The 71,782-nt window shown below is 43.9% G+C and overlaps 1 protein-coding gene across 1 annotated transcript; it reads left to right on the top strand.

Moving 5' to 3' along the window:
- The first annotated feature begins 16,136 nt into the window (after window positions 1–16,136).
- BACH2 (BTB domain and CNC homolog 2) lies at window positions 16,137–69,950 on the top strand. The gene is made up of 4 exons (XM_054399140.1): window positions 16,137–16,379; window positions 47,587–49,131; window positions 61,850–62,056; window positions 69,471–69,950. The coding sequence occupies exons 1-4, from the start codon at window positions 16,137–16,139 to the stop codon at window positions 69,948–69,950; spliced, it is 2,475 nt and encodes an 824-aa protein (XP_054255115.1).
- The last annotated feature ends 1,832 nt before the right edge of the window (window positions 69,951–71,782 follow it).

The raw sequence follows: 71,782 nt of genomic DNA, 5'->3' as shown, positions 1-71,782 counted from the left end.
ACTCCAACAGGTCAGTCCCCAATCTGTACTGATCCATGGGGTTGTTCTTTCCCAGATGCAAGACTCTACACTTGCCCTTGTTGAATTTCATTCCGTTTCTCCCTGCCCAACTCTCCAGCCTGAGTCTCACTAACTGGCAGCACAACCCTCTGGTGTTGTGTCAGCCACTCTACCCAGTTCTGTGTCATCAGCAAACTTGCTGACAGTGCACTCTGTGCCCTCACCCAGGTCGTTGATGAATATATTGAATAGTACTGGTCCCAGTACTGACCCCTGAGGGACTCTGCTAGATACAGGCTTCCAGTTAGACTCCATCCCACTGACCACAACTCTCTGACTTCTTTCCTACAACCAGTTCCCATCCCCCTCACTACCTGATCATCCAGACCACTCTGCCTCAGTTTAGCTGCAAGGATGCTGTGGGAGACAGTGTAAAATGCTTTACTGAAATCAAGATAAACCACATCCACTGCTCTACCATCATCTATCCACCTGGTTATGTCCTCATAAAAGGCTGTCAGGTTGGTCAAACATGACTTTCCCTTGGTAAAACCATGTTGACCCCTCCCAGGTCACTTGTGCTGTATAATTATTAATCTGTAGTTTAATCTCCTTGTCTTCATGCTTTTGTGGCTTGATACCGCTTGTTGCAGGGGATCCCAAATCTCATTAAAGCACATGGATTAAGGCACTGAACACCTTGCCAAATAAGTGCTAGAACATGCTAAGTCATGTTGCGTGTAGACCTCCTAGTGTTTCTCACTCTACATGTACACCAGAAGTGCAACTGCCTGCCTTGTATCGTGTCATTTCCCTCTGAAATGCCTTATTTTGAGCAACAGTAGGTCTGGCAGATTTCAGGTGCACAGAGTCACTGTTTTCTTGCTGTGATGTTCACTCAACCTGTAGCTGGAAAACTGTCACCAAAGTGTTTTAGCCGAGGGGGGGAAGTAAAGAGGAAAATGAAAGCTTGAAATTATGTGTTGATTTTCCAACTTTTGACATTTTTTGACCTCTTCTAGAGCTCTGGTGCCCCCATGTTGTGGAGCAAAGACATGAGATCTCAGCTGGAGAGTGGGTTTGGGGCCACAGGTGCAGCCATAGTTGTTGATGTTGATCCATCTGAGCAGGCAGAAACTTCAGAAAAGAAAGCCCAGGGCAGCTGATGGCTTCTGCTTAATGCTCCTTTGGAAATGTAGTCTGGCAAACCAGGGAGACCTGCAGAGAGACCTGCGCTCTGTTCACTTCATCCATGTTTGCTGTGGTGTTGTGGACTTCTCAGCTGTGCTTTTGCAGACCAGTGATGGTCATTCAGCAGTACTTGGGAAGCAGAAATCTCATAGCTTTCCTCCCAACCCACATGGGCTCAAGGGCACCTTTAGTTTGTTTAAGGTAAGGAAATTATGCACAGAAGCTGTTAAAAGAATAGAAGGTGTCAAGTCAAACAAGGAATGTTATAACATCGCCTGCTCAGCCTTCAATTGGATCCTGTGTGCATGCAAATTTGACAGTCTTTAATTGCATGTCTCCAAGATCTATGGAGAATATATCTTCTCAATTCACATCAGAAAAAGCACATGAACTTTCTTCTTCTCAGAAGAAAAGCATTAGCTTGTGCATCAGATACTATCATCTCTTAAAGTGGTCCAGAACATACGTATGGGGTACATTTCATCTGTCAGGTATTTAAGCTTCCATAGGACACAGTTGCCTAAAACACAGCCCTGAGCAAACCTGCTGTGGTCCTGAAAGTTGTTTGGTAATGGTGATTGCCACTGTGGGGACAAGGTCCTCAGTGATTTGTTTTGTGTTGACCCCTTGGGAAAGCAGAAGGAAGGAAGAAAGTAGCAGCAGGTTGCGTTCATCATGCTGCTGGAGAGCAGAGAACAGCTTGGGATAAAGAGACGTTATTGTGGCCTTCCAGTGTCTTAAGGGGGCCTACAAGAAAGCTGGGGAGGGACTTTTTAGGGTGTCAGGTAGTGATAGGACTAGGGGGAATGGAACAAAATAGAAATGAGTTGATTCAGATTGGATGTTAGGAAGAAATTCTTCACCATGAGGGTGGTGAGACACTGGAACAGGTTGCCCAGGGAGGTGGTAGAAGCCTCATCCCTGGAGGATTTTAAGGCCAGGCTGGATGTGGCTGTGAGCAACCTGATCTAGTGTGAGGTGTCCCTGCCCAAGGCAGGGGGTTTGGAACTAGATGATCCTTGAGGTCCATTCCAACCCTAACAATTCTGTGATTCTATGATTTTGTGGGTCTCCAAGGTGTGATCTGCAGAGACAGGGGGATGTCTGGTTGTGGTGGCCTTTTTTCTACCAATCATACATTTTCCCTGGAAAACAAATGAGCAAATGGGGGCTGTAACCATACAGGGAGAGGGTAACATCAGTGAGTACCCAACTGCATAATCCAGCCTGGTGGATTACATATACTGGTGCTTTCAGTAAACCACGAGGGTTGTACAAGTATCACATTGTTTGACTTTTTATTAGCCAGGTACTTAGCATTATGGGAGTGGCACTGGAGAGAGTGACACAGAAGCAGGAATCCAAAAGAGTTTCAGTGGGAGTGGTTCTCTTGAAAACAGACTTGTTGCAGGAGAAAATGAAGCAAGAAGGGAAGCAGTTTGTTAAAGACTATTATTTGTGGACAGTCTTAAATAATGTGAATCACAAAGCCTCGGATCCCTTACAGTGACCTTATGCAAGTAGAGTATACCACCTACCAGGAGAGTATAAATTTATGCATGCACTGTACTCAGAACTGAAAAAGGTGTTTTCCAAAGTTAGAACCTGTTGTGTTGGCATAACATTGCACTTAAAGTAAAAAGCGCTGAACGCACTGGGAATTGTTGAAGAGTATTCTGCCAGCTGCTCAAAATTGTGATTTTACACTGCCATCAATAACAAAAAATGTTACTCTAATGAGAAGCCATTCCACTTAAATGAAGGCATAGAAGATGTGTTGAAACATTAATTAATTGAATAGCAAAGAAATAAGATCATAGAAAAGGCAGAAATGTTCCCTAAACGTGGGGTCTTTTGATTCCAAATAGTGGAAGAGGATGTATCCATCCTGTGTGGTGATGTTGAAAGAAGAGGAAGTTTGCTGCTTATAGCAAAGGAGGACCTGAGACAGGCAGCAGTGGCTGAAATTAAACATCTTCATATCCTAGTAACTTCTGCGTCCAAGAATCTTAAAGGAGGTAGCTGGAAAGCTCTGCTGAGTGGTTGTTAATTTATAATAAATCTTGGGAAACAGGGGAAATTCCAGAAAATTGGAAGGCTGCCAACTGTATTTCTGATATTTCAGAACGATAAAAGGGATGTCCCGAGGAACTGAAGGGTGGTTTAGCTTGACATCAGACCAGGGTAAAATAGCTGAACAGTTATTTCAGGACCTGTCAAGAGAGAACTTGGAGGCTAAAGGCATAGATAATTCCAGTAACAGTTGAGGAGGGAGCTTGTCAAACAAACTGCTGGTTTTCTTTGCTCTGCCAGGATTGCAAGTCTGCATGATAAAGGCGACTGTTGATACTGCCTTTAGGAGGCCAGATTCAGGTGGTCCTTTCTGCCTTTTGGGCTTGTGAACTGTAAAAGGAATGCCCTGAGATTAAAACTCCCGTGACAGAGTGCCCTAATTCAAACAGAAATAATCAAGGCACTCTGTTTCCCTGGGATAAAGTGTAACTTAGTTTTGCTGTTTGTGTGTTAATCTCATATTTGATTTGATTTGATAGCTTTTGTGCTTCAGTGTGTTGACTGTGTTGTAGTTCTGTGGGAGCAAAGAAACTAAACAAACTTCAAAAAGCTGCAGAAAAAGACCAAATAATACTAGAAGTATCCTCAAACAAAGATAAAATCCAAGTTCTTATTATAGCAGCTTTTGCAGCTTTAATTCTTCATTCTTCACCATGGCAAAGAACCTTTCATAAGCTCCTCTAGATCTTAGAGGAGAAGGAAAGCTTGGTTTTGCTGTCTGGTGTCTTTGCAGTCCTTTAAGAAACTATAGGTGTGGATGCTAAGTTGGCTGTACTTATCATCAGAACCAGGATGCTAATGCATCAAAGCTTTTCTTTCTCTCTGAACAATTCAGATTGCAATTACACCTAGTCAAAAAGCCCATTTCTGTCTCGCATCATCTCCTTACCTCAGCTGTAGCCTGGTAGGTGTTGGCAGCAGAAGTGATTGCTTTCCGTGTGCTTTTCTCCGTGCGATGATTTATTGTCTACAACAGGAAAGGCAGTTTAGTTCCAGAATAAAGGCCAGTCCATGGATAAAGGGACTTTAAATAACAATCTAGGTATGTGCCAGACTCTGAGCATGGTGGGAAGGCTTACAGCTCTTGCTTAAACCTGCTGACAGCCAAATGGCAATTCTTAGATCCTTGCAGGATCAAAACTACCATGAAAAGTATTTTTTGAATGTGCTGATAGGCTTTTCAAGGTTCTGACCTGTAAAGCTGTGGATCCTAATGCAGTAGTCACTAGACTTGATTTATTTGTTTATTTTTAGATTAGTACAAAAACTGTGATTTAACTCGTAAAGAGACATTTTTCTTTCAGTACCTATGTTGACAAAGGAGAACATTGTTGTTGGTATCCAATTGATTGTGGAAAATACCCCACAGCAGCCAGTCTCTAAGGAGAAGGCAACACCTGTATTCTTTATCAAAAGCAGAAGGTGCAAAGTTATACCCTCCAAAATTCTGTCCCAAATTTAACCCAGTGACCTACTACTGCATGCACTCCTGCTCTTCACACATTAATCACAACAGACATGTTCCAAAGGACATGCCAGTTTGTGTCCCAAGGAAACATGAAGGATATTCTGAACACCTGCTAACTTGCCTCAAAGATGAAGAGCTTGCATTTCAAAGGAAAAAAAAAACCCAAGCCAAACAAACAAAAAGAGCAGGCTTTTCACATAAAAGCTCTGTGGTATGACAGGAGAAGATGGACTTTCATCATTTTTGCAACTTCTGCAACTTGAGGAGTCAAAAGTTTTAGCAGTGGTTTTGGCCTTACCCTCCCATTCAGACAGAACTTCTTCTACCAGTTCTGCAGACAGACTGGAAAAGCAGTAATTAGTACAGCTTGAGAATGAAGAAAAAGATAACCAGGATATGTAATTTTGAGAGAAAATATTTCTGTTATCCTCTGGAAAAACAAAATCAAACCAAACAAAACCAAACCAATGCTTATTTGATAGCAGCCAAAAAAATTTCAAGTAAAGAGCTTCAGCACTGAATTCTGTTGTAGTTTTTAAAGGCTGGGCTTCCTTGAGACTAAAGCATAAGGGAAATTAACAGCTTTTACTCAGATAACTTGCTGGCATAATCTTTCACATTAAAAGGCTGCTAAAAGGATCAGAACAGTGACATTATTCATATTTGGTAGCTTCCAAATGTTAGTGGTGTTGGGTCAATGTCAGCCTGGCTTTGGTTCTGTCTAAAGGTTTAGGCAAAGGAGGTAAGCTGTATCCCCGTATCACTCCTCAACCAAAGCTCCAAGTACTCATTTAAAGCAAAGAAAAAGAGGACCTAAATATGGTGGGCCCTTGCCAGAATTTCCAGCCTTCGTTTTCATGGAGACCTTAAAACTTTTCAGAGAGCTCACCAAGCTGGAGGGCAAGACGAAAACAAGCCAATAATTCAATTTTTGCTATCTGATTCTTTAATCTGACAATTCAGTTTACCCAAGAATAATTCAGAAGGCTCTATCTTTTCCCTGAGGTCCTAAAGCCATTGACCACTTCAGAATAGCATAATATGTTGTTTGTTTTGCTTGGTGGTTTCCTGGCACTGTTTCAGTGTCGGGCATTCCCCATTCTGCTTTGAATAAGCTATTTTGAGTAGCAGACTTGGTTCCAGTCCCCTTCACCATAGCCAACTACTTAAAGAGCAATGTGAAAGCCCTGAGAAGATACTTTATCACAGGGAAGAGTTTCTGTGCTTCTCACTTTCCATGTTCACATATGTCAGTTGAGTGAATTCTGAGAAATAAGGTGGTTCTTTCTGTTCTCCTACCTGGTCTATGTCTTCCTCTACCCCCTCTACTGTGCCTGTATCCTGAAGGCATCATAACATACATTTTGAAGGACGTCGAAAATGCAAGTTAAGCTAAGCCTGACTTACTTACTGAGTGTAGGATGATTAGTACTATAATTATATCATTTTTCCTGAGTCATAAAAAGATGCACACGTATACTTTGCCTAGTAGGCCTGTATGGGATGTATGTGTCAGTGTGTGTGCCGTGTGTAAACATTATTTGCATGTTAACTAACGTGCCTAAAGACTGCAAGCTATGATTACCTTGTTCAGCTGGGTTGCTCTCTCAGCCCTCTGAAGTCAAGAAATAGGTTTTGTCTGTATGTGGAACATAAATTATTTGGACTCTTCAAAGCAACCTCCACTGGGAATCCCTCCCTCCGTGTGGTACCAATCTCTAAACAACCTGAAGCATAATTTCTTTAGAGTAGACACCTGGGGTTTAACTAAACATTCATCATGGAGACTATGGGCATCCTGACACTAATTAACAAAAGAAAAAAAAGCCACAACAAACACAAACAGACAAAACCATAAAACCCCAAACAAACAAACAGAAAAACCCAACCAAACCAAACACACAGAAAAACAAAATCCAAATGAAGCTGTGGTTCATTTCTGTTTGTGTGTGCAGTCTGCCAGTAGCAAAGTCATTGTAAGTAACCTAAATGCTACAGATAAAAGTTATATTCAGCAGTTCCCTTTACAGGTCTGCAGGATTAGAGTCTCTGGGTTGTTTTCTCCCTAGAGTCTATGCAGTTGTGCAGTAGGGTCTAGCATAGGAAAGCCAGTAAGTGGCTTTTGCAATGGGACTTAATTCCTATATCAAAGCCTCTGTGCTGTGACAACATAGGGGGTGTGCAGAAGTAGCCGTTCTATGTTCTGGAGAACTCATCCTTATTCCTGTTGGTTTAAGCTAAGGAATGAAATCACATGAAGCTTGCCATAGAGAAAAAAAGGCTTGTGGCCCAGCACTTCATCCAACCCAGGCACTGTCACTTCTTGATGCCCGTGGGGTCTTGCTGGGGACCAGTTTGCTTATGGCCCAGCACTTCATCCAACCCAGTCACTGACACTTCTTGATGCCCATGGGGTCTTGCTGGGGACCAGTTTGCTTATGGCCCAGCACTTCATCCAACCCAGTCACTGACACTTCTTGATGCCCATGGGGTCTTGCTGGGGACCAGTTTGCAGCCCTTGAACTGCATGCAGCTGTTTAGCAATTCAGAGGGTACTCCCTGGGCTGGCAACACTTGATGCATTGGAGCCATGCAATACAAATTCTTCTCTTTAGGAGATGTTAACAAATGCCTGCAGGGCCCTGTTGCATGGCTTTTTAGAGAGCCCGTAGTTAAATCCTCTCTTGAGTTTCTCTTGGCTCTCTCCCTTCCCACTCACAGTCACAGGAAGGTCTTGCTTTGAAATGGTAGGGTCAGAAGCACCAGCCATTGCTATCAGAAGCAATGTATGTCTACAGCTCCTAGCCAAGAATGCTCTGCCATGTCATTTCCACTTGTCCATGTGTCTTCTGCTTTACAGCAGAAGTTACCTGAACAATGTGAAAAGCTCATTCCTGAAGACATCCTTACTAATGGCCCTGGCACCCACAGTATGTTTGGCAGGAGTCAAGCCTGTGTAGCCTGGCAGCCTGCTAGTCTATTTTCAATTATCTGGGGTTCTCAGAGAAGAAGACATTAATATTGCTGAGGATGACATAGCAAATTACTACTGCTCCCTAACCTTCTTAAATTGCTAACACTGTTGTAATCTGTAATTACAGAAATCAGTGTGAGAATTGTGGCACAGTATAATTATCTTTCCTGATACTTTATTGCTGTATGAATTATTAATCAAAATCAGTCTTGTATAGTATTTGCGGCAACTAAGAAGAATAATGTATAATTAAATTTCGTTATTTCTATTTTTGTGCTGGTGTTTTATGATGTTGTAATTGATAATTAATTGGTTAAAAATTCACACAGTTCTTGGGAATTTCATATGACTGTGACTGCTCAGTATTCAGCATGTATTAATTGAATAATGGGCTCACTGAAGAGACCTTTGTATGTAGTCTTCTGTCATTACAGTGAGCTCTCAAAAATGGTGAATTAATCATTAGGCCTTTCAATAGTTTCTTTTTAAAGAAAAGCAGTGACAGTATAATCACCTCCTTTGTTGTTATAGCTATAATTGAGAGATTGTAATAACCAATTATAAGGATGGTCATTTCAGGAGCTCTGAAGTGTCAGTTATTGATAAATTTCTTTAAAACCAAAGTGTCAATTACAAAGAGTGAGGCTTCATAGAAAAAAAATATTAGGGGATGGGGAAGGAAGCCTGGAAAATAGTTTGCCTCCCACTTGCCACTTAAAAACAGTGCATGTTTATCCCTAAAAACTCAAGTCTGACATGCATGTGCTGCCATTTGTCAGAAGTACAAGCTCCTCTAACTTTTCCATTACTTTATCACCATTCTCCCCATTTTTTTTCTTAGTACATTTTGCTAAATTTGTAAGCAGAAAAAAACGTTGATAGAAAACCTGAGAACAAAAGAGTGGGTTTTTTTCATACTCTCTGCATCCTGTTGAACAGAAATACTATCAGATGCTTGCATGCAAACCTGCAGTGTTTACTCTCCAGCTACCTCTGACAAAGAGTCTTAGATTCATTCAAATTGACCACCTCAAATTATTCTTAAGTGTCTTTTGTTGTTGTTGTTGTTGTTAGTGGAGATGACTGGAAGAATCTGAGCTGGAACTAAAACTATCCCCAGTTCAGTATTGATCCTAACATGGTCAGGAGAACCCCAAGAGTCACCTTGTATAGCAGGATATAATGTGAGCTCCACATTATGCTTCCAAGCAAAACCAGCTGTTCCTTTTATAGCAGGTCAGGTGCTGTGTTTCCTAAATGATAAATCATAGAACATTATCTGTTGGCTTCCCTACTGAAATGTAGCATTGCAGCCATAATGAGGAGATACCAAAAACCCTTTTCACGCTTTTACTGTGAAGATGTTGGGAGCCTTCTGTGTGTTGTTGTAGATCTGATGTCCTGCTTACATCTTCTGGGATACAAGTCAGCTTTTATTTGATGGGATGAGTCTATGCCTTTAGGTTCTTTTATTCCCTCATCGCCTTCCTTGCTGGTGTTTTACTGTGGTGAGGCTGCAAAGATGCTTCTGCTGCAGTCTGTATATCTTTAATGAGTTGAGCTTAGCATCTGATAGCTTCACATGTCCTAAACTCATTCCTTCACTGGAGCCAATGGGAGTAGGAGCCCCTGGTGTCAGTAATACACAGCATATATAGTGTTTGGACAGATGTTTTATACTGGTTGATGCCATGCAAATTCAGTGCCTGGTCAAAAGGGGAGTGCAGGGCAGCGTGCCCATCACTCTCTCCTGCTGCTGGGAGCAAAGGGAAAAAGAGGTCTAGGAGGCATGTGTGGAGGTGACAGATTTCAGTCAATCCATGATTGACAACCATCAAATAACTGTTTCTGATACAATAGTTAGTAGGTCAAGAAAAATGATACAGGCATGTTTCTCTGCTCAGGCCATTTATTGCTGGCCAGCGTGCTGGAGTATGTGAATATTCATCCCATGGAAACTTGAACCCTGAGTAAAGCGGCCCTGGTTTTATTTATTAAGCGTGACTAATCCTTTTACAAATCAGTTCTTTGTCCAGTAATGTGCAGCAGTGGTCAGTTGTACATATGTTCTATTGCAGTTACTGTGACAAACTGTACAACTCAATCTCAGGACAAACAAAACAAGCATCTTCCTGTGAGTACAGGGTGCAATTTCACTTTGCTTCTATGGTCAGGAATCACATCTCTTGTTTTCCACAAATTATTTGTTTGTCTTGCTTCTTTTACCTGGGTGTCCTCTCCTATTTGCAGCATTAGAAACAACAGCAGTGCTGCTTTGACCATTGTATTTTGTATTATTTGTATAGTATTTACTGAATTGATCATACATGTTGAGGAGGGCTTTTTCCTTGCCAATAATCTTCCATTGTTCTCCTGAGGATTATTTCCCGAGGAAAAAATTCTTCACTTGGAGAGTGACAGAGCACTGGAACAGGCTGCCCACAGAGGTTGTGGAGTCTCCATCTCAGGAGACATTCAAAATCCACCTGGATGTGTTCCTGTGTGTCTTACTCTAGCTGATCCTGCTCAAGCAGTGGAACTGGATTAGATCATCTTCAGAAGTCCCTTCCAACCCCTACCATTCTGTGATTCTTTGATTTCTTTTCTTCCCTTCTTCATTGCAACATGACTAATCATATTCATATGCTACACAGCGATGTACTACACCAGAAGTAACTAGAAAATGTACCACCTCATTAAAATACTTCTGTTTCTCTAAGCTCTGTCACTAGCTGATGACAGTCTATCTCTGTTTTTTTCATGAGAGACTCCAAGCTGGAATTGATAATCCAGATCAATGAGTTCCTGTTTTACTGTAATGGTGATGAAAACACTCAAAACCCTGCTGCACGCAGTCCTAAGCAGACTTCTCTAGATTACCCTGCTTTGAGCAGGGAGGCTGGACTCCAACCTCAACCATTCTATGATTATATTTTTCTCCTCTAATTGCTACTTGTATATAACAGAGTGTCTTGGGTGTAGTGTGTCATGTTGTTAGTGTCTAATTCTTTTTCTTATAAGTCTTTTTTAAATTAACAACAATACCCATTACCTTTGACATTTGAACTATTTTTATCAATTTCGTTCTCCCTGTCATGGTCTGTGGTCTTCTAGGTCACTAATCAATGAAGGATCACCAGATAATTCCTGTTGTAAGGAAACTAAGAAGATTCCTAGCTCAAGACTCCTGCTTAGAGCAGGTCAGCTCTGAGATCATAGCAGGTTGCTCAGCAGTCCAGTCTGGTCTTGAAAACCTCCAAGGGTGGAGATGACATAACCTCTCCAGGCAACCTGTTCCTCAATATTTCCAGCCCAAACGTTTTTTGTTTCAAATCATTCCAAGTGTCTGGCTCCATCTTCTCGGTGACCTCACTGTAGGAGTGGCAGGCTGCTGTTAGGACTCTGATTATGCCCGAGCAGTGTCACATCCAAGTACTGAGTGTGCCCAACCCTGGTTTAGCTTCAGAGATCAGAGGAGCTCAGGCATGGGGCATGGCATGACCATAGGCAGATGTGAGCCAGTACTGCTGCTGTTTTGTTTCTGGAGGAATTCACTGTTAACCTGCTGAAAATTGCCCCTACATTCCTTCTCTGTTGAATACACTTTAGCCTAAGTGATTGCTAGTCTGGTGCAACTTCTCACCTTATGACAACTGAGATTCTCTAGCAGCCTTTTGTAAAGGTTTTGTGAAAGGATTTCTGAAAGTCAACGCTAATTATGAGTACCAGTGTTCCTCACTGGCTAATTTGACACACCTCAGGAATTCTAATAGAGCCCATCAGAGACATGACTTCCCCTTGTAGAAGCCAGTGCTGCTTTGTCACAAAGATAATTTGCCTGGTTAAGTGCTCTGTAGCTCTGCCACGATGGAGATTTACATTTTCACGTAATTAACTCGGTTCTGATGCAGGACTTTCTGGTCTGTCATGATAAGGTTTTTCTCTCCCTTAATGTTTCCCTTTAAAAATAGACAATGCATCACCTGCCTTCTGGTTTTGTGAGGTAGGAGCTGGGGGTTTGTGTGGTAGGTAATGTATTTTTAGTAGCAGCTCAGGCAGTGCGTTTATGAGTTCCTGGAGAGTTTTGGGTGAGTGCCAGCCAGTAGAGACAATATGCTGCAAACTGAAGTGATTCAGATGCTTCGTGTACACCCTTTTTTTGGTCTCTTGAGGTTTTACATGCCTCTTCCATGCAGTCCATGCAGAGGGACTCCATGGAACTCCTACTTGTCGCTCTGGAAGGACTGTGTAATCAACATTCCAGTTCACTGCAGTTGCTGGCCCTTACAAGAAACTTTTTTTTGCCGAGGTTTCAATGGTGCTTTCCTTGCCCACAACAGTTCGTGCCAGTTTCTGGAAACTTTTGTTTCAAAGAGGCTTTTTCTGGCAGTATCGTGACCTATATGCAAACAAATGCACAGCATGTTCTTTTGAGCCAGAGAAAGGCTTGCTAAGACTTTCTCTCTTCAGTTTGAAGAAATAGCAAGTATGTAGCAATGATTTCCATGAAGAAGGTTGTGCAAACTCAGCATAATACTGAATTCAGTAAAAAACTATGTGGTTTGAATAAACGCTGTATAAAAGACTTCCAGACCAGCTTGCCTCAGATTTAATACACAAACCCTGTTTTTCTCTTAAAAGGAGAGGAAAAAAAGTAAATTATTCTGGTAATTTTCATGCTACTACATGCTGAAACCCTACAGTTACCTTTTCTCTTTGCACTCTTTCCCCATGTAAATGAACAATATTTTTCAAAGTGCAAGGTTTCACCATCTTGCTCCTGTCCTGCAGGATAAAGCCCTCTTGGAAAGGAAACACCTCATCCCTGGAGGTCATTCAGTCACTGGCTGATGGTGGGAAAGGGAAGACGATAAATCACTGGTGTTGAAACATTAAAAGCTGATAAATAGGTGGTTCTGAGCTGTAGCCCAGCCCTGGCTTCCCTGTGCGCAATGCAGGGCTCGGGGTGCTTCCTGGAGCAACCAGGGGCATGGCCAGGGGAAGTCTGTGTTGGGGATGAGATTGCAGCTGCCATCTACATAGGCTTTCAGCAGCTGTATGAAGGTGCATGGTGTGGATCCTCTTTGGGGAAGCCCCTGGAGTCACAGCAGTAGCCTTGGGAAGGCACGGCAATACAGGCAGCTGGGTTGGAGGGCCGTCATGGGAGCGTAGCTAGGGATTTCTTGGAGTGGTTGGTGCAATTTACAGCCCCAGCACCTCAATACTGTGTTGCTCAGATTTCCTAGCATAGAAATCTGAGCTTGATAGCAGGGAAACACACTGTGGTGTTTTCAGCAGTTCACAGGGCGTGCAACAGTTTTGTTTTAAAAAAATCCATTTGATGAGAACTGTAGTTAAAAAGTGGGAAATTACTAATTAGTAACTAAGTAATTCAGGGTTTGATTCACACAAATTGCACTATTACCGTAAAAAAGGATTGCAATCTCAGGCAAACAGTGGGTTTGTGCTTTTTTTTTTTTTTTTTTAAAAAAAAAAAGCACTGAAAATATAATTGATGTTCTATTCATTACCTGCCAGGTCTCAGGTTTCTTATACAGTTTTTCATCATCTGAGACGTTACAGGCATAAGACATGTCTGGAAAAGAAAAGAAAAAAAATTAATTAATGCTTTCCCTTTGCATTGTCATTTGCAGCTCTCAGGTTTTCCCACTAGGTTGTTCCTGTAAACTCTTATGTTTCACAGCAAGATGACCACTTAGAGCATCACTCTCACGCTATCGTTAGCATCAGAGTTCAGTTACACAGAAAGCTGTGAGTGGGATGAGCTTAAGTATCATTTTCCCTTTTATCTTAGCAGAGTGCTAACAAAATGATGTCTGTCAATTCCTTTCATTAGTCTCAATTTGTGAGAAGGGGAAAAAAAATTAATTTTCCTCCGGTTAAGAAATCCAACTGATACTATAAAAACCCTGAAGTGTCTCCCTCCCCTACCTGTATGGAGATCAATAAGATCCATATTAAAGAGTATCAGAGAAGGAACTTTACTTTTAATTGCTACAATGGTCAGATATCTACAGTGTAGGAGCATACTAAAATACTGCTGTCTGTTGCACTTAGCCTTGTGTGCCTCTGAATCTTCCCTTTGCAATAAGGAAAAATAATTCCTTAAAATACTTGGAAATTTGTGTATTTGCATAACTTCCCTTTCAGTGGCAGATGAAAAGACCTTTAAGGTGCATCTCAGTCACGGCAATCCCAAGCACCAATACAGGCTGGACAGTGATTGGCTTGAGACCAGCCCTGAAGAAAAAGGACTTGGGGGTGCTGGTGAATGAGAAGCTCAACATGAGACATCAGTGTACACTTGCAGCCCAGAAAGCGAATTGTATCCTGAGCTGCATCAAGAGAAGCATAGCCAGCAGGTCAAGGGAGGGTGACTCTCCCCCTCTACTCCACTCTCATGAGATCCCACCTGGAGTACTATGTCCAGTTCTGGAACCCCTATTACAAGAAAGATCTGGACATGCTGGAATGGGTCCAGAGAAGGACCATGAGAATGATCAGAGGGCTGGAGCACCTCTCCTATAAACACAGACTGAGAGAGTTGGGGCTGTTCAGTCTGGAGAAGAGAAGGCTCTGAGGAGACCTTATTGTGGCCTTCCAGTATCTGAAGGGGGCCTACAAGAAAGCTGGAGAGGGACTTTTTAGGATGTCAGGTAATGATAGGACTAGGGGGAATGGAACAAATCTAGAAGTGGGTAGATTCAGATTGGATATTAGAAAGAAGTCCTTCACCATGAGGGTGGTGAGACACTGGAACAGGTTGCCCGGGGAGGTGGTAGAAACCCCATCAACTCCACCACTTCCCTGAGCAGCCTGTTCCAATGCCTCAACACTCCTTCGGTAAATAAATTTTTCCTAATATCCAGTCTAAATCTTCCCCTGGCACAACTTAAGCCCATTTCCTCTTATCCTATCATAAGTTACCTGGGAGAAGAATCCAACAACAGCCTTACAGTAGTTGTAGAGAGCAATAACATTTTCCCTTAACCTTCTTCAGATTAAACAACACCAGCTCCCTCAGCTGCTCCTCATACAACATGCCCTCCAAACCCCTCACCAGCCTTCTTGCTCTTCTCTGGACACACTCAGGACCTCAACATCTCTCTCATACTGTGGCACAAAAGACTGAACACAGTACTCAAGTAGTAGAAGTAGTAGTTAGTGGCTTGTCTTCATCATGTACCACAGTACCTTGAGATGAGGTTTTCTGTGTAATCATGCAGCACTTGCCACTGGAGAGCTGGCTGAGATTTTGAGGATTTTTTTCCTTAATCTGAAAATAACAGAAGCAAATTCAAGGCCTTTTTTTTTTTTTTTTCAATTATCAAAAGACCCAACAATCACTCTTGCCTTTTTTGCTAAAATCTTCTAAAATTTCCTGTGTCCCCATATTACTGCTTCTACTAAATCAAAGATGACTAGTAGGTGGTTGAAGGAAAGTACTTTGCAGTCCGTCTAAACCCTGGTTTGGTTATGAAGGGAGAAGTTGGGGGGAGGGAGTAGGCAATTGAAGCATTCCAAAGTGAAAGCTGATGGAAATGAACACCCTTCCTGATATCTTTCCCAAGCAACTTAGTCAGATTTAAGACTCATTGGGCTGCTTTGCCACGGTCCAAGATTATCCAGACAACAGCCCTGTGGAGAAGGACCTGGGAGTCCTGGTGGACAACAAGTTATCCATGGATCAGCAATGTGCCCTTGTGGCCAAGAAGGCCAATGGGATCCTGAGGGGCATTAAGAGGAGTGTGTCCAGCAGATCAAGGGAGGTTCTCCTCTCCCTCTACTCTTCCCTGGTGAGACCACACCTGGAATATTGTGTCCAGTTTTGGGCTCCCCAGTTCAAGAGGGACAGGGATCTACTGGAGAGAGTCCAATGGAGAGCTACCAGGATTATAAAAGAACTGGAGCACTGCTCTATGAGGAGAGCCCTGGGGCTTTTTAGTCTGGAGAAGAAAAGACCGAGAAGGGGTTTAATAAATGTTTATAAATATCTGAGGGCTGAGTGTCAAGAAGGAGGGGACAGGCTCTTCTCCTGTGATAGGACAAGGGGTATTCGATATAAACTACAGCACAGGAAGTTCCACCTCAACATGAAGAGGAACTTCTTCACTGTGAGGGTCACACAGCACTGGAACAGGCTCCACAGAGAGATTGTGGAGTCTCCTTCTCTGCAGACTTTCAAGATCCATCTGGATGTGTTCCCTTGTGACCTGTGCTAGATTCTATGGTTCTGCTCTGGCAGGGGGGCTGGACTTGATGATCTTCGAAGGTCCCTTCCAACCCCTATCATCCTATGATCCTATGAAATAGGGCAGCATCCCACTGCACCATGTTTGCCGCATGGCTGTATTGCTCCTCACCACCTGTGTTTTCTTCCTCCCTTCTCCGCTGCAGGGTGTGAACGGCATGTCTGTGGATGAGAAGACTGACTCCCCCATGTATGTGTATGAGTCAACGGTGCACTGTACCAATATTCTCCTCTGCTTAAATGACCAGCGGAAGCAGGACATTCTCTGTGACGTGACACTGATCGTGGAGGGGAAGGAGTTCCGCGCCCACCGGGCTGTGCTGGCTGCCTGCAGCGAGTACTTCTTGCAGGCCTTGGTAGGGCAGACGGAAAATGACCTGGTGGTCAGCCTGCCGGAAGAGGTACAGTATGCTACCGTGCCCGCGCCGTAAGCGCAAGCCCCTTCCATCCTGCATGGTTAGAAGGAGTTCCACAGACCACTAAGGTGGAGAAGGGGAGTGTGGCACAGGTGTTGGTGCCTGCCCTGTCACAGCTCTCAATACAGTTTTTGAGTTTGGGTGGGTTGTGAATTGCTGAAGGATGGATGTGTTCACATCAACCCTCCTCACCAGCGGTAATTTGTAATGGTTATGGTGGCAAAGCTTCAAGATGCTTCAGCTCACCTTTGTCAGTGCTGCTGAGGGGTACACCTAAACACTTAATTACCATAGCTTTGTTCAGGGCCTTATCAGGATTCTGATAGTCTTCTGCTCTTCCAGACAGGAAATTTGAAAGGACTGATGTGGCTACTAGATGGCAGGTTATTGTTGAAAAATCATTTGAGCTGTCATGTTGTTGGGAGTCTCATCGGCATCCACCCCTATCTGGTAGCTCATATCCTTGTCCTCCTCTTTCTCCTCTCCTGCCTTGCTTCCTCTCACCTCCCCTCACATTGAGCTTGGGATTTAACTGCTTCAGTCCCTGTGTTTTCTGCTGAGAAACCGTGGACTCAGTCTGTCAAAAAGAAAGGTTTTTCTCATGCGACATGGCTCCCACAGCAGGAAGCCAAGGGACGTAGGAAATACATACCTCACTGGAAAGTTTACTTTATTTTACCACAAAATCTCACTGGCTGGCTTCCACCCCCACCGTAATTTCCTCACAGCCGTACAGCCCTGACAGCACAGCTACTGTAGTGCATGCCCGTGGCTTTGCTGCCACAGAGGCAAGACCTGAGCCTGCTGCCCAGGGCTGCCATTGCCTGCTGCTTCAACACTGCCTGCCTGGTGCTGCCAGCTGGGACTGGCGGCACAAGGAGAGTGGTGATGTACCCAGGACACAGGATGGCAGTTGCTCAGTGGGACGATACTCTGGCGTACAGAGAGTTTTTCACCATTGTTTAACAGCTATGGAGAAGCACAGGGTGTTTTTAAATTATGACAGGCCCCAAAGCATCACCCACCATTTTTTCCCCTGATTTAGCTCTCCAGAGTCTTTAGTTTTGCAGTGGTGGTGTCATGGCACAAGTTGGAGAGCATTAGAAGAAGTAGGTCACCTGTGTGACTTCATGAGTCTTGCCGCTGAATATTACTCGTGAGGAAATTTCAACCCAGACATTTCACATAGGAGTTTAGAGATATTGCAGAGGATGTGCTATGATGTGCAATGTGATTCTGCAGTGTCCACTAATAATTTCCAGTGGAAAAACCAAGTCTCAATCAGTGTCACATACCTTTTACACTGCAAAGAAATGCCAGACAGGTGACAAAACATGTCCAAGGGTGCATACGTATGAAGAGGCAGGAGAGTAACAGCACCTTTCTACAAAACCGTGGTGAGACCTCCATGTATGATTCAGGTCCTGTTAGATGAAGAAAAATAATTGCAATTCAAATAAGCATACACAAGAGTGACTGAAATGTTCATGCAGAAGGAGCTTGGCCTAAAGGAGGAGAAAACAAGACAGTGGCAGGTTGCTACTGCTAGTGTGACAGCTGTGACGTGCTGCTGCTCTGTGTAGGCAGAGGAGATAAAGCGGCTTGAGAGGCAGAGTTTCTCTTCAATATTAACAGACAATGTTGACACAATCATTGATTGGTTTCAGCTCTCTTTTTAGTAAAAGTAGACTGGAAATTAGCAAGTTTCTGATCACAGCAGTTGTGAGGTGCTGAGACACAGGCCAGTGGGAGGCACGAAGTGATACAGGGATCGTGATGCATCCGTACTTGGTGACCCAGTTCTATGTTCATATGACACTGAAGATTTACAACATGGAGGTTTGTCTTTCTGTATGTTTCATATGAGATACTATGTAAAACAAAAAATCCTCTGATCCAACCAGAGACGATTTCTATTTAAGTGAATCCCCTTTCAGTTAAATCAGGTATTGGTGTTTTACATTCTAGAACATATCTCAATGAAAGATTAAAATGTCTTTGTGAATTAGGGTTGCACTGGCTGCTCTTACAGCTCCAATGAATTCACTGGATTTGCAGAAGCAGTGAATCTAGTTCTTAATGTTTTTTTCCCCAGTACTCTGAAATTGTCATGCTTCACCTAAGATCACCACTATTATTTTGCCACATGCTTCTGTTAGTTGTAGAGCACCAGGACTTTTAACTTTCTCATCCTGGATAAGCACTCTCAGCCTATTAAAAAAGATAACTGTAGTTACCAGTGCTTATTGTAAAAATACTTTTCCATGTGCAAAGTAATTGCTGTTAACTGCATCGAATCTGATTTGCTCAGTGGCTGCTTTAGCTATGTGCAAGATGGTCAGTTGAAGAATTTCCTTACAAATCGTAGATTTAGGCTAAAGACTAGGAAAACATTCATTACAGTGAGGGTGTTGAGACAGTAGAACAGGTTGCCCAGGGAGGTTATGGATGCCCTTTTCCTGGAGACGTTCAAGGCCAGGTTGGATGAGCCTGGTCTAGTGGCAGGTGTCCTTGCCCATGGTGGTAGGGTTGGAACTAGATGATCTTTAAGATCCTTTTCAACCCAAACCATTCTATGAATCTATGAAATTCTAGTCACTTTTGGTAAAGAGAACTGCCTGGTGCACTTTGTTGTTTTTCAGTTATTCCTTGGTTAAGGTGCACGTCACTGCTTCAGAGTATTGGGGGCTTTAGTAGGTGCCTATGCATAGATATGGGAAGTGCCTCCAACAAAGAACAGAGTTGGAGTTCCCCACAAAAGGAACCAAAACATTGCTAGGTTTTAAGAGTTGATTGTGCAAGGGAAGCACCATCTCAGTTACATGGCATTGAAAGAAGTGAGCAGTCTTCAGTTCACAAAGCTAATGCCTCTTCCAATACTATTGTTTTTAGTCAGTGGTCTGCAAAGCTCCAGTAACCCATTTCTAAAAGTATCTGTGAAAACTGACTTAAATGTCAGGTTATTCCTCCAGTGGAAAAATTTCAAGCAAAAGTCAAAAGTTAATGTCCTAAGCCAATACTTTTTTCCAGCCTTTGAGACAATTTCTGTTGTTGTATAGTTGTTGGAGAAAAACAGAGACTGCAAATAATTTTTAAATAGTCTTCACAGTTCAAACTTTTCCCAAAAGCGATGATCACTGGTAAATTAAGAAACCTATTTTAAGGTCAGCCATGCAAGCATTGCATTTTAAATTCTGGTGTGGTTTGACAACTGCTAAAGTACACAGTTGTGGAGAAAGGAGCAATATTATTTCTCACAGGTCTGATGTTGAGACTGGATAAAGCTTTATATATAAAGCTTTTGCACTCATGTAATGTTAGTGTGAGGAAGCTTAACATCAAAACAAAAGAATTTACATTTTGATTATTCAAAGCAGTAAATCTGCCTCTGAAGTCTACATTGCAGACTTTGTTTTTTACTTCATAGCATGTTGGGGTCTTTTCATTAATCTGGCATCCAGACATTGTTAACTCTTGTCTGGCTAAGCAGTGAACAGATGTTTTGTACATTATTTCTTACTCATATCCAGTTACAAGTGAGAGCAGCCTTTTCGATAACGCCAGTCATTCCAGTAGGAAGACAAGGTCTGCACACAGAACTGGCACTAGTTGAACCTAGCAGGGCTTTAAACCACTGCAAAACTTTGTGTTAGACTTTTCAGGTCAGTTCAAGCTTAATATGCCTCACATTAAATCTTTCCCTAATCAACTAATCTAAGTCAGCATGGAGCTAATTCTTCAGTGACTGAAGAGTTTCCATAAACCCTTTTATGCTGGTCTCAGTAGTTTGACTTTGTGCTACACCTTTCTTGTTTAAAAAAAAAAAAAACCAAACAAAACATATATTAGTACATAGATAAGTGCCTGGAAAAACATACACATAATAACAAGGGCTCAGATGTGACCCAGGTGTGTGAATTCTCAGCCCTCAGAGCAGAATTACAGCATGTCAGCTGCCTACAGCTAATAAAAAAGGACCCCCTTAGCTCTTAACTTAAAGGCTTTTCTCTTGATTTGCAGGTTTTGGGAAACAACTAGAACCTCACCTGGGTATTTTTCAGCAATTGTTTAGTTTTCCTCTAGCAGCTGCTGTTAAATGCAACCCAAAATTAATATTTTCCAAGAACTGAGTTTAAAGCTATAAAGTTAGTCATTCACTCCATACCCCTAACTGTTGTTTTCTTTTATTTAATCATGAAAACTGGTCTTCCTTCCTTTAACAAGGCACTTAATTAAGCTTTTAATTCATGATAAGAAGTTAAATGGCACTTATGAGGCTTTTTTAATGGTTTCCACTTCCCATCCAGATTACAAAAAAAGGTGTGAGAGAGAGAGAGAGAGAGGCAGGGCTGTCAGCCAGGGATATTGTAGGTCATGCCAATATTAGCTGGCAGCAGGCCATTATCCAATTAACATTGCTTCATCTCTGCAAGTAATAGCTCTCGAGTAGATGATTGAGTCATTCATGCTGTAGTGGTACTCTACTTGAGAAGGAGCCAGTGCTTCATCAAATAGGCTTTTTATTCACTATTATTACCTGCCTGGCTTTGCTAGTGCACAGTCAGTCTATGTGGGCAAGCTGAAAGTTGGGCAGTGGGCAGAGTTGCACTGTCTGTGCAAACACCTTGTTCAACTTGATTTTCTGAAAACTGGGGTCACAGTTAAATGATGAAAAGACAGAAACAGCAACAACAAATGAAACCCCTCAGCTGCATTAGATTCATACAGCTTAGAAATGACATACACAAAACTCAAGCAAGGTTGGGAGATTGTGGGGTGTACATTTGAAAAAACCCTTCACCTGGTCACTTCAGTCATGGAAAGTACCAAATGCCTTTCTCTGATGAAGTTAAACACAGGTCTTCTGAAGTAGTAAACCAAGCTTTCTCTAGCATTGGTCTGATACTACTCTTTGTGTTAGAAAACCAACTTGCTTCTCAATTTGGTTGGTTAGTTTCACCTGTAACACTTGATTTCTTGAGCCTGTTTCAAAGAGTGGTTACTGGTGACAGTTTAGGGCAGTGAGCTATATGCTGGAGAGGTTGCCTTACAAAGGATTAACTGGGCTTTCTGTGCTTTACAAGTCTTCTAAGGGGCAAAGGGAAGCAGCATCTCTTTTAGGAGGAAAGGGTGGGATGTGCTTGGGGAGATTTTTGTTTATCTCTACAGCGCTTTGCTATTAAGAGAATGATGTTCAAAGTATATGTTAGCACACACCACGAGCTGAATTTCTCTGTGTTCTTACTGCTTTACTGCTCCCTGATGGCTGCTGCAAAGCCTGCCATTTCCCCACATGAGGTCTAGCCCTGTGAAAGCTGTCATCTGCTTCTTCATTTGACATGGGTTAACTCCCTCACCCAGTTAATCTTTGCAAGGAGAAAGGGAGGACAGGACCTCAGTTCGGATTCAAGGCTGGCAAGAGCTGAGTACATTGGAAAGCAAAGGCATGCGGCATCCTGGGTGGGACTGAGCCAGGCATCTAACATTAGTATGGCTCATAGCTGACAGGGAGGAGAAATACTGGCAGCTGCTAACCATCCATGCCAACCCACCAGCCTGAGGAAAAAATGCTGGGAATTAGCCAATGAAAGATGATTTTGATGAGGAGAAAATCAAAGGCAGGGTGCAGGAGGTCAACTATGACATACCCTGCTGGCTAAAGGCGATTACTATTCCTTTTTATCTCTCTAGAAACAACTGTGGTCTCATACTTTGTCCCTTTCTGTGTACTGTGCATATGTATGAATATAGTATCTTCGAGGAATTCAGGAACTGAGCTGGAAGTGCTCGGACACAGGAGCATGGAGTGGAAGAGGTGATAAATGTGGGAAAGAGGAGCACGAAGGCAAGACAATTTCTGCTTGGAAATTTCTTTCCCAGCTGGAGGGATCTTACCACCCATTAGTGAACAACAAAAGACCCTTTTTCTTTGGCACCCCAGAGATGTATTAGGGATGGCTAAGGTTAATTCTTAGAGGACAAGAAGCATTAATGTGGTTTTCTCTTTACATGACTGTATCAGCCATTGATATTGCTTTGCAGACTGTAGTGCTGGCCACTATCATTCCTGCTTTGACTTCAGAGGCAGCAGTGACCTGAAACCCTTCCTGAAAGCTACCACCTCCTTCATCCATGAGGAGTGATTTTTTGTAGTGGCAAGAGGTTGTATCCATCAGGCTTCTAATACACTCAGGCTTCAAACTCATTTATGCTTCAGCCTTACCTCATCAATGCCACTTCAGTGAGTTCAGGGAGGATAGAAGTTGGGTCTTTGACTTTACTGAATTCCTCATAGGAAATGTGGGTTTTCTTATGCTGGTTCACAGTGCTGATGCTGACCACACAGAAGGATGACTGGAGGCTGTAGGTCTGCAGTTGAGAGTAAAAGTGAGCTTTTGGGTACTGTTTGAGGTCTACATGACTCAATACTAAGTCAGGAGAAACCATGGGCATTGTTTTATGTGCATTGCTTAGGTAGTGCAGCACAAGGTGCAACTGACAAATGTTGTTTCTAGCACCTGAATGATGAAACAGGAATGAGACCAGCAAGATGTAATATGAAATTCCATCCATGTCTCATTGCAAAGGCTTCAAGCACTGCCTGGTTTTTCATGCCACAGGTATGATCAAGAACCTAGCCACACACTTTTCATACACATGGTGTAACTACCACTGTTTTCTGATGAGGGCTGTCTTGCTACCAATAATGCTTCTCTGATCTTTGCAAGTGGAGAAAAGCAAAACACGTCTCTGTTGCGTTGTGGGGAAAGCCAGCCTTAAAAAAAACAAAACAAAAGCTGTGCACATATGCATGTTAAGGAGATAAAATCATGCAATAACTCCTTTCCCTCCCTTTGATGGCAGCTGTACTATTTTATTTATTTATTCCAGTAAGCATATAAAAGTGTAGTGTTGAAGGGGCTGTGGAGATGAATGCACAGGATGAAATTCACTACGGCGATAAGTGGACTCAATTTCATTGCCTTTGTTCAACTCCTGCCTGCTGCTGATGCTAAATTGGACTGATTGACTGTGATTGTGCTGGCTATTGAAAAGGCAGTTTGCAGTGTGGAAACTTTCTCGCTCAGACATGGCAAACATCATCTGAAATGTGAAAGATTTCCCAAGGAGTAAGTCCGAGAGGTAGACTGTTCTAAAGGTATGAGCAGAAGCAGTGAGGTTGTGTAACAGGAGTTGTATGTTGTTAACTTGTTCTTTTTTTTCTGCTGTATTCAAATGTGTATGTGGGCAGGAATGAAAATAAAGTGGCTAAGCCATGATTGCATCTCAACAGTGTGAGCACTCTGGCCCTGCAGGCTGAAAGATCTTCTCTCCTCCCCTTCTATCCCCCTTTCATTCTTTTACATCTGCTTTTTCTCCCTCTAAAAAAAACCTTTGAATTTAGTGACAGCAAGCTAGGTATCTGCTCTTCTAAGAGTCCAGAAATATAGACTGAGCATTTTCCATTTGAATAAACAGTCAGATAAGGCCCAGATAAGACACCCTTCAGCTTCACCACATCAGAGACCACAACCTGTAAGGTACTTTCAGATCCCAGTACCGACCTTTCTTTCATTAGTGTTCTCAAGACCTGAAGGCTTTGTCTCCATACAACACTTCCTGACAAGGATTGCCCAGTGAATAATGTCAGACTGACTGTTTTTTCTCACCTACCAGTGAAACTGAGCATGTTATGGGCTGGAATATGGCATGTATGCAAATAATGCATTGCAGCAGTCAACAAACATGAAGCCTAGGAAGTATGGTTCAATTTGAAAGTGAAATACGGGTTTTAGGTGAACAGAAGGCAACTGAAGCATACTAGGATTTGGGAATGAGATGCTCTTTGTGAATTTTGTGGGCAGGCTGTGGGGTTTTTAGAGGAACAAGTAGACATATACTCTGTTACATGCTTGATGGAGGCTGTGAACAGAGAAATGGATGGTTTATTCCAGGACTTTTGTGCAACACTGAATTGTCATCTGGGCCCACTTTGATGGGAGACTGCCAGTAACAAGCACCCACAATTTTCAGTGCAGTCTGACACTACTAAAAGATGTGTCCTTGGGCACTTTATTTACTTTAATTAAATAAATAAATAGGAACAGCTGCACTTGGTCAAATTACAGATCTGTCTAACTCAGGCTTGGGTTGTTTTAAAAGTGAGATTTGATTTCTCTGAAAGAGTTTGAGAGGAGGCTTGTGTGCTTATTTAAAGACTTAAATGAAAAGAAAGTATCAAGCATACCTCTAGGAAGCAAGTTTTCATTTACTTGGGAAAGATACGATGAGAGCCACTGGCAGTTGTTTTGAAGCCAGACTAAAATCAACTGAAAAAATTGCCATGCTTTTTTTGCAGCAAACTGCTCAGTGGTGTGTATGACAGCACATTGTTTCATAACTGTAAGGCAAATAGCCTTGGGGAGGGACAAGCTTGAGATCACAGAATGACAGAAACATTCAGGTTGGAAAAGACCCTCAGGAGCACCAAGTCCAACCCATAACCCCACTCTACAAGGTTTACCCCTAAACCATATCCCCAAGCACCACATCCAGACCACCTTGAAACACATCCAGGGTTGGTGACTCAACCACCTCCCTGGGCAGCACATTCCAATGCTTGACCACTCTTGCTGTGAAAAATTTTTTCCTAATTTCCAGTCTAAACCTACCCAGTCACAGCTTGAGGCCGTTCCCTCTTGTTCTGTCACTAATTCCCTGTGAGAAAAGACCAGCACCAGCCTCTCCACAAGGTCCTGTCAGGTAGTTGTAGACAGCAATGAGGTCTCTCCTCAGCCTCCTCTTTTTCAAACTAACCATCTCCAGCTCCTTCAGTTGCTCTTTGTAAGATTTATTCTCCAGGCCCTTCCCCAGCTTCATTGCCCTCCTCTGCACTGGCTCCAGCACCTCCACATCTCTCTTGTACTGAGGTGCCCAAAACTGGACACAATACTCAAGGTGTGGCCTCACCAGAGCTGAGTACAAGGGAACAATCACTTCCCTACTGCTAGACACAACATTTCTAACCCAAGCCAGGATGCCTTTGGCTTTCTTGGCCAGCTGGGCACACTGCTTGCTCATATTTAGTTGCTTATTGATTAGATCCCCCAGGTCCCTTTCTGCTAGACAGCATTCCAGACATACTTCCCCAAGCCTGTAGTGCTGCTTGGGGTTGTTGTGACCCAAGTGCAGGACCTGGCATTTGGCCTTGTTGAAGCTCATCCCGTTAATGTTGGCTCATCGATTCAATCTATCCCCTTCAAGAAGTCTGGTGCTCAGTACAGATGTAATTTAGTGGAATTTAAGATGCTAGGACAACATAGATCAAATTTGCTAATACACCTTTCTGCCCTTCACATAATGTGACCTGATAGGAACAAGTGGCATGAAAGTGTGCAGGTAGGTGTAAATGTCTGCCTCTTGCACACAGGATAGGTTGAAGTATTTCTTTTTTAATTTTTGTTCTGTATTTTGGGGGGTTTTGTTCGTTTGTTTTTGCTTAAAGTTTGCACAATGCATCTTTTGGGTCACATAAGAGTCAGTGATGAAGGCTTTAGAAGACATTGTGGAGAAGATTAATTCGTGATTGAATTGGTACCAGGAATTTCTTGCCATGACCCAGGGGCTGCTGCCAGCTGTGAGACTCCAGTTAAAACAGCCATAGCTGGAGTGAGAACAGCAGAGAATCATACTACTAGGGCTCTAAGTAAAACCAGTGTATAAACAAGGTGTCACCAAACAGCTGGAACCAAGAGGTATTAGCTCTGAAGTTAAATAATGGTAACATAAAACCTTTAGCAGTAGATTTTTGAGGCCTCTTGTCAATAAATAAAATACTGTCATCACCTCTTTGTGATGCTGGGGTAGGAGCTGATGAATCAGATGGGAATTACAGCACTGATCTGTGCATCAGGTCACTGATGATTAAGTCACCTTGTGTGAACCACTCAGCTATGTTTACCTCTCTTTAAATGCTGTGGTTCGTGTTACCTCAGATGGAGGTGAACAGGCTGACCCACAGCTGGCACAGCTGCAGTTCCCAGAGCAGCCCTTGTATCTGAACCCAGAGCTTACAGCTTAGCACTCCTCAGCCAGAGTTTCAGTCTCATTGTCTTCCCTCTGTATCTTTTAAGCATGCAGGAGGCATTGAGGGGATTTTCAGACTAGTTGCAGCATTCCTCAAGATGATTAGGGTTAGATGGAGTTGCTCTCTGCCCTATCTGGCACAGTGGTCCTGGTCATCCAATGGGCTCTACTCTCTGTCCTCTTACCTGTTCTTACTCCATCAGCTCTGATAACAGCTGCTCAGACTGCCATATCCAAGGGGAAGGTAGGCTTGGAGACATGGAACAGATCAGAAAGAGCCTGTGCATTGCTGCAGACTTCCAGTCCCTCATCAATAGACTAGGGCACTTTGAGGATGTTTAATTAGGAATTTTTGCTTAAGTGCCAGAGCTGATGCGGACTCGGGTTCAAAAAGAAATTGCTGATCTTTAAAACAAATAAATAAATTGATAGTTAGAACAAGATGTAAATTTTTATATGTTTTTTTTTTTACTTTTATAGCAAGTAGATACCTAGCAAGACTTAATCTCTTCCAGAGAGAGTTAATGCATCATGGCAGGTGGGAGTTGTAGGTTTTCAGGACCTCTAAAGTAAGGCATCTTTGTTTTGGTGTTGAAGCAACTGTATTTAGTTGAGTATAAATTGCTCCTGGTCCACATCATTGCCTGCAGCAGCTCCTCATCATTTCTGAACAACACTTTAGAGAAATGGAAGTATGTGGAGTTACTGTAAGGACTACAGAGAGATTTGGTAGGTGTGATCCAGGAAGGATTCAGTGGCAGCAGTATATTCTCAGTGCTTCCTTCAGCTCCCACTGTGTCAGATGTACTTCCCAAGGCAAGGACTGAGGTGGGTTTGTGGAGGTGGTGAAATAGAAGGGAGACTGTTAAGTTTATCCAAGACTACAAGCAGTGCTAATAGTTTAAAGAGGTATGGACATCCAGAGTATTGTGCGTCAAACCCTAGGTAATACTCTACATGAAATTTACTTGGTTTGAATTGTGATGACTAAATTCCCTTATCTGTGCCTATAGTTCTTACTTTATGTTCCCATAATGGGTGGGAATGCAGTCTGTGGTAAAGTTTCAAGGTGAGAAGAGTAGATTTATAGAAAAAAAGTTATCCATACAAACTTTACTGGTACAGTTTTCAGTTTCAGGGGAAAAAAATGCTTTTGATGAAGTGGTCTGGGATTTCTGTCAAACTGCTGGCTAGGAGGCTGAGGTTACATTTTTGGCTGCACAAAACTTTTGTTTGTGGGAAATGTGTTGGGTCTTTGCTTACCTTTGAACTTCAGATCTGTGGCCCTCTGTTCTAAGGGCCTGGGGCTACTAAGAAATACATCTTAATTCTGAAAGCAAGGTATCTTTCCATCTCTGACCACACAGCACTAGTACAACATGCCTAGCCACTTCTCTCTCCAGATGCACAGGCAGCCTTCAGAGAAAATTTCCGTGTCAAGGGATTCTGGGTCAAGTAAAACCAGAATAAGCTCAAGTTATTTCCTGTTTCTTTGAAAGGACAGGATTGGAGCCAGTAACCTTTCAAGACAGGAAAAAGCTGGGGAAAGACAAATCCTGACAACTTCCCTTCTGCTTTCCACAGAGGACTAGTGATCTTTTCTGCTTCCAGAAGAAGCAGCTGGACTTCAGGTGGATGAGTCTCCAGCTATTCCATCTGCATATTGAATTGAACTGATTTTTAACCTTATTTTTATCTGACTGCAATTTTCCATGTTCCTGTGGATGACTTTGTGCATATGGGGGTTTTTTTGTCTGGACATAAAGCCAGGTCAAGCAGTTTCTTTCTATTCCTTAAACTTGTTAGTCTTCAGGAGACTGAACACATTCAACCAAAGCTGTGTTTTGAATGTCTGAATTAGTTTGTCAAACACAAGGCACAAAACCCACAGTTACCTGTCTTCTGTAAAAGCTACCTATTCTTGTCATTTTTGCCTGGTTTCTATAAGCAGTAAGCATTGAGGACAAATAATATCTATAACGTTGTCAAAGGAAATGAAGAATGTTCATGGCATGTACAGGCACTGGGGCATTCTACAAAGAAACTTCTTCATATTTATGAAGTTGTCATAACAGGCAGAAAGCAGAAAGTGTTGCTTTCAGTAGTGGCAAAAAACTTTAAATCAGTAACTCCTTTTCTTCTTTCCCTGTCTTCAATGTATCTTGCAGTTGGAGGACTGAAAACTACTACTTAGGCTTGGTTTAGTTTTGCTTCCATTTCAAAGATGATCCTCACCCTTCTTTTATTGATTTTTTTTTTCAGTCCTATGTCTGAACTTTCAATTTGAAACCTCAGTTACAAGGGCAGGTAAATTGTTAAAGACAAGCATTGGGTCATGCTCTGGTCTCTGTCTTGAGCTGAGGTGACCCTAGCAGGAGCTGCTCTCAAGCCTGCTGTGCTGGACCTCCTCCAAGGAGCTCTGTAGAACAGACTGGTGCTGGACACTATAAGCTGCTCTTAACAGCAAGCTCAGAAGATTTCAAGTCAGTCCCAGCCTTGAGTGCCTAGACTGTTTGCATCATTTGCTCTTGCACTTTCAGTTTAGTTGTCAGATCCAGTTTTAGTTTGTGTTACTTGATGAGGTTAAAGTTCACTTCTGAAACTGGTTTTGTGAAGATGAATTGCATACCAAAAGGGGTGTGAGAAGTCATGGTAATTTCTTGTCACTGTGCTTTCAACCTCTTGGTTGAATGGTAAGGTGATAGTAAAGACCTCTAAATATTCTTTTTCAGGAATGGATGTCTTACTGTAAGGTTTTCACAAACTGCTCCAATTGCAGGTAGATGAGAAGAAAGGGTCAGGTGTCATGTGTGTTCCCAAGAGATTTCAAAAGTGTGTTTGCTGTTGTAAAGACTGAAAGAAATCAACATTGTTATAACTATTTGACCAAAGTCTTTCCCTCCTCAAAATTTCTTGAAGTTGAGGTTTTCATGAGCCTTTTTGTAAGTAATCGCGTCTCTGCTACTGTTTCTTTTCTTTTTCTTTTTTATTTAAGGGAAGGGAGAAAGTTATTCCATTTGATGCTTGCAACCCATATCTGTCTGTCAGATGGATGTATATTTACAAGAATTAATGAATGCCTGTTTCTCCTTTTTCCCCTTCTAACAAAGTTTACACCATCGTTGTCTTTAGAAAGCTTTTAGGCCAGCTTGGTTTTGTGCGTGCACACCGTTTTTTGGTATTATGCCAAGCACCCTGTTGAGATTCTAGTAGGGATCCAAAGATCAGAAGGAGGCTTTGAGGTTTGGAGATAAACTCTGTTCACATGGCTAAAAGTCTGTAAAACATCCACAGTTGTCTGCTGGAGAGCGGGTGGATAGCTAAGCTCTGTGTTCTATGCTCCCTGTGCCCATCTCTGCTGGGGTAAAACAGCTTCTGCTCTGGTGCCTCTGAACACAGGGTCCTCCAGCACCAAATGCAGGAAGAACTTGAGCTCTACATGCTCTTTATGAAAGCAGGCTGGCATTCCCTCACCCTCTTTGTGCATGTAGTACTGGTACATAAACGCACTTGCTCAATCCTATCATCTGCGTATCATTCTATTCTGGGGAAGGTGAGAGCAGTGCTGGAAATGACACAGCTCCAAAAAGGTATCAGCTTTACTGCTTTTACCCCCTGGAGTTAGTCTTTGCCTTAGGTCTGTATGGTAGCCACCACACAAGGGGGAGTTAGCATGTTTTGATAAAATGGAGAGTGATGAGAAATGTTGTGGCTGCCCCTCAAGTGGAAGTGTTTGTCATTTGGTGTTTATAAGGCTGATCAGCTCTCTGCACTTCACCAGTGCTCTGTTTTGCCAGGGCTTTTTAAAGGTCCTTCAGAAGCCTTTACAGCAAATGAAATAACCTTGACAAGGTCCTGCATTACACTGTGCCCTGCCCAGCATTCCTATAGTTCTTGCCATTTCCTGCCCCTTACAACATTGCTGTGGCTTTGGATAGCAAGCACATTTTGTATTTCCCCAACAAATAATGTTTTAAATTTATCTGCAAGGGGTTTTACTGCTGTGGATTTACACAAGGGTGAGGGGATTTTTGTTTTGTGTGATTATGTGCTGGTTTGTGGCTTTGTTTTATTTCCTCTTTCAGCTTTCTCCCCTTCTCTCTTCTACCTGAAACCTAAAATTAAATCTAACATAGTGATACATTTAGACAGAGGCAACACTTGTCTATGCCAGTTCCCCACTGGCTTTAAACTGCTGGCTGCAATACTGCAAACAAATTCAGACCCTGGCTTAGCCAGCAGTTTCCACCAGCTATCTGTGTGTTTGCTTTCCAGGCTTTGTTTTACCTACACTATTGGAGACTGTAGAGTCCCAGCCTATGTCTCATTGTTATGCATGGAGGGAAATATTCCTGTACTTATTTGCATTCATTAGCTGTTGGTAGTTCCTCTGTTGAGGTCTCTAGCCTTGTTTTTACAGTGCTTTTGGCAGTGTTTCTGCACTTGGTGTGTGAATTTTTATGATCTGTTGCATGTTATTCATGCAATTTCCTGCCCTGTAATGGTATCAGTTTTCCAGACACAGAGGAATACAAACGAAAACCCAGGAGCCTGCATTAGCATAAAATGTCCCAGTTCTGTCAGTTTGATTAATTTGTCTCTTTGTCTCCACGCTATATGATAAGTGCTATTAATGGTTGCAACACTTCATATGTCAAAGTCTTTCTTCCTAATGACTTGAAAATGTGGTTTATTTCCTCCTTTTTTGTATTATTTTTCTCATTTAGCATTCCACTCAAGTCTAGATTTATGCCATGCTCTTTCATTATCTTACTGGTTGCAGCACTGGAGTGATTACATATGGTGTAGGGTATGAGCAAAGATGCGATCCCAGGGGCAGCAGCTGCTGATGCAAGCTGAAAATAGATCCAGTGTATGCTCAGCACTTTTCCCAGAGGTCTTTTATTTATTAGGAAGTCTTGGTCCAGGACAGCTCGGACCCTCATTTAGCAAGATGACTTTTTGCCGTTCAAGAACAGTGCAGTGACTTTGCTCTATTTACTGACTGCTGTGTGATCTTTTTCACTGCCACCTATTGAAGCAGTGACTTTACCTAACATAAATTGTAATATAATCCTGATTTATAATGAAGTCAAGAAACGACAGGCTTCATTTGAAATAATGGAACTTGACAGACCTGAAGTTTAAATTAAATAATCCTATTTGTAGGACAGCATTTGTCCATGGTATGCTGATTTAAAATGAACTTCAGCTCTTCTTCAGTGAATCCTTTACCATTCTCTCTCTTTTGGCTTCTGTAAGGCCTTTTTGGGAAACAAAATTCCTTTGGAGAGGGCATGTTTGTCTTTGTAAATGTGTGGGGAACAGTACATTGGTTTATTTCCTCTAGCGCAGAGGTTCTCGTAAATTGTTTCAAATTGTTTTAAATTGAAAAGGAGAAATTAATGCAGATGACTTATTCAGGGCAAGCCATGTCTAACCTGCTTTGGTGACCAGAAGAGGCCAACTGCTGAGAATGAAGAGAGGGAGGATGCTGGAGGGAGTGTAGTGAGGAAGGCTGAGGCTCAACTCTTCCCCTCCCAGGATTGGGGTCTCATCCTAGCAGGGATTTGTGTGGAGGGAGTCGATCATCTCCCCTGAGCTGTCCTTCCCTCAGAGCTGGCAGAGGAGGGCATTCTCCTGCCTCTGTACCCAGCTTTTCTTCCTCTGTCACCATTGTACCAATGCAGGCAACGAGAGCCCTGGGGTGTGCAAATCAAAAGGTGATCTTGCTGTGACTGCCTGCTCGGAGCTGGCAGTAAGCACAGAAGTGGGGGATGGTGGAACAAAAGGCCTGTAAATGAAGAGAGAGACTGGGAAGGGAGCGTGAGATGCTGGAGAAATTACAGGAAAGAGCACAGAGAAAGGGCAATGAGATAAAAACCCTAATGGTATGGTGGAGGATTTTTCTGGCCTAGGTTGAAGGAAGCTGTTTTAGAAAATGCTCCCTTCCCTTTTCTCTCACTCAGCACTGTATTTTTGCCTTCTTTTCTGACTGCTTTTAGTCACTGCTGCCCCTGTCTGTGATCATTCTGTTTCTCCTTTGTGCTTGGCTGGGATGTGGCCCTTTCCCCAGAAGCCTGACAGGTGCTTTCACCCTGCCTTTCATGCTCAGGCAGAAGTGGCCCAGCTCACATATTTAGCTTGACAACGTGCCTCATTCTAGCTGTGCTACCGTACCGTTACCCTGAGCCACCAGCATCCCCCCAAGACCTAACAAAGAAAAGGTCACTTTTGCATCCATGGCTTTCAAGGGCTCAACACTAGGGGCTCAGGCCAGCAAATGTTTGCACAGTCCACACTACTTCCCTGCTGCCAGCCAGCCAGCCAGTCCCTGGCCTTTGCCTTCATCCATTCCAGCCAGTGGTCAGGTCTGTTGCAGTGGCCTGGTAAGGAAGAGCTGAACAAAGTGTGGGCTTTACTTGACACTTTTCTAGGTAAACATTAAAGATCTCTTGGGACAGGGCTCAGCTCAGGGTGGCCATGAGAATGGTTTGAGGCTCAGGTAGCTTATTAATCATTTTAATGAGCTCCACTAAAAAACAGAGAGTGAAGGGAAGATAACTGCCAAGGAAGGTGTTGCTCAGGTGCAGGGCTTGGAGCCTGGCCTGGGGATATGGGGCAAGAGGCTCTTGTTCCCGTCATGCTCTCTAAGAGATTAAGAACTTTTTTCCCAAGTGCTTGCAGAGAAGTAAGGACTTTTATTAATTAGAAACCAACCCAAACTTTCCCACTGCTGTCAAGAAAGAACAGGACTCAGAGGTATTGCCGGGGAATGTAAGTTAAAATGAGCTCACAAAGCCAAAGCAGCACAGGTCAGCGGAGGAGGCAGAGGTGAGGAGAATCCATGGCATTAACATCATCTAGGCCTTTGCTCCTCATTTAGGGAGAAGAAGCAATGAGACCCAAGAATAAAAGTCTATCAGTGGAGGTTTTAGAATCACTACTGGTAGTTTTCACACTGCCTCATCACCCTGCTCTGACAAGAGTGTGCATGGCTATGGGCATAGTTTTCTGTTCACTTGGAATTGATGGGATTATATGTGGTGGGAAAGGAGATGGGGTACACCAAATTCTGCAAACACAGAGCTTCAGCCTGTGCTGCTTGATCTCAGAAAAATAAATAAAATAAAATAGCAAGAACCAATTCCAGGATGATTCAGTATGCAATAAACTGTTTTTCATTACTCAAAGCACACACAAATGTACGCTGGTTACTGAGGCAGTAGAGTAACACTTCACTGTTCATTATTTTATCAGACAGTGATAATTGTAGTTAATATTTTCTTAGTAGTGTCTCTGAGAGTTTATTTATACTGTTAATAATCTGAGCAGCTGTAATGATGCTAGCTGCCAGAGCTGTAGCCTTTTAGAAGCACTCTAGTGTGGCAATGCTACAACAGTAATAGAAATCCAAGGAGAAAATGATCTTTTCAGAGCAGATGGGGCTAATTCAGTCCCTTTCACACACATTCACTTTCTCTTGTCTCTTTCTCACACTAACATGTGTGGGTGCACGTGAGCATATGTAGACACATGCACACACAAATAGCTGTAAAGTCCCAACTTCTACCCTCCCAGGAAGTCACATGTCAAGCTGGAAATGCCATCATTTTTCTATGTGGGGAGTATGTCTAGGGCTCCTAGAGTAGATGGTATTTTCTATTCTTCACTTTCTGGGTAGATCTTAAAAATCTTACATATGAGGCAGAAAGGAGGAATTGAGTTCCTTGGGAACAGATTGGAGCTCAGCACAGGCTTGTGACTGTGCTGGGATACCATTGCCCATCCTTCCCTGCCTTCAGCCACTTAGCTGCAGGGAGCTCCTGCAAAGCCTGCCCTCCTTTAGGGACTGAAAGCCATTTCACTTTGCTCGCAGCAAACATGAAATCTCAGCAAGGCAAATGCCTCTGATTTTTTCTGGTGGGATTTATGGAGCATAGCTAACCTTTTGGGCCATCATGGGAGGAGTTAACTGCTCCTCATGGAGGACGAGAGGGGACCAACTTTGCCAGCTCAGCAGTGGCTGGCTTTTCTTGCAGACCTGCTTTCTGAGCAGGCATCATTGATGAAGTGTGAGCAGCAAGCAGTGGAATAAAAGCCACTGTAATCCTCAGATCTGCTAGTAGCCATGCAAGAAAAAGATGAGGTGAACACAACAAAATCGTGTGGCCAGAAATTAAAAGACAAGGTGGAGGAGGAAGAGAAGGAAAGCTGGAACAAATGCAGCATTTGGCAAGTTTTGTTTTAAAAATATGCTGCCTGCAGGAAGCCAGGTTATTTATACAGGATTTCAGCCTACCAGTTCGTAATTGTAATTGCCTGGTTACCTCATGAAGCGCAGTAGTAAAGCCTCTGATGTTCAGTTCCTTCCACAAAGCCCAACAAAAGTGTCTCTGAATTTGAAATGTTACAGCCCTTGCTGAGCTGCACTCTCTGCTACCCTGGCAAAAGGATGCCAGGGATTTTATATGCTGCGCCATGCCAGCCCATGGCCACGGGCAGTGCCCAAAGTGCTGGCATCATCAGCTCTGTGGAAACCGCGGCAGAGCGCCCGGGAGCTGCACTGGATGTTATCCTTCCCCTTCTCCTGAGCCTGCTTTTTCTCCAGCTCCTTTGTCTTCTGATTTAGTTCTTTTCCTCAGAGTGCAGCCTTGTGTTTTCCTAAATCGTATCTGACAGAGCCTGTTTCTTCTTTTGCTATGCAAAGTATAATAGTGGGGCTTGTAGAAGATGCCTTGCTGTGAACTATTCCTTGTTTTTATAAAGTAATTACAGTGTATTTAATACACCTTATTGCCTAGATTATTGGCAGAAAAAATCCTGCCATGCTTGGAAAAGAGGTGTGTTGGTGTAATTTAGAAGTCTTTGGAGTTTTCCTGTATTGGTGTCTTTGTTTATGTATTAATTGCAGCTTCTGAAACTGCAAACCACTCCTCTGAGCACCCTCTGACTTAGCAAATTTCTACCCACATCTTCATTTTCTGCCTATTTTGGTATTTCCTAATGTAATTTGAAGGTTTCTAGAATTTCTTTCTTCATTCTGGAAGTTCTTAGCCTGTTTTTTTGTTTTCCCTTTTTCTCCTCACTTTGGTTCATGATATGCACCTAAACAGATCTTTCACAGACTCTTCTCTCACAATTTATATTCTGTGAAAGCTTTCCCACTCCTTCCTCCCTCCTCATCACTGCTTAACACTCTTTTTTTTTCTTTTCTTTTTTTAATCTGGGGGTCAGTTTCATTTTCCTCTTGCAAAAATATGGGACTGATTTTAATTTTAAATTGCATTTGCACTTTAATGTTGATGATGCTCTTGGATTAAAATCTGTTCAGTTATTTCCTCCTCTGGTGCTTTCAGCGTGGCTTGCACAGGCATCCAAGGAGAGAAGGTAGCATTTCTGCTGGGTTGCTCTTCTCTGTCATCCTTTGTTACTGTATTCCAGGTTTCTTAAGGTGCAAGCTGCACTGGGAAAATAAATGTATTGCAAACTGACAGATAACACTGCCACATTTCCTTTTGCTTTTTTCTTCCGGTTCATCCCTGAGTGTTGAAACTGCTAACTAGTGACAATGGTTTTTATACATTTATTGTTGGTTCAGTCAGGTCATAGCTGATTTGTTTCTTCAGAGAGAAGGTTATCTGAAATGTCATCATCTCTTTATTTTCCTTCTAACCTCCACCTGGAGTCTGACCTCAGTAGTCTGAAAGTTCTCCTCCACGTTTGTTCGCTTATGCTTGTCTGCAGGTACACCCTTGGCCGTAATTTTGAATTTTCTGTGTTCTCCAGTTTTGCCCTGGGCAGCCTCTGACATCAACAAGATACCCCAAACCATGCAATTAGTTAAGAAAACGTTGTCTCCACCTGCTGAAGTTCACTAAGGTGTTTTCTTTATACAGGGACACATTAAATCATTCCTCCAGTTCGATGCAGAGCATTGCAGGCATTATCTTCTTAATGGTTTAATAAACTACTGTTTGACTCCAGTAAGAGTTATTGAGTGAGGTTTTAAAAGAAGGGCTCTGATAGGTATTATGTAGTAGATTTGCTTGTAGGAGTGTTAAATTCTCCCCCCCCCCCCCCCAAGCCCACAAGCTGTCTTGCTGAAGCTGTGCCATGCCAGCATCCCCTTGCCTCCACACAGACCTGCCTTTGGCTGCTGAGCTTCGCATGCCAGTCCATGACCCGGAGGAGTAGCCATCCAGCTGAACGTTCCCTTACACTCAGCAGACCACTATGGACAGTAAAACCCAACAGGAGATATTAACCAGGTTGGAAGAGACCTCCAAGGTCATCAAGTTCAACCGATCACCCAACCCTAACTAATCAACTAGACCATGGCACTAAGTGCCTCATCCAGGCTTTTCTTAAACGTCTCCAGGGATGTCAACCCCACCACCTCCCTGGGCAGCCCATTCCAATGGCCAATCTCTCTTTCTGGGAAGAACTTTTTGCTAAGATCAAGCCTGAACTTCCCCCTGCACAGCTTGAGACTGTGTCCTCCTGTTTCTGGTTGCCTGCAAGAAGAGACCAACCCCCGCGTGGCTACAACCACCCCTCAGGTAGTTGTAGACAGCAATGAGGTCACCCCTGAGCCTCCTCTTCTGCAGGCTAAACACCCCCAAGCTCCCTCAGCCTCTCCTCACAGGGCTGTGCTCCAGACCCCTCACCAGTTTTGTTGCCCCTCTCTGTACATATTTGAGCAACTCAACATCTTTCTTGAATTGAGGGGCCCAGAACTGGATACAGTACTCAAGGTGTGGCCTAACCAGTGCTGAGTGCAGGGGCAGAATGGCTTCCCTAGTCATGCTGGACACACTATTCCTGATCCAGGCAGGGTATCCCTGCCATGGAAAATCACTAATCTTTTTGTAGCAAGCATCTTCCTCTACTTTTGGTAAAAATGTGTGCTGGTTCGTGCACTGAAATGTGTCAGCAGCAAAGTATTGAGGCTTATGCCTGGTGATTTCTACCTTCCTTCTCAACTGTATTCTTCTTTGTAAGGTGTAGCAAATTCAACAAATTAATTCCCCTTTAAAATTTACAGAGATGGGAAGGAAGCTGAAAATGGCCAGGGACACTGTCAGAATTTCCAAATTCTTCATTTTGATTTTAAACCAATCTCACTTTTAAAAGGTCTAAAGATCTTCAGTTGGCCTTCAGTAACTCTGACATGAAATAAATGTTGAAGTTGTGGATTAAAATAAGCATTGTGGTTGGATCAGAGGCTACTTCGGGTTTGCATATTTTTACTCCCAGTTTCTTTTAATTTCTTAGACATCTTCTGATTCTGTCTTCCCCTTTGGATCATCTGATAATATTTGCCTTGTTAAATTTCATTCCATTGGCCTCTGCCCACCCATCCAGCCTGTCCAGGTCCCTCTGCAGGGCCCTTCTACCCTCCAACAGATCAACACCTGCTCCTAACATCGTGTCATCTGCAAACTTACTGATGATGGACTCAATTCCTTCATCTACATCATCAATAAAGATATTGAACAGGATGGGGTCCAGCGCTGATCCCGGGGGGACACCACTAGTGACAGGCTGCCAGCTGGATGTGGCACCGTTCACCACCACTCTCTGGGCCCGGCGCTCCAGCCAGTTCTTGACCCGTTTCAGAGTGCATCTGTCCAAGCCACAGGCTGCCAGCTTTGCCAGGAGCTTCTTGTGGCAGACTGTGTCAAAGGCTTTGCTGAAGTCCAGGTAGACTACATCCACAGCCTTCCCCTCATTCACCAGCCGGGTAACCTGATCAGAAAAGCAGATCAGGTTGGTCAGGCAGGACCTGCCCCCAGGGTTGGGGGCAGAGGGAACAGAATTTTTGAGAATGCTTCTAAGTAGAGGCCATTACTACAGTGAATCTGATTGGGAAAGCCCCTAGCATGTGAGTGCCTTAACTCCTGTGCTCCACTGGTGGGCACGGTGCGGTCAGCGCTGACATAACCAATAACGTGGGCATTGATCTGCTGCCAGTTTACGCCATCGTTACACTGGGCAATCAATTCCAAGCCACTTACCTCACCACCAGTGCTGTCGCACTTCTCACAGGGCAGTGGAGGTGGTTTGCAATTATTGCTCCCCATCCTTGGGGTGAGCCTGGCGTGAATGACATCTCCTTCCTCCCTGCCTCACACCCGGGAGCATCGTGGTGAACTGTGGGCACTGGGAAGTATTGGTCTCTCCTTCCCTTTCAAGTGGGAAGGGAGGAGCCCCTTTGAAGTGCTGCTGCTGGATGTGTTTGTTATGCCAGAGAGAGGAAAATGAGGAGTTAGCTGGTTTACTCCTTCAATCTGTAAATAGTCCCACGTGGGCAGTCAGGGCTTCTCCTGTAAATTTGTTGTCTGACCAAAAGCTGGGGCTTCAGTGGAGAAGGCTTAGGGGTGCAGCTGTGCATTTTGTCTTCTGAAAGCACAAAACTGGAAGTTGGATGATCACTTCCAATATGACATCTTACATAGAACTGCTGCTGAATGGAGTTAAGCATCTCCTTGGAGCTGTCAGCATGACACCTCAAGTGGCTGTTGTGGAGGATGCACTGGAAAGATATTGGGATGCCCCTTAGGGCAGCTTTGGAGTGGCTTTGGAGATGGCAACTTTTGCAATGGCACATTTGCTTATATATATATATATATATATATATATAAATTAAGTAAATCAGCTTTCAAAGAAAGAAGCTGTGCTGTGTGTCCAGGTTCTTTCTTCCTCTGCCAGGCATGGTCGTGGTATAGTGGGCTCCCACCCCTCTGACGTGATGTGATGCAGTGTGGGAGATGCCAGGCTGTTGCTTGGACTTTGGGTCACTCTTCCAAAAATGTGTACACACTGCCTGAAGTGACAGAAGGTTAAACTGGGGCAAACAGGGTATCTGCTTAATTTAAAAAATGATTTTAGGGTGAAAACAAAGGCCTCTCTTGGTTGCTCTTCTCCTTCAGTGACTTCTACATTCCTCTCTTGTTTAAAAGCCCAGATAATACAGATACCTGCCTCGGGTGCTTCTTGCCCAAGCTGCATTTTAAAGAGCTCCCCAGCATTATGAGCAGATAGGGAAATATATCTGTAAGCTGCTGGTGAGAGAACATTTAAATGCTGTCGAATTAAAGAGGGGGAAGTGCAGTGGAATGCTTAAGTACTCTGCTGTTTATCATCAATTCTGTCTTTTTCCTGCCTCCTGTGTGTTGTCACTCAACATAAAAGGGTCATGGTTTCAAAACTCTTCCTGGCTGTGTGCAGGCTTACTTTGTGCATATATAGGGACAAACCATGATGTCTAGCACCACTGATTTTGCACAAGTGACTGACCAGTTTGAGCCTAGTAACACTTTCAGAGTTCTCCAAAAATGAAATAAGCTCAAGCTAGGAAAACCAGGATCTGCCAGGCTCCACTATCCAAAGTAAAAATAACTTAAGTAAATAACCAGGAAGTCTCTTAACTCTTAATGGAATAACAGCTTTGGTGACTGATTCTGGTTATCAGATTACACTCTGAAAATAACTTCTGCTCTATACTTGCAGTTGACTGTAAAAGAAAATACAGTGTGAACTAATTTTAGAAAATAAGATTAGAGTTAATATTTAATCCCAGAGACCTTCTTCTTCAGAAGGCTGTGGGAAAAAATAGCAGTAGTTAACTGTCACTAATCTTCTCTCTTATTTCTAGCATGTGTTTGATTATATAAGTTGTAGTGTTAGGAACACACTGGCCGAGTGAGAAGTTAGTAGTTTGTTTGCTACATCCTTGTGCTTATTAGACACACTTCAGGACTGAGATGGATTTAAAGTGTCTCCACAAGTACCTTTAGATTGCAACAGCAACACTGAAAGGTTAACAGAATGGGTGCCACAGTAGGCCTGCTCCACAACAGTGAATAACAGATTGATAATGGGTTCTGCAAGAAATGATCGTATTTCTTCTCTGATTCTATCCAATTGTTTTAAATTCATATTTAGTTTGGGATTTGATAGTCAGCATGTGAGGCTTGATTCAATTTTCCTTTCTTCCTTCCCCACAAAATGGCTTATTAATTAAATGGATGTTGGGAGATTAGAGATGAGGGGTTTCTAACTGTGTTTATGTACTCAGTGATGAATTTAACCTGAAAATCAAAATACTAAAAGTATAATCCATAATCCTGCAAGCAGCACGCATGCTTCATAGAAAACCCATCAGAACTCCTGTTGATTTCAACACTCAAATGCATAAAGATAATAATCTATGCCTGTGCTGCTCCATCAGTACTTCAGCGTTCTCAGTGGGTCTAAAGGTCTGACCATCTAATTTACACCCAGTTCAGTAGGATTTAGCAAGTAATGTTGTGCAGATCTTGTATCCCTGGAGGGGAGGAGGAGGCTATGCCCTCCCACTCCACTGCCAATGAGCTTGTTCTTTGAATATGCCCCAGGTATGATTTATTTGAAAAGGAGCAATTGCGTTTAATATTGGCTGCTGAACTTTGATGCCATTTTCTAGAAGATCATTGGCACTATGCCCTCATTAAAATGGAAATTAGGCCTGGAAAAACCTACCAAATTACCCAAGCCCATCTCACCAGAGCAACACTCTGCTTTGTAAGTTTTGCTATGCAGTGCTCAGAGGTGATGTATCCATCATCTTCCCTGGAAAACCTTCCAAGATGGTACAGGATTTGCCATTAGGTTAAGAGTCAGGACAAAACCCTACATTTTTAACATCTTCAGGTTTTCGTGCTGCAATAGGCAGTAAAACCCCACAGCAAACTAGACAATTATTCTCTGTTCTTGATGTTAGTATGCCTCACATTATTGTAAACATACTCTTGCTCCATTTTAGATATTGCCTGGCCAAGTTTTGCATTCCTACATGTTTACAGTGATCTTTAGTTGCCCTTAATCACTTTTCCCCTCTTTTAATTGAGCTCAGACTTGCTGGCATTGCAGAGGTTGACCTTCCCCACTCCAGATGCAGCTTTTCATACAGATGCCATTTGCGGCAGGGTTACCAGACATCCATGTTTCCTTTGGAAATAACCTTTTTCCCCCCCTGTAAGAAATACTGTCTGTGCAGAATTGGAGGATTTTGTCTATTTGTCTGGGATTTCGAGACATCTGGAAGTCTGGGCAGCCAGCTAATGAGCTGATGAACTCTGCAGTGCACAGCGAGTCAAGCCCATCCACAGAAATGTCAGCCCTCTATGTGTGCTCTGAGGCCACGTCCCATGTGTTCAAAGGAATGGGGAGGCCTCCACAGCATGCTTGCTGGGCCATCATGGAGGAGACCAGTGAGAGTTCACCCACGGTGCTCTGGCTCCCATGGTGCCTGTGGGTGTGTATACAACTATGTTTAAAATAGAATTTCTACTCTAGAAATACTTAGAAATACTTACAGAAATACTGTGTTCCTAATGTGGAAGTGAGCTAACCCTCCTCCTAATTTTAGAATAGTGCATGCTGTTGTGCTCTGAAGTTGTGTCTGTAATTCTGCCTTCTTTACTAGCATTTCTCATTGCTGACTCTCGTCTCAGCTTCTTCTTTTCCCATCTAACAGTGTTCAATATTTTTTTACTTGAATTAGCCAGGTTTTCATTAATGATATAATGCCAACCAAAGAAGGGAAGGCAGAGAGTGTAATAATGATGCAACTACTTCTCCAAAAGCAGGAATGCATCAAAGAAATATAATGAGAGCTGATGGAGGAAAATAAGGGAAGGAAGATTTCCTCACAAGGACATTTTAAGCAGAGTCTGGCAATGATCTCCCAAAGGAAGCAGTGGAAGTCTGGTCACTTAAATCAATTAAAACTAAGCAGAGCATCACACTCCACAGGACTCTGTAAGGAGAAAAGCAGTGTTGGGCTGAACTAAAATAGATTTCACAAGCTTCTTTTCTGCAGGGCTGCTCTCCATATTTTGCTGGTAAATTCAGTATGGCTAATGCTGATTAACAACTCTCTCAATGGTGATTATGTCATTGCATAATTTGCAGCTTGGTCCTCAGTATCATAAACTTATGAGGACATGGACATCCAAAACACGTCCCTTGCTTGGCTAGCTCAGTCTGAAAGCCAAGCAACAGATAAAGGGATGGAGAACTTTCTTTCACCTTAGCAGTGGTTAGGCTTGTTCTTGCTACAGTGCTGAACTGATGAAGACCTCCACACCACTTTCTGAGTGTGGTGTACCTGTGGCAGCACAGCAGAGGCAGTAGCTGCACATAAACCTCCAGTGCCTGATCTCTTGGATTGCTGTAGAGCAAGAAGATTTGCCAGATAGCTCAGGTAGGGCTGCAGTAGCTGTGTGCTCTGTGCAGTAGGTGTGCAGAAGGGCTTTAATCTATAGAAGACGAGCTGGGAAGAGGAGCAAGACAAAATAAAGTGATTCACTCTTAGATTTGGCAGCACGTTTAATATGTTTCCAGTACGCAAGAGAAGTCCTTTCCTGGCTTGCCTTGCCTTGAAAGATAAGGGAAAAGAAGCCTTCCAGAAGCTGAGATCTATGCTTTGCTTTTCTTGTCTGTGTGGGCATTTTTGTTTTGTGTGTATGCTTTACCTTTTCACTGCCTGGTTTTCTTGCAGCCATTTAAACAGCAGAAATGGACACAAATTGGACAAATGATCAGGGGGACAGAGACAGGGACTTGGCATATGAGCTTGGCCAAGGTGCCCAGCAGAGATTCCTACAAATTGACCTACCTACTTACACATCAATTTACATGCAAAATAAGGTTTAACAGCAAACAAATCTTGGACATATGGTATCTTATTTACAGTAGGGGAAAAAAATAAACTGAGATTGTTGCTGGCATGTGTTTTACTCATCCAGCAAAGGTCTCTCTCACGTGTAAACGGAGACTGTTACAGCAGAGAAATGATCTGTTTCCTTCTGCAAACACAGATCAACTCAGTTTCAGTGTTTTCACTGGGATGAATCAGTCAGGTCAAATCATTTCAAAAGACTGTTCTTACCTCTTCCTACAGAAATGCATCTGTGGTGGTAACACGCACAGCTTCCAAGCCTTTTCTTTCCCAACACGCGGTGCTCATAACCACGCTGTAGTACCTCAGCTCCAGCCTTCTTGCCAGAATGCATCAGGTACAAGCAGTCCCAAAGTCAGCAGGACTGAGGCAGGGGACCTGCTACGGGAGCCAAACCAATATTTGGATAGCTTCAGGCAACAGCAGTTGCACTAGCTTTCACACTTGGCAGCAAGCTTTGCATCCATTTGTTAACAAAGTTATTGTTTGTGCAGTTTCAAGCACTGGCACTTGAGAGATTCCTCCCCGAGAGTGATGACAAGTGCCCGGTGCTTGAAAAGAGATTTTCCTCCTCTGGATCTGAAGATTGTGAGTGAGGAAAGTTGTGTCACCAGTTAAGGTCTCGTAAGGAAGTTAAGGTGCACATTTGACCAGTGTTTAAATCGTCCTTCACTAGAGGCATCATCAGCTGGTCGTTGTGGGGAGCCCACAGAGCTGTCTCAAGGTCTGCTTCTGATTCATTCAGCAGACAATAGCTGCAGCAGCTGTCTTGCTGCCGTTTGTTTTCACAGTGGTTTATTTGGAGCAAAAACCTGAGTCAGTGTGGGAGACAGCCTTACCATGCGGTGTTATGAGTCAGCCCTGGGGCAGGGAGCAGGCAGGCGAGACTCTGGCCCAGCACAGAAAATTATTTGCATTTGCTTTCCAGTCATTCCACCTAGTGGCCAAGTGGCACAACTGCCAGGAGAGCTGGGTTTGTGCTGCAGGCTCCCTCCTCATCAAAAGGGACCCAAAACCCCCAGACTGCATTTATGGCTGCTCCTACAGACCCAGAGCTTACGAGATGTGTAGGAATATGTAAGCCCTCACACTTATCAAGATCTTATCAAAGAGAAACATTGGTCTGTGAGTAGCTCATTAAGTTCCTGAGCAATGTGGTTAATCATGCTGCATAGATAGAGTGCAGATAGGCCTTTAGTGAGCTGATAATCTAACAAATAGGCAGAAAGTGTAACACTGATAAAGCAGAGATCAGTTTAATAGCCAGCTGTAAATCTAGGCAATTCTGTACCAGAGGCATACTGTAGAACAGGAAGGTGCAAACATGTAAAGTATGTGCATGAAAATCCACTGCTTCTTAAAACAGCAGATATGTTCGTAATACTGTGTATGGAAAAGCTATTGGGAGCAATTTTAGAGGTGTTTGAAAATATTTTTCTATCCATCAAAGCCTGCATCACTCGTGGTATCTTCATAATCCAGCATCACAAATGCAGATCTAGGAGTAACAAAGCCTTGTTTCTGGAAGTCAGATTTTTTTTTTTTTTTTAGATCTGAGAGCTCTACCACTGGTCCTGAGGCAGTGTAGGGAATTTATGGTCTTTTCATCAGGATGAACTGAATTATTCACTCAGATGTATGCTAACCATGAATAAGACCCATCACAAACTCATGGCCTGATGTCTCATGAACCTCTAGAGCAGATTCTTGCTGAGTGGGATTGATTCAATTGGAAAAACAAGGAAAAGTAGCTCACTTCAGGGTATATCTCATACCTGCTGGCTAGGATATCCTTCTGAGGAGCTGGGAAATGGGAGTTTGAATCCTCACAGCCTGAGGAAGGGACTTAGCCTCCTACTTTATAGGTCCTTCTGATCTTACACTGTTTTAGTTAGCAGCAGTACTTCCTCTTACTGTTTTAAAAGAAGAAACTGAGCTGGGCTACCAGAGATGCCTACAACTAGAAGGAGGATGAAGGCTTTGCATCCCGACCTCATGTAGATGTGCAGGTGTTTGGCTGCTCTTAATCCCATCTAGATACCTTTGCTTGGTATGCAGAGCACAGAGAACTCAGATTTGTGAGTACCACTTGCAAACAAGGTAAGAAGGTGTCTTGGTGAAGTGAGACTGAAGTGATTCTCCAGGGTGATGTAGAATGTGGTTGGTGCAATGGGAAATTTAACTGTGGTCTCCCAAATCTGAACATAGTGGCCAGACTGCTGAATCTCTTTCATGTGGAGAAACCTTTATCCTTGATGGTGAGCCCTGATTTTGAAGCAACCTCTCACTGCTTCAGGAAGGGTAGAGTGTTCCAAGCACCTTTGTTTCCTACTCACTGGGGAGGAAAATGCAACAGCAGTTAGTGCCAGTGCTTTTTTTTTTTTTTATCAAAAAATAGATATAGTTTACCTTGTGGCTTAGCAAGTTATTTGATAGTTATGTGTGAAGATATAGCTGTAAAAAATCTGGGCAGAGAAGGTGTGTATTTTTGTAAGATATGATTTGTGAATATAAAATATAGATGGTATGATGAGAAAAAAGGGCAAGAAAGAGTGCATAATGCAGACCTGGAACAGCTGATTGAAGATCACTGGAAACAGTTGTTACTCTTTTTACAAAGAAAATGGTGGAAAATTAAGTGCTGGGGTGGCTGCACCAAGGCAAAGAGCCCACAGCATCACTTAACCCCCTCTCTGGGGTATGAGGGCTCCAGAATAGTTCATGTTACCTGGACTCTCTTTGTATGCAGAAATTACTGTCCTGGAAACAGGTGACAGACACAATAAACACAATTTTGCTTAGAACATCTACTTGGTAAATTTTCCTGATAACTGCTTTTCTGCCAGTCATACAAGATCCCAGAGAGCAAGCAGAAGAACCAACAGAGATACAAGAATGGGATAAAGGCTTCAGATTGGAAGAAGCTGGATTGAGATTAGACATTAGGCCAAAATTCTTCCCCAGAAGGCTGGTGAGGCACCGGCACAGTCTGCTCAGAGAAGCTGTGGAGGCTCCAAGCCTGGAAGTGTCCAAAGAGAGGTTGGATGGGGGCTTGAGCAACCTGGTCTAGTGGGAGATATCCCTGCCTATGGCAGAAGGTTGGAACTAGATGATCTTTGAGGTCCCTTCCAACCCAAACCATTCTGTAATTCAGGGGGATTTATATCACGTGAACTATGAATATGGATTTCTGTCCTGTTAGCTGTACCTTAGATTCACTGAAATCAGGAACAGAATGAGGAGAACAATCTCTATGGGATGGAGAAAAGAGCTGTGCAGTCATTACTTACCTATTATTTATCCAGCAATGGCTTGCAAAAATGTGAGAATAAAAAAAAAAATAAACCAATCTGCTCTTGAAAGAGGAAATTACCTGGTATCATAAGCTTGAAAGTGGTATCTTAAGCTTGAAACCACTGTTCATCAGGGCAGAAGAATCAAATCTGAATTAGTACTTTCATGTTAGTGTGCTGCATCACAGTTAAAATAAGATCCATCCAAGAATTAGCACTCTCCACACTACTCTGACTTATTCAGTGTTTTATTAGACCAGAGGCTTAGTTCACAGAATCACAGAATTGTCAGGGTTGGAATGGACCCCAAGGATCATCTAGTTCCAACCCCCCTGCCATGGGCAGGGACACCTCACACTAGACCAGGTTGTTCAGAGCCACATCCAGCCTGGCCTTGAAAACTTCCAGGGATGAGGCTTCCACCACCTCCCTGGGCAACCTGTTCCAGTGTTTCACCACCCTTATGGTGAAGATATTCTTCCTAATATCCAATCTGAATCTACCTATTTCTAGTTTTGCTCCATTCCTCCATGTCCTATCATTACCTGACATCCTAAAAAGTCCCTCTCCAGCTTTCTTGTAAGGCCCCCTTCAGATACTGGAAGGCAACAATAAGGTTCCCTCAGAGCTTTCTCTTATCCAAACTGAAAACCCCCCAACTCTCTCACCCTGTCTTCATAGGAGAGGAGCTCCAGCCCTCTGATCATTCTCTGGACACGTTCCAGGACGTCCATATCCTTCTTGTAATAGGGGCTCCAGAACTGGACACAGTACTCCAGGTGGGGTCTCATGAGAGCCGTGTGGAGGGGGAGAATCACCTCCCTCAACCTGCTCGCCATAGATCTGCAAGATACTTAGGAAAAGTAGTGCTCAGCTCAACCTGTACAGTGAGGTACAGGAAGAAGATAAAAGGAGCAGTGCTAGTTACTGGATGTAGCATCATTGCTAGTGTGATGGAAAAATAACCATTCCTGAGCAGTATTTATTTCTCAACAGTAGATTTGTTATCTAACCACATAGTGAAGGATTTTGGATGGTAGCAAGAGCTGATGTTAACACTAGCAAATTCTCTCTTTTTTTGCAGGTCACTGTCAGGGGATTTGGTCCATTGTTACAGTTTGCCTACACTGCTAAGCTGTTACTCAGCAGAGAAAACATCCAGGAGGTCATCCACTGCGCCGAGTTCCTGCGCATGCACAACCTGGAGGACTCCTGCTTCAGCTTCCTTCAGACACAACTGCTGAACAATGAAGATGGCCTGTTCCTGTGCAAAAAAGATACCACCTGTCAGCGCATGCACGATGAGGAGAACTCAGATGGAGATGAGGAGGAGACGATGGAATCGGAGACGTCAAAAATATCTTGCCCAAGAGAGAGGATGCACCAAGAGCCTTTCAATTTTGAAAGCACTGTTGCTGGAGCAGACAAAGGTGAAGGGATGCTGCCTGACTCTGACATGCTGAGAGATAGCAAGGACAATTTGGACAAAGATGCAGTAACACGGTACCCCAGATACAAGAAATACCAGCTTGCTTGTACCAAGAATGTCTACAACACATCACACATCAGTACCTCAGGTTTTGCAAGCACATTCAGTGAAGAGAGCTCTGGAAATGGCCTCAAAGCAGGACTTGCTATGGGGCAGATAAAAAGCGAGCCTCAGAATGAAGAGAACGATGAAGAAAGCATCACACTTTGCCTGTCTGGAGATGAACCTGACATCAGGGATAAAGAAGGGGATGTTGAAATGGACAGAAAACAGCCAAGCCCGACTTGCGTTGACAGGCCAAAAAGTGGGTCCTCTCCTTCTTGCCTGCGATCTTTCTTCAACAGAACAAAAAGCATAGATTTGGTTGGCTTCCCCAGCACTTCCCAGCAGCACTTTGGCAGGAGTCCAGCGTGCCCTTTTGAAAAAGGGACAACTCAGGGTGACCACAAAACTGATTACGTCCCTTTCACGGGGAACTATGGACAGTCCCATGCCATGCAGAAGGATGCTTCCAACTTCACAGTGGGATCGCCACTCAGGGGGCCCGGCTTTGAAACTCTCTGTAAGCAAGAAGGGGAACTGGACAGGAGGAGTGTTATATTCTCTTCAAACGCTTGTGACCAAGTAAATACTTCGGTGCATTCATATTCTGGTGTGAGCAGCTTGGACAAAGACCTCACTGAGACTGTGCCAAAGGGTCTGTGGGCTGGCAGTAGCCAGTCTCTCCCCAGCTCTCAGACCTATTCGCACAGCGGACTGACAGCTGATCACTTGCCGGGAAGGGTGCGGCCGAACACCAGCTGTCCGGTGCCAATTAAAGTTTGCCCTCGTTCTCCTCCTTTGGAAACCAGAACCAGGACCTCCAGCTCGTGCTCTTCCTACTCCTACGCAGAGGACGGCAGCGGTGGCTCTCCCTGCAGTCTGCGTCTTTGCGAGCTCTCCTCTTCCCCTTGCTCCCAAGGCCCCCGATTCCTGGCGCCTGAGCACCAGGAGCCCGGTGTGGTGGGAGATGGATTGTACAACCCAGTCCGAGCCCAGATTAAATGTGAGCCATCCTATGGAACAAACTCCAGCGATGAGTCTGGGTCATTCTCAGAAGCAGACAGTGAATCATGTCCTGTGCAAGACAGAGGGCATGAGGTAGGGATTTAAGATAAGTACATATATTGCAGTCATTGTGACCCAGCTCCTTGATTGTCTCAAATGACTTGGCATTTCCCCAGCACTTTATTTGTTTATAGAGGCAAAGAGTAACTTCTATTTATTCCCTTGTCAGCTGAATGTGTGTGTGTTTGGTTTCATGCAAATAAGTCTGCTTGACCTCCAAGGTGTCGGAGTTTGGGTATGGGACAACAGCAAAGTGCTGACTAATGAGAGTGCATTGATGTGCTTAGGGATCTGCTAGAAGTATCCAGTCTTCCTCCCTCCCTTGCCCACCTGCATGGCACAAAGCATCATTCCTTATCCTTAATTTGTGGAGGTGGATCCAGATCTGCTTCTTGTTGCTGCTGGTGTGTTTGAGCAATCTCATGCTGTACCTTCCTTCACTGACACCAGGGTTCGGTCAGCGCCCTTGAAGAGCCCCTGCTTCATATTGCTAACAGCCTGACTAGAGGAGGCAGAAGAGTGGGAGGAGAAAGAGGTGTGAAGTGACTTAAACATTTGCACAGCTGGTCACCCTCCCTTGTGGGAATTGTTTTTAAGGCATCTTCCCTCTGTGTGTGTCTCCTGCACATGCAGGTAATGGGTTTAGACTCTATTAAGTGATAACTGAGGTGATGTTTCCTGCCCTTAACTCAGCTTTGTTTGGTGGTGAGCTCTAGCAGCCATTGCATAAATGGTTTCAAAGAGGTTACCCCACAGTTTCCAGGACTGTTATAAGAGGAGCAAGCTGTGAATTTCCACACAGCTCTCTTCTGAGAGGGATTTAAAGGAGGGCCCACTCTAAAACTAGAGATGGGCCAGGTGGAGGTGCTGTAGTTATGAGTGGTTAACCATGATTGAATAAACTGTCCATATGAAGCATTAGTTTGAGAGAAGACTTGGAGATGTGTTGTGGAGCCCAGAAACTGCAAGAAGACTGGATGTTTTCATAGAGTTTCATTAGGAAACTTCATGATCTGGAGAGCATCTGGGTGAAATTTGGTATCTGGCTCTACTCATAATGCTGAATTGCTCCACTAGCTGCTTGTCCTTCACCATGGGGAGCAGCGAGTGCAAGTTTGTGGGGTTCACATGCAGTGAGTGCCTAGTTTGGATCCAGGCAGACTTAGTTGTGGGCTGTGGATGAAAAGATTGAACTTTATTTTACCCCTCAATCTTTATTCCAGCTACGTCCCAGGCTTTGAACAATACCTTTCAGACAGATGTGGGTGGTTTAGTTGGTTGCTTATCTCTAGAAAGGGCTGAAGAGCGTGGGGAGCCTCTGGTAGTTCCTGTAATGTTGTACCAATGGTTTCAAGAAGACAGTTCTTGTTTGCCTTCATATCCTGAGCTGGGGAAATGCAGAAAGCTGAGAGTCTCCTTGGGAGGCTGCCTGGGATACTGTGCCTAGGACCTCATTCAGGAAGCCCTACAGCAGAACCACTCTGCTTGGCCATGCCAAGGTTACTCGGTGAAGCCTTTCCTTTCTGAGGGGCGGAAGGCAGCAGGGAGTGGGATGGAGGAGAGCGTCTGATCTCCGCCCGCATGTGCTGCTTGCTCAGCAAGGGCTAATGCGCAGCGTGAGGCAGAGAAGAGGGCGGGAGGTTCGCCTTTTGGGGTTTGATGATTAATTAGCTGTCATAATTGGCTAATTATGTGGAGATGCTCTAGTAGAAATGAGCGCGGAAGAGTCAAATGAGAAGGTTATAGGAGACTGGTGGTAGTTTTCTGAAGAAAGTGTGTGAATGTGTGCAGGAGACTGGGTGAGAGGAAAAACATTCATGAGAGGAGCAAAACGCTGGGCTGCAGGAGGCCATCTTGGTGTGCCACTGGCAGGCAGGTGTGTCTGGCTCTGGATCAGAGCTGGAAAGGGGTTTGCTCAGCTCCTGGTTTTGCTTCTGGTTTCCTCCTGGGGAAATTCTTTGCATCGTGCTGAGCAAGTTTTCCCCCTAGGACCGCTGATAAGGCTGCTGCCCTTTTTTTTTTTTTTTGCATTTGATGTTTTGTTGGCATTTTTTTTTTGCCCCTTTTGCCATTTTGATTAGGACTTCTGGTCATTAAAAATGTAGTGAGGAGAAATTAATCCTCTATGAGGTTACACTGCACTATCCTGAGCAAGCCAAAGGTAAATGGATCGTGCCAATGCTTCAGTACAGATTTTATCTGGGGGTTGGACTCGATCTTCAGAGGTCCCTTCCAACCCCTAACATCCTGTGATCTGGAAAATAGAATTGTAAAGGTCGTTACCTATACAAGAAAGGACACTTGCAGCCTCATTAAACAATGCTGTATTTATATGGCAACTCAGGGTGTATATCTTGAAATCCTGCAAGATCCACCACTGTAGAATCCTCAGTGTAGGATGTGTTAAAAACCAGGCAGTAGAAAATACCTGATAGCGGCAATAAATTCTTGTGTAAGTCACTCTACCTACTTTCAGCAGTTTGCCTGTCATTAGAACAGCAGGAGAGATGCACAACAGTCTGAAATGGACTGCTTTCTGTCCTTCACCTCCCTGCAAGCTGCACAGGAATCTTTCTCCATTCCCAAACCTGTCCATTTACCCTTGCTGTCCTGATGACATCCCAGATGGGGCCCTTGCCTCCTGCCGTATCAGACCACACAGTATTTCCTGGGCTTCTCTTCAAAAAAAGTACCTGATAAGATAGCTGAGGGTAACACACAGGCTCTCACCCCACTGCAGAGCAGCCAGGCAGCTCTTCTGCTGTGGGTGGGACTTCATTTGGGTGGGACAGCGTGATGGGAATAAGCCTCATAGACTGACCCTTGGTTATCTCATGGGGCTGCTCAGTCTCCTTGGAATTTGGACTTTACTTGTCTTAATTTGGTTCCTGGAGTGCTATCAATGCCAGAATTAATGTCACCAAACATCACTTGCTGGTGTATTATCATGTGAAAAGTAGGTGAAAGGTTTCTTTCTGCTTTTTTGGGGGGGTACTCTGCTTTCCTGCAGATGGGCGCCATTCAGGAGCACATGCCCAAGTTGTTTGGTGCCAAAAGTGGGGTTCTAGGGCTCAGCATGAGTGGCATGTGGGTGAAGGTGACCCCACTCTGTGACCAGCCTAACTGTCCCAGCCCCCTCTGTCTGCTGTGCAGATAGCAGTCACAAGTGTCAGAGGAGCTGATGCTCCCCATAACACCGCTGGTAAATCCTCTCCAGGATGTGTTTGCCTTTTGTTTTCCCTCTTGATAAGGTGGCCACCCAAAATCTGCTGAGATTTTCCTTTCTTAAGGTTTTGTGATGGAAGCAGCAAGTGCAAATGTCCCTGTGTCACAGAGTTGCAGGAATGAGGCTGTTAAGCTGCTGAGACTTTAAAATAAATAATTAACACTATGTGTTGCTCTCTTCACCCATCTCTCTCAGGCCTCCACAGGTTGTTAAAAGTCAATTGTTGGGATATAATACTTGGGAGAAGACTTACACTTGGTGCTTGCAGGCACATTCTGACAACCCTGCTTAAAATAGCAACAACAAAACAATAAGCCCTGAAATAATGAATTGTTGGGAAGGAAGTAATCTGTCAATCTGTTAACCTACTTAGGGACAGAAACTCCAGCGCTACCTACTTTTCTTGATATTCCTTTTCTTTGGCAAGTATCTGATGGGTTTTCCTCTGCTAGAAAACTTGTAAAAACCATCATACTACTAAAGCAGTTGAAAAGAAATCTCAGCTTAGTCTAATTTGATGAGTGAGTTTTCTTAGGTGTGGTCAGTAGGTCAAGAGAGTTTCTCCTTCCCCTCTATTCTGCCCTGGAATATTGTGTCCAGTTCTGGGCTCCTCAGTTCAAGAAGGACCTCAGGGAACTGCTTGAAAGAGTCTAGTGCTGACCCACAAAAGTGATTAAGGGAGTGGAACATCTTTCTTACAAGAAGAGACTGAGAGAGCTGGGGCTCTTTAGCTTGAAGAAGAGGAAACTAAGAGGTGACCTCATTAATGTTTATAAATACATAAAGGGTGAGTGCCAAGAGGATGGAGCCAGGCTCTTCTGGCTGATGCCCAATGACAGGACAAAGGGCAATGGGTGGAAGCTGAGGCATAGGAAGTTCCATGGAAACAGGAGGAAACATTTTTTCCCTGTGAGGGTGACAGAACACTGGAACAAGGCTGCCTGGGGTGTTGTGGAGTTTCCCTCTCTGGAGATATTCAAAACCCACTGGGATGCATTCCTATGCATCTGGTATAGATGATCCTGCTCTGGCAGGGGGGTTGGACTGTATGATCTTTAGAGGTCCCTTCCAACCCCTAGCATTCTGTGATTCTGTGAATGAAAAAGTGCAGGAGAAGGCAAGAGGTGGAGTTTCCCAAGAACTATTACTATCTAGAGAGTTGCATTCAATATGTCTTTCATTTATATTTCAGAAGAATTTCCCACCTGGGTTAGTGACTCGCTTTTCAAAGTTTCATAAAGGCAAAGCTCATGCAATTGGGCCACTGAAGATATTGTTGGCAAATAACCTTCAGTGAGGGTCCAAACCCTTCTGTGTTAAGCAACAGCCAGCCACCTTTTCTCCATTCACCTGCTCAGCAAAGTCCCAGTAAAGAGAGTGAACTGAAGTTACTCTACCAGAAACCTGCTGGAGCAGTGCTGAGTCACCTAAGCTGAGTCTTTGTCACTGCTTTATGCTTCTACTTAGTGAAGAGTATTACTTAGAAAGGAGTACTGGAAAAATACATGCTAGGGTGTTAGTTTGCTTTTGTCTGTAGTTCCTCCCCAGAATTTAGTGATTGGTCACCCCAGCTTTCCTGATCTTACTAGTCTGACAAATATGAACATGAGAAAATTACCTTCCACATTCTTCTCTGATGGATAGTCTGACCAGGATCATCAGCAGAGCACTGAGAACTGTTCAGCAGCATCTGCTTAAATGGAGTCTTGTCAAGCATCAGTCCTGCAAGATAAACTTCATGGCAGTTTTGTTTTCTTTCCTCTCTTCCTTAGGAGTGATATCCTTACCAGTAGCAGAGAATTACAGGATTACAGCTACTCTGAAAGTTTTTCATTACAAGCTTGAAATTTCAGGAAGGTCCTTTTAAAAGCTGTGTTATTTCATTTCAGCCTACAATCAATTCTATTATACCCTGAGCTGAAGACATTGCTGGAGCTTTTGAAGGACTCTCCAGTTCTTGATTTTTTTTCTTCAAAAGCAGCTTTTTCAGATAAATACTACACTTTATCCCCCTCCCCCCCCCCCTTCCCCCCATTTCACTACCTTTTTTGCCCTTCTCAAATGCATCTACAGCTTCTGTTGGGGTTTCTATTCCTGGTCTCAGAAAAGCCTGTTAATGGACCAGGAGTATTGTATTATTGTGCCCTTTGAAGGGCTGGAAGCTGGGGTCAGTGCAAACAGTGAACAGGGAGAGGTCAACCCAGCATTTTAAGCACCAGCAGTGTGAATACAAGTCCAAGTCATGAGTTAAAAGGTGAGAACTCCTTCTATAGCTCCTGATCAGTACTCAGCCATGGAACTAGACACTTGCCCTGTTCAATTCAGCCACTTCCCTGTTACAATGCTTCATAGCCCTTTCAATTAAGAAAATTTTTCTAATACTCAATCTGAACCTGCAACTTGAGGCCATTTCCTCTCATCATGTCACTTGCTGCTCAGGAGAACAGACCAACACCCAGCTTGCTGCAGCCCTCTTTTAGGTACTTGTAGAGAGCAATAAGGTCTCCTTTTCTCCAAGCTAAAAAAACCCAGTTCCCTGAGCCCTGACTCTCATAAGACTTGAACTCTGGACCCTTTATCAGCTTCATTGCCCTTCTCTGGACCCATTCCAGCACCTCAGTATCTTTCATGTAGTGAGAGACCCAAAACTGAAAGCAGTACTCAAGGTGTGGCCTCACCACTACCGAATGTAGAGAGACAGTCACTTCCCTAACCTTGCTGGTCATATCATTCCTGATCCAGGCCAGGATGCAACTGGCCTTCTTGACTGCCTGAGCACACTGCTGGCTCATATTCAAACAGCCACTGACCAACCCACCCAGGTCCTTTTCCACCAGACAGGTTTCCAGCCACTCTTCCCAAGCCTATAGCCTTGCATGGAGTTGTTGTGACCCAAGTGCAGAACTCATTATTTGGCCTGGTGAACCTCAAACAACTGGCTTCAGCCCATCAAGCCAGCCTGTACAGCCTTCCTACCCTCAAGCAGATCAACATTCCTGCCCGACTTGATGTCATCTGGAAGCTTCCCGAGGGTGCACTCAATCCCCTGATCCAGATCATTGGTGAAGAGATGAAACACAACTGGGACAAATACAGAGCCCTGGGGAACACTGCTTTGACTGATCACCAACTGGATTTAACTCCATTCACCACCACCCTTTACCATCCAGCCAGTTTTTAACCCAGTGAAGGATACACCCACCCAAGCAGCCAGTTCCTCCAGGAGAATGCTGCAGGAAACAGTTTCAAAGCTCTTAGTAATGTCTAGGTAGACAACAGCCAGAATGTTTCCCTCATCCACTAAGTGGGTCACCTTTTCATAGAAGGAGATCAAATTAGCCAAGCTGCACCCACCTTCCATAAACCCATGCTGCCTGGGCCTGATCACCTCCTTGTCCTATACATGGCATGTGATGACACTCAAGATGGTCTGCTCTTCCCTGGCATGAAGGTCAGACTGACAGGTCCATGCCCATATCCTCCTTTTGTCCCTTCCCTGTAGATGGGTGTCACATTTGCTGATCTCCAGTCTACTGAGACCTCTGCAGTTAGCCAAGACTGCTGGTAAATGATGGAAAGTGGCTTGCTGAGCACTTCTGCCACCTCCCACAGTACCATGCAGTAGATCCCATCCAGCCCTGTAGACTTGTGCATGTCTAAGTGGCACAGCAGGTCACTAACTATTCCCTCTTGCATTGTGAAGGTTTCATTCTGTTCCTGGCTCAGGGGGCTGAGTACTGAGAAAACAACTGTTCCTACTACTAAAGATTGAGGCAAAGAAAGCATTCAGTACGTCAGCCTTTTCCTCATCCTTGGTAGTTATTTTTCCCCCACTGCACCCATCCAGTAAAGGAAGAAGATTCTCCTTAGTCCTCCTTTTCTTGCTGACATATTTGTAGAAACATTTTTCGCTGTCTTTTACCAGCTGAAGCCAGATTAAAATCGAGTTGGGCTTTGGCTCTTCTAATTTTCTCCCTGAGGATGAATGAGAGTACATGCTGCCAGTCCTTTCTCTTATATAAAGTGTAGCCCATTCTCTCTATAGCCCATTTTTAGATAGCCTCTGGCCAAGTGAAATCAGGTAGGTCCCTATTCTGTAGGACCAGAAGTGGTGCCTGAGATACTGTGTAGGCATCTGAGACCCTCACACAGATGGACACACCTTAATGCCTGTCCTAGGTTTAATTTATGCCTCAGCATTCGTGGAAGACAGAATTGCATGCAAAGGAAGATACTAGGAAGAACAGCATAAATGTATTGAACACTTCTGCATGAAGCAAATTACCTCTCACAGAATCACAGAAACATTCAGGTTGGAAAAGACCCTCAGGATCACCAAGTCCAATTCTTTCTACATCAAAAAAAAACAATAATTATGCCATTCAGCCCCTGTGCTGGATGCCATCCATCCCTGTGGATGGATCCTGGGAGCTTTCAAGGGCTTTTAATTTATAGGCATTAAAGCAACAGTTTATTTCTTATAACTCTGGAGCAACATTTTGAACCATTTAATAAAGGTCAAGCTGGTACCTTGAATACCATCACCCTCTGATGAACAATTCATGATAACCTTTTCTTATGGGAATTTTAAAATCTTTTAGCTACTGTGATGTTAAGCCAGGCTTGGGAAGTTTGTTGTCTTTTCTAGCACTTGGCAGCTCAAGGGATCATAGATTACTGAATGCTTTGGCTTGGAAGGGACCTTTAAAGATCATCTAGTCCAACCCCTCTGTAGTGAGCAGGGACATCTTTAACTACGTAAGGGTGCTCAGAGCCCCATCCAATCTGAACTTGAATGGTTCCAGGGATGTGGCTTCTACCACCTCTCTGGGCAACCTGTGCCAGTGTTCCATCACCTTCACAGTAAGAAATTTAGTGCTTATATCTAGTCTAAATCTATCCTCTTTTAGCTGAAAACCCTCTCCCCTTGTCCCACCTCAACATTCCCTGCTAAAAAGATTGTCCCCATCTTTCTTATGGGACCCCTTAAGTATTGAAAGCCTGCAATAAGACCTTCCAAGGAAGATGGTGTTGAAATTTACATATGAAAAAAAAAGAGTGAAAAAGCTAATGTTGCTTACTAGATAAGGAAATTCCAAGCACTTGATGTTTAAATTTTAATGTGAGGGAATACAGGGCCTTGGTCCTTTCCTGTATTCCAGAGAAAAAGTGAAGGAAGAGTGCAGCAGCAGCAGTAACCAGTACAGTATGTGATCAGCACAGCAGTAACCAGCATATGATGCAAGCTGGCACTGACCAGTGAAGCTTGAAGGAATTAATTGGTTTTATATATGGGCCTTTCATGTGCTGAGTCAATAGCTGTCCCTTGCTGCCTGTTACTTAGCCACTCAAAGCCATGACATTTACACTGTCATCCTAATGCTAATACAGCATACACAAAATCCTAAACAAGTTTTCTTACTCGCCAGGGTGGGTTGGCTGTTCTCTCAGGGGAGCATCAGCCAGAGTCAGGGGCAATAGAGGTTGCAGTAGTGGCAGAAAGGACCTGCTTATTTGTTGTGTGATGGAAACACAGCTTCTGCTATTGGTGTAAAAATGCAGGGAAAGAGTAATTTTGTTGATAGGGAAGATGAGGAGAGGCTGAGGGAGCTGGGTTAACCTGGAGAAGAGGAGGCTCAGGGGAGAAGTGATTGCTGTCTGCAACTACCTGGAGGGAGGTTGTAGCCAGGTGGAGGTTGGCCTCTTCTCCCAGCAACCCACAACAGAAGAGGACACAGTCTCAAGGGGAAGTTTAGGCTTGATCTTAGAAAGAAGTTCTTCCCAGAAAGAGAGATTGGCCATTGGAATGTGCTGCCCAGGGAGGTGGTGGGGTCGACGTCCCTGGAGGTGTTTAAGAAAAGCCTGGATGAGGCACTTAGTGCCATGGTCTGGTTGATTAGTTAGGGTTGGTGGTTGGTTGGACTTGATGATCTTGGAGGTCTCTTCCAACCTGGTTGATTCTGTGATTCTGTGATTTTAAAGCTCTGTGAGGTTAGCTCTAGCTGGAGTAACTGTAAAGAGCAGGGATCCTGCTTACATTTCCAGTTTGCAGTAGTCCAAACCAAAGAATACAGTCATTTGCTGTATAAAATTCATAGTTACCACAAAGAAAACTTTACAAGAAAACATACTTTTTGTTTTTTTCTTACACATCTAAGAAAAGACTGTGTTTTTTCAGACACCTCAGGTAATATTTCTGTCACCTACCTTAGATGCTGTAAGGTGCAGCATCTTTTTGAAGTCTCATCTCTGCTCCTTCTGCAGCTAGGAGGAGGGATAAGCCATGCAGGATGAATTGCATTCTGAAGGCCTCTCTGTCCTTGATGACAACAGCAGGGACCTGGATCCAGCTAGTCCCAACCCATCATTTCAGATAGCTCTAAGTGGGTCAGATGAATCCCACCCATGCAGCATTGTCAGCTTTTGCAAATTGACTTGCTGCTCTGTTGTGATAAATAGCAGATGAGAGCCTTGCCCTGTGCCGATGTAAAACACCATTAGCCTCTCACTGCAGCAATACCTCAGTGCAGTTACTCACTGTGTCTGTGCCAAAGGCTTGCTGGTTTCTTTTCTTTCAGTTGACAGCTAATTGTGGAAAGGGAGATAGGCAATAAAAACGCTGTGAATGGTGAAGGAAATGAGTCTGACTCACTTCCACTCTCCCTTTCACATTTTTAATCCTGCACAGTGCTGCCTATGACAGGAGTGGGATTATGCTGGGTTCATTGATAGCAGCCTCTGGCCTGCTGTGTAGATGGTTTTATTTTCAATCCCTTACTTTTCTTTATGAATCTGCGTATTTTCTCATTCCTCTTCAGTGACTTCTACCTGACAGTTGCTTCCCTTTCATTCCTATTCCAGCTGCAAGCACATTTCCTCCTTTCAAGTAAATATGTTTTGAAAGGGAGAAGGAAGAACAAATAAACTTAAACATCACTTTCCACTTTGGAAAAACTGGGAACATGAAAGGACTGGTTTTGCAGTTAAACTGTGGTGTCTTTGAGAGGAAAACAGGCTGTTTTCATTTTCAGACCCTGATTGAAGCTTGAGAGAAAAGCAGGTGAGAGTTGACTGAGTTTATGTTGACCGTCCAAAGGCTGGTGAGGAGAAATCAAACAGGTTTCATGTCTTTAGTTATCAGTCTGTAAACAAGGAAGTCCACATCACCGTGCCTAAGGTCAGCCTTTGTGTGTACAAGCAGGAATTTCAGGGCATTGAGGCAGTGTTTGGTGTTTCTCTCTGGTTTAAACTGACCTGCCAAGTAGTGCCTGGACGCATGGGACAGGAGAGCATTCATCTGCCTGAATGGGTGTGGTAGGTCTTTGCACTGAATTTCATGTGGCACAAGCTTGGAGTTGTGCAGAGCAATGATAGAAGAGCACAAGAAAATACAAGCTCATAAACAAGGCGAGGAGCTGGTTATTGGCAGGTGTGGGTGCCTGGGAGGATGTCTGATTGTCAGTGCCAGAGGCCACCACTGTGCTTTTTGGGTACATGTGCCCTCAGCAAACTGTTCTGCATAAACAGACACAACTCTCTCATGAAAATAACTTATTTCTAATCTGTGCTGGTATTTTCTTTATCTCCAAATAATTAAAATGCACTGTTTGAAGACAATAACCATGTTTTAAATAACAAAAGAAGGTTTTCAACCCATATCCTTTGCTTGGCTGGAGCAGCTTAAGTCATATCTTCATTGTTAGCCTGCCTACAGAAGCATCTCCTTGTTGGAGAGGTGGAACTGTACCATATGGGGACAAAAATGTAAATATTTACTGCCATCTTTCGGGCAGTGTAGGTATGACTCAAAAAAAAAAGGGACTAATCAAGTTACTACTCAGTTGTCACCTCCGTGAGCTTTGTCAGCTGGTTCTGGTTTGACCACCAAACCCAGCAGTCCAGTGGGGAACATTATTTTTTTGGTAGTTGTGTTATCAGTGTTGAGCTACAAGTGAAGCAAAGTTTGCAAGGGGAGGTACTCACTTTGATTTGAGCAGGGAAAACAGCTAGCAGAAATCTTTGAGCATATCCACTGTTCACCAGGTTTTGAGGCAGTGTGTGTCCATTGCTCCAAGCAGTCAGGAGCTTTGTCTTTTGCTTTGCTTCACTATGTAATCAGTAGGAGTTGGAGAGATGGTTGGAATTCCTGAAGTTAGAACCTGATGCTGCTTTCATATGGTCAAAACAGAGTGGCAATTTGTGGCTCAAAGAAAAGATGTTTTACAGCAAGTTACTGAAGCTTTAGACAGTTTGGTTTTGTTGTTTTGTGGGGTTTTTTGTGCAATAAATGTAACTCGGGTGCTCTTCAGTCTACAAAAATAATATCTGCAAATACTAGCTTAGTTCAAAATGTGTCTCCTTTATCAGGTGTCAGGATACATTGTACCACGCTCCTCTGACCCTTCCTAATATGGTGTACTGCTCAGCTGAAATGCTGATTAGGCAATCTTTCCTAATTGCAATATGGTATTTTCAATCCCATTTGAGGAGTCAGGTTGTATTTTTATCCTCACACCTAATCAAGCTTTCAGTCTTGCAGGCCATGCAGAAAGGTTTCCTGCTGCGGTAGTAAGCTGTTCCTTGAAACTAGTTTGAAATTAATGGCAAAGGTACTGTACTGTTTCCAAAAGGAAAGTTGATAGAGCTTTCCTTTTATGCCAGGAGATTGGTTATGAGAGCTTTTTAGAAAGATGCAACTTTTACCTGGGATTCATCTATATTACTGATTTCAGTACAATTATAATCTGATCCTTTCAAGCTGGATCTCCACTATGTGCCACAAGGGAGTGTTAAAAACTTGCTCGATATAAAACTAAGGAGGCGTCAGCATCGGTAATTGTCCTTCCATTCACTGTTGTTCAGCTTGCATTCAGCAAGCAAAATCATAGAATCATAGAATTGTTAGAGATGGAAGGGACCTCAAGGATCATCCAGTTCCAAACCCCCTGCCATGGGCAGGGACACCTCACACTACAGCAGGTTGCTCACAGCTACAACCAGCCTGGCCTTAAAAACCTCCAGGGATGAGGCTTCCACTACCTCCCTGGGCAACCTGTTCCAGTGTTTCACCATCCTCATGGTCAAGAACTTCTTCCTAATATCCAGTCTGAATCTACCCATTTCTGGTTTTGCTCCATTCCCCCTAGTCCTATCATTACCTGACGCCCTAAAAAGTCCCTCCCCAGCTTTCTTGTAGCCCCCTTCAGATACTGGAAGGCCACAAGAAGGTCTCCTCAGAGCCTTCTCTTCTCCAGACGGAACAGCCCCAACTCTCTCAGTCTGGCCTCATAGGAGAGGTGCTCCAGCCCTCTGATCATCCTCATGGCCCTTCTCTGGACATGTTCCAGGACATCCATATCCTTCTTGTAATAGGGGCTCCAGAACAGGACACTGGACTCCAAGGTGGGGTCTCACCAGAATGAGTAGAGAGGGAGAATCACCTCCCTCAACCTGCTGGCTCTGCCTTTCTTGATGCAGCCCAGGAGGTGAAATATGACTCTCTGCTCTTGTATTTGTTTGTTTTAGGTGAAACTTCCTTTTCCTGTTGATCAAATCACAGATCTTCCAAGGAATGATTTCCAGATGATGATAAAGATGCACAAGCTAACCTCAGAGCAGCTCGAGTTCATCCACGACGTCCGCCGGCGCAGCAAGAACCGAATCGCAGCTCAGCGCTGCCGCAAGAGGAAACTGGACTGCATTCAGAACCTAGAATGTGAAATCCGCAAGTTGGTGAGTTGTGTACTCTTAGAGCAGCATGCAGGCACCCACGGAAGCTCCTGCCCAGAGTTCAGGGGGTTCAGTCACTTTGTATACAAGTAAGCAAAGCCACCAGTGTGAAAACATAATATTAAAAAAAACCTAGCAATTAGTGTGTGTGTGTAATGTGTATGGAAAACACAAAATTCCAGTGGAGTGAGGCCTAGATATCTCTTTGAGTTCTCAAGAGGAGACTGTTGAGTGAGTTGGAAGAATAGGGAAGCCTGTATCACAGGTTCCAGTCTTGCAGTTTAACTTACCCCAGTATTTTCAGTGCATCCACAAATGCATTTCCTCATCCAAGACCCATTTCCATGCCTAACTACCATAACAGTCTCTTGGTAGGGATTCATGGAGTGCTCAAAAGACATGGGTATGAAGAGACCTTCATAGAATCACACAATCATAGAGGTTGTCTAATCCAAAGAGTGGTGTGGCAGGGCAAGTTTACATCTCTGCATGGAGATTTTCTTTCTCTTTGGTGTGTTAGAAGACACCTCAGCATTCTCAGGATGCTTCAGTTTGCTGTGCCTTTTCTTCAGCTCTTTCATTCACTGAACAAATGGCAGAAATGTCAAGGAAGTGAAAAAACAGGAATGTGAATATCCAAACAGGTAGATATCCCTTTGTGTAAGTCAATGAGATGGCAAGGGTGTGTTCCTTTTTGCTTCTGCTGTCTTCTTCCCTCTATTGCCCCTGCTGTGCCAAAGTCTGAACGTTCCCTCTGTGACCATCTAAAACAAAAGTCCTGTTCCCACTCCACAGTGCACTGGCCTTCACATCCCATGCACTGGACTCAGGTAGTAGCTGTTGTTTTGCCCCAACTCTCCTTGAGATGTGCCTCTAGCAGTTACCTGCTGCAGAAATGAAAGCAAAGCATGCCCTGCTCACTGGCCAGAGGATGTCTGGGGATGGGTCTCCTGTGTGCCAAGGTGTCAGTGGACAGTAGGCATTTTAATCTGAGTGATGTGACTGGGGTAGGGCTAAATGTTTGCTCATCAAATTCTTTCTTCTTTCACTGGTGGTATGGACACCTCAAGTGTAGTTTGAGTGGCTAGACACAGATGTCTCTAATATAGACAGCTCTATGGGAGCTAGCTGCCTGGTTTCCTTTAGAGGCAATGAAGAGCAGTAGATACCTGCCAAGTCTTACTTGTCTCATCCTTAAGTAGGGGAGGTGACATACAGCTCAGAAGTGCCTGTTCCTCTCCATTGCTAAACAAGATCACCTGGTGAGCCATGCCAGATGTAGATTTCTTAGCTATAGGCACCTGTCCTGGCCTAGAGCCAGACAGATCCTCTATTGCCCCAAGAGGGGCAAAAGAATGACAGTCACACAAATGGATTGGAGAGTGATGGAAAGCTTAAATGGAAAAGCAATTAGTGTTTTACAGAAAATACCAGCCTAAACTGCCACAGCACCTCATCTGAAAAAACTCCACTCTTTCATGACAGTGCTTTTGTCATCTGAAGGCCCTGCTCCTCTTCCCTTGCCATGACTTGCCCATTGAGAAAGCAAGCTGATACACAACAACAAAAAAGTCTTGAGACAAGAGTCCTGATACAAGCCAAGATGCCATTGGCCTTCCATGCCAGCTGGGCACACTGCTGGCTCATGTTCAGTTGGTGTCAACCAGCACTGCCAGGTCCCTCTCTGCCAGGCTGCTCTCCAGCCACTCATCCCCCAGTCTGTAGCACTGCATGGGGTTATTGTGGCCAAAGTGTAGGACCCTGCACTTGACCTTGTTACACCTCATGCCATTGACCTCAGCCCATCAACCCAACCTGTCCAGGTTTCTCTGAAGTGTCTTCCTACCTTCCAGCAGATCCACACTCCCCACAACTTGGAGCCATCCATGAATTTACTAACGGTATACTTGATCCCCTCATCCAAGTCATCAATAAAGATGTTGAATAGAACTGGGCCCAGTACTGATCCCTGGGGGACCCCACTGGTCACCAGACACCAACTGGATACTGCACCATTCACCACCACTCTCTGTGCCAGGTCATCCAGACAGTTTTTAACTCAGCAAAGGGTGCACCTGTCCAAGCCATGGGCTGCCTGCTTTTCCAGGAGGATGCTGTGGGAGACTCTGTCAAAGGCTTTGCTGAAGTCTAGGTAGACCACATCCACAGCCCTCCCCTCATCTACCAGGTGGGTCACCCAGTCATAGAATAAGATCACATTGGTTAGGCTGGATCTTCCTTTCCTAAACCCATGTTGGCTGGGCCTGATCCCCTGATTGTCTTGTACATGTGGCTTGATAACACTCAGGACAAGCTGCTACATAACCTTGCCAGGCACTGAGGTCAGGCTGAGAGGCCTGTAGTTCCCTGGATCGTCCTGTCAACCCTTCTTAGGGGTGGGCACCACACTGGCCAACCTCCAGTTAGCCAGGACCTGTGATAGATGATGGAGAGCAGCCTAGCCAGCTCTTGTGCCAGCTCCCTAAGCCTGGATGAAACCTGTCCGGACCCACTGACTTGTTAGGATCTAAGTGGCACACCAGGTCACTAACTACTTCCTTCTGGATTACAGGAGGGATATTCTGCTCCCCATCCTTGTCTACCAACTCAGGAGCCCAGTTGCCCTGAGGATATCCAATCTTTTTGTTAAAGGCTGAGGCAAAGAAGCTGTTAAGTATCTCAGCCTTTTCCTTGTCTTACGTTACTGTGTTTCCCCCTTCGTGCAATAAGGAATGGAGTTTTTCCCTGGCCCTCCTTTTGTTATTAATGTATCTATAAAAACACTTTTTATTATCCTTAAACAATTTTTATCATCCTTTTTTATTATTTTAATATGCAGGGGTATGATCAATTAATTCATCCCATAGACAAAACACAGCTGAAGTTCATTTCTCCTTACTGAGATCTCTGTGTACCCAACTTCCATTAAAATTAAAGGTGATTTGCAGCCTTTGATTTAAATGTCTATGTGCACATTTAAAACATGCTTGTAGGTTGAACTTGGTGGGGCTGGGAAGAGAGGTACTTCTTGTTCTTGTCATAGCAGGCTGCATGTTGAAAGCAGCCTTTAGTGTAGGCTTCTTTGTGCTTCTTTGTGCAAGAGCAAGCAGAGTGTGAAAGAAGCAGGGATCTGTTGGAAGAAGCTGAGTTCCATCACCTCACAAATGGCAGAAAGCCACATGACTCTGGGTTACTCACTGCCTGTGCATGTCTGCTTCCCCTCTGTGACAAGGAGCTGATGCTGACCCCACAAGCTGGTTGGGAGGCTTAAATTATCAGGGCTTGTGAAACTTTCAGATGCCTTGCTGCTGAAGCCCAGGGGGAAAAAAGAGAAATGAGAATCAAAACATTGTTCAGAGCAGTGCTCCACTGATGCAAAACAAACAAAACATTAAAGATAAACAAAACAGTGAGCAACTGCTTCCAGCAGTGAGCATGATCCATGGTGTCTGCAGGGTGAGTCAAAGGCTCTGCAGGGTGAAAGAGCAGCTCCTCATCCAGGTTGTCAGAAGGAGCAGGTCCAGTCTTGGTTACACATGCTGTTGCCTTCCCTCTAGACTGACTTGATGACTGGGAGGAGTACATGTCTCATTCTCCCGAGCAAAGCACCTGGGGCAGCACTCTCAGGGCTGGACTAGCAGCAAGGTTGTCAGCTTGGTACTTGTAGTGTTCACTTGCCAATTAATTTGGGTTCGTTGGCTTTACACAGTCCTGTGAGGTGAGTGCCATTGTCTGTGTACGAGCAAAATGAACATTTGCAGTCCCCTTCTCTCCCCAGCACACACATTTCAGGGAAATGAATGAAGGGTATGTGAGCAACCTCATGGGCTGGAGCACCTCTCCTGTGGAGACAGACTGAGAGAGTTTGGGCTGTTCAGTCTGGAGAAGAGAAGGCTCTGAGAGAGACCTTATTGTGGCCTTCCAGTATCTGAAGGGGGCCTACAGGAAAGTTGGTGATGTCGGGTAGTGATAGGACTAGGGGGAATGGAACAAAACTAGAAGTGGGTAGATTCAGATTGGATGTCAGGTAGAATTTCTTCACCGTGAGGGTGGTGAGACACTGGAACAGGTTGCACAGGGAGATGGTAGAAGCCCCATCCCTGGAAGTTTTTAAGGCCAGGCTGGATGTGGCTCTGAGCAACCTGCTCTAGTGTGAGGTGCCCCTGCCCATGGCAGGGAGGTTGGAACTGGGTGATCCTTGAGGTCCCTTCCAACCCTGACAATTCTGTGAGTCTGTGATCCCTGATGAATTTCAGGAATCAAAACCCCTTTGAGGTGCACAATTCTTCAGTTGTGTTTCATCTCTTTATCAGTAATCTGGATGAGGGGATTGAGTGCACCCTCAGGAATTTTGCAGATGCCACCAAGCTGGGCAGGAATGTTGATCTGCTTGAGGGCTGGGAGGTTCTACAGAGGGATCTGGACAGGCTGGTTCAATGGGCTGAGGCCAATTGTTTGAGGTTCACCAGGCCAAATGCTGGGTCCTGCACTTGGGTCACAACAACCCTATGCAAGGCTATATGCTTGGGAAGGGTGACTGGAAACCTGTCTGGTGGAAAAGGACCTGGACAGGGTGTTGGTCAACAGCTGTCTGAAGTCATGAGTCAGGAGTGTGCTCAAGTGGCCAAGAAGTCCAACAGCATCCTGGCCTGTATCATAAATAGTGTGGCCAGCAAGATCAGGGAAGTGATTGTCCCCCTGTACTCAGCACTGGTGAGGCCACACCTTGAGTACTGCATTCAGTTTTGAGTTCCTCACTACATTAAAGACATTGAGGTGCTGGAATGGGTCCAGAGAAGGACAACAAGGCTGGTTAAGGGTCTAGAAAACAAGTCTTGTGAAGAGTGGCTGAGGGAACTGGGGTTGTTTAGCCTGGAGAAAAGGAGGTTGAGGGGAGACCTTATCACTCTCTACAGCTATCCGAAAGGAAGCTGTAACAAGCTGGGGATCAGTCTCTCCTGCCAAGTAACAAGCAATAGAACCAGAGGGAATGACCTTGGGTTGCACCAGGGAAAGTTTAGACTGGATTTTAGAAAACATTTCTTCACCAAAAGGATTATTAAGCATTGAAACAGTGCCCAGGGAAGTGGCTGAGTCACCATCACTGGAGGTATTTAAAAGACATGTAGATGTGATGCTTAATGACATAGTTTAGAGATGGACTTGAAGGTGTTGCATTAATGGTTGGACTCGATCCTAGAGGTCTGTTCCAACCTAAACCCTTCTGTAATGCTGTGATCCTTTGGAATGTGGTGCTTCATTTTGAAATAGGGCAAGGTGTGCAAGAGTCTAAAGCTGCAAAATTAAACTCAGGCAATTTTAACTTTGCCTTTCAAGCACTCTTTCCCTTCCCCCATACATGTGCTGTCCAAGCAGAGTCTGCTTCAAGATCTCCCTTTTACTGTTAGGAGAACCAGCAGTGAAACTCTACTTCGTTTAATACAGGATCATTGGAAATTCCTTTGTTATCTTCTGTCCACTTTGCTACCAGTAATTTCCAGTGTCCTGAATTATGTAATGGTACTTTTCTTTAAGAGGTTTTCACTCCTGGGCCTTTCCCCCTCCACTAACTTCCTCTAAGTCACTCATCTTCTTGACACAGATGGTTTCACAGCAGACAGTGAGTGAAATGGTGGTATCCTCTGAGTTTGATAGGTAGCTGGTTTATTTTGCTTGCTTTCCCTCACTCATCTATCTACCCACTCACATTTCTTTTTTTTCTCTGCAAACTCCCAGCATATTCTCTTCCATAATTCATTATCTCAAGATGTACTTGAGCATCTGTTTATTTTTTTATTATTTTTATGCTTTCTTGATAGATTTATCAATATTTTAGCAGTTGGTTCTTTTCATGTGCACTGCTCTCTTTCTTATTTTCACAGCTGCATGCTTCCAGTGCAGGCTTCCATCCCAGGGCAATACTATCAGCTGTCAACAGCCAGCCATAGTTGGATTATCTGAGTTGTGGAGTTTTCACACCTCAGATGCTGAGGCAGCTTGGGTTTTAGCAGTGTTACTAGGTGAGATACAGGGCTGTGTTGCTTTCAGGGCCAGCTAAGCTCTGGAAATAACTCTGTTACTCCACAAAATCTTGTCTACTCCCTTGAGCTGTATGCCTGCTTTCCTGGAACCAAAAGTGGTGCAGCAGGACCATCCTAATCAATCCACACTGAATCAACACCAATCTTTGGAAGTGTAAGCCCAGGCTGGGTCTGGCTTGGTGCCTAACACCCCCAATCTCCCTCCTGAGCACAGGGAGGGCAGGACTCACCTGCAGGGGCCCCTGCTGGCTATGTAAGGTCTCCAGCTGGCTGGAGTAGACTTGGGGATCTTATTAGTCCTTACAAAGGACAGATGTCAAGAGGATGGAGCCAGACTCTTTTCAGTGGTGCCCAGTGGTAGGACAAGGGGCAATGGGCACAAACTGAAACACAAAAATTTCCATCTAAACATAAGGAAAAACTTCTTTGTTTTGAGGGTGATGGAGGACTGGAACAGGCTGGTAAGAGAGGTTGTGGAGCCTCCTTCTCTGAAGAGACTCAAAACGAACCTGGTTGTGTTCCTGTGCAACCTGCTCTAGGTGAACCTGCTTTAGCATTGGGATTGGACTAGATCATCCCCAAGGGACCTCTGCCATTCTGTGGTTCTGTGGTTCTGTGACTCTCGCTGAAGCACGTCACACAGCACCCTGCACTAGCTGGGGCTGGGGTCCTTACCAGTGTTATGTGGATGCAGAACAACCTGAGCTCCTTTTCCCAGTTTTTGAGTCCTGCACAAGACTGTTTCCCTCTTCTTCCTCACAGGTATTGTCCTGCCTTTCACCTGTTCTCCTCCTAGACCAGCATGTTGATGCAGTGAAACTCTGCAAACACTTGAGCTAGATGTTGGTAGTGGGAGGACAGTTGGGAGCACAAGGAAGAGAGCCTGAGCAGAACAAAGGGGGAAATGGCTGAGTGTTGAGAAGCCCAGCAACCTTCAGAGTTTTCACATACATCTCCATAAAAATATCTTGATTAGGTCAAACCCAAATCATTAAGCACCAGACATAAGAAAAGGAGCACACATTCAGATCATCTCCTCTGAGTAACACGTCTCAGTGGTAACAGGAATTCAGCTGGCACAAGGGCCAAACCAAGTGCACCCAGCCTGACTGGCAGACCCAGCAGTTAGAGGGTGAACTGGGCTTCTCTGAAACATATCCTCACTTCAAGAGCTGAACCCTACTTTCTTGCTGTTTAGCTGAGTAATGGCTTTTCTCCATCAAAATGTTTCTCACAGCAGTCAAATAGCTGATGTCTTTGTGGCATTTCCTCTGCCTGTATACCAATAACTGTGACATGTTGGTGCTCATCCTGGCCTGAGTGTGCAGCCAGTGGATGGCCTTTCCTCAACCTAAGATGCCTTCTTTCTTTTTCAGGTGTGTGAGAAAGAGAAATTGCTCTCAGAAAGGAACCAGCTGAAAGCAAGCATGGGAGAATTGTTAGACAACTTCTCATGTCTTTCCCAAGAAGTGTGCAGAGACATGCAGAGCCCAGAGCAGATCCAAGCTCTCCACCGATACTGCCCCGTTCTCAGACCCATGGATCTACAGCCAGCCACCACCATCAGCCCCTCCCCAGCTGGCGTGGAGCAGAGCCTGGTGACCTCCCAGTGTGTGGGGGAGAGCATGCAGTGCTGCTCAGAGCAAGGCTCGGTGCAGCTGGGGGCACCCTGGCTGCCCAACAACATCGCAGAAAATTGTTCAGCCGGCGGGGGGCTGGAAGGAGCTGACGCAGGTACTTACCCTGAGAGAGAGCTTCCACCAGAGCAGAGCAGCCAAACGGTCACAGTAGACTTCTGTCAGGAAATGACTGATAAATGTACCACAGATGAACAACCTAGGAAAGATTACACCTAGTGACTTGTAACCTTAACGTTACACCTGGTCAGGTGTTCTTCAGTCAGCCAGTGGCAGTGTTCATTTGTTGTCTAGAAGAACGTATATGGTGCACACTACAGTGGTCTTAGCAGCAATACTGTTTTTAAGTATTCCCTCCTCTCTACAAGCAGGAGTTCTCTTCACAATGGTGCTATCCCTTGCTCAGGCAGGGAACGAAGCAGTGGCAACACTGTCTGTTTTTGTATGTTGATTTCAATCTTAACAGGGATGGACATAACACCTCTGAGGACCCAACCGCAGCTTTTTTCTCAGTGGCCCATGTCACAAAACCCTAACTCAGGAATTTCCTCTGAATGTTCAATTTTTCATTGAAGACAGCTTCTTTACACATCAAAGTTTTATAGCTAAACTGTACATATTATATATAATATATATATAAAATATATATATCCATATGCAAAAGTCCCTGCATGCCTCAATTTTTCTCATCCTACAAACTGGAAGCTTTCATTTCTATTGTATAAAACAAGTTCCAACATTCCTTTTTTTTGTCTTCAATGCTAGAACTAGTTTGGTAACTTGTCACACTATAATTTTCTTTGTTTTTTTCTCCCCTCAGTTCGCAGTTCAGCAATATCATTCGATTTGTACTTATTTATAAAATGTTAATGTTGGAAACTTATTTGAGATTTTATGATAGACAATTTTTTGGCACCGCTGTTTCGTGCCACTTGAGCAATGTGGAGTTATTTTATTTTCTCGCAGATACTGTACAGTAATGGTCAACTTTGCCACTTGCACTGAGTTTCTGGTCAAACCTCTTTTCATAAATGAAGTCGTGACTTCAGTATAACTTGAGTATATGGTTTTCTTTGCTTTATGGCTTAAAGAAAATAGAGAAGTTTTAGCTAATAGACAAACACTCAGGAGCTCATTATGTAGTAAAAAAACGGTCTTGCCAAATACTGAATTCACTATACAATTTGTAAAGAGAATCTGCTTGAATTATTTTTATATTCAGACTTCTTTCTGTTTCACAAACCAAGTTTAAGTGCTGTTAATGATGGTTTTGGATTCTTATAGGGGAAAGTATTTTTCACTCTTTAGAGAAAAAAAATATTTGACAACTGGATCAGTTTATCATAGGTTCCACGAAGTAAAGCAAATGGAGATCACATCAATACATTTGGGGGGGGCAGGGGGCTGTTCCTCCAGCCTCACTCTACATTCTTTACTCATGGAAGCAACTGCTGCTCTGGCTACTCCCCAGAGCCTCACCTCAGCTGTCCTCAGACATTACCTGTTTTCCTCACCAGACTCAAGTTGCAGAGGCAGGGTGTCTGGTGAAGTCAGTGATCCTGCCTGGGTAGGCAGGGTCGCTGGATCAGACCCCTAGTTGTTGACTTTGGTTTCCTTAGAGAAGTCAAGTTAGCACTGTTCCTCTAAGAGCAAAACATGCATCTGCCAACACCCGTCAAATTCTTGTGTCCCAGGATCCTCTCAGCACAAACCGCAGCTGAAAGAGCGCTGTCTCGAAGGAGGCTACTCAGTGAATTGGCTTAGTTGTAACTGTATTGGATTTGTATCTTAAGCAATGTTGACTCATGTTATGACTGTGTGAGACAGCAGCTTTCCAAGCATAACATCTGTATGTACAGTGTAGACAGAAAAACATCCTCCTAATGCTTTTTTAATTATGATTATGATTATTATTATTAATAATTATTATTATTCTAAGTGTACTGAGTTTTTTATTTTGTGGTTCTTTGCCCTACGTGTGCCAGGTTGCGTGGCTTTATCGATGACAACTGTCATGTGTTTTACTGGCTGATATTGTTTGTTCTTGCTGA

Source organism: Indicator indicator, chromosome 2 (assembly GCF_027791375.1).
Source record: "Indicator indicator isolate 239-I01 chromosome 2, UM_Iind_1.1, whole genome shotgun sequence".
Classification (NCBI taxonomy): Eukaryota; Metazoa; Chordata; class Aves; order Piciformes; family Indicatoridae; genus Indicator; species Indicator indicator.
Note: the sequence above shows the minus strand (reverse complement) of the source record. Positions and strands in the feature narration are given on the sequence as shown.

Bases quoted from the DNA above. Each gene is read 5' to 3' on its own strand.
- BACH2 (XM_054399140.1), top strand. From the start codon at position 16,137: ATGTCTGTGGATGAGAAGACTGACTCCCCCATGTATGTGTATGAGTCA. The intron at 16,380-47,586 runs GTACAGTATGCT...CTTTTTTTGCAG, and splicing joins TGGTCAGCCTGCCGGAAGAG to GTCACTGTCAGGGGATTTGG. The intron at 49,132-61,849 runs GTAGGGATTTAA...TGTTTGTTTTAG, and splicing joins TGCAAGACAGAGGGCATGAG to GTGAAACTTCCTTTTCCTGT.